Source organism: Eretmochelys imbricata, chromosome 1 (genome assembly GCF_965152235.1).
Source record: "Eretmochelys imbricata isolate rEreImb1 chromosome 1, rEreImb1.hap1, whole genome shotgun sequence".
Taxonomy (NCBI): domain Eukaryota; kingdom Metazoa; phylum Chordata; order Testudines; family Cheloniidae; genus Eretmochelys; species Eretmochelys imbricata.
In genome coordinates this window covers 3,106,265-3,178,124 of record NC_135572.1, presented here as the reverse complement: position 1 = coordinate 3,178,124, position 71,860 = coordinate 3,106,265, and the positions used below count along the sequence as shown (strand labels likewise).

The 71,860-nt window shown below is 46.4% G+C and overlaps 4 protein-coding genes across 4 annotated transcripts; 2 read left to right on the top strand and 2 right to left on the bottom strand.

Moving 5' to 3' along the window:
* Positions 1–842: 842 nt before the first annotated feature.
* LOC144278018 (olfactory receptor 52R1-like) lies at positions 843–1,832 on the top strand. Its single transcript, XM_077839115.1, has one exon. It carries the CDS (start codon positions 843–845, stop codon positions 1,830–1,832), a length of 990 nt encoding a protein of 329 aa, XP_077695241.1.
* Positions 1,833–32,691: 30,859 nt separating this feature from the next.
* Positions 32,692–33,639, top strand: LOC144278013 (olfactory receptor 52M1-like). Its single transcript, XM_077839101.1, has one exon. It carries the CDS (start codon positions 32,692–32,694, stop codon positions 33,637–33,639), a length of 948 nt encoding a protein of 315 aa, XP_077695227.1.
* Positions 33,640–49,618: 15,979 nt separating this feature from the next.
* On the bottom strand, positions 49,619–50,566 carry LOC144278008 (olfactory receptor 52E4-like). Its single transcript, XM_077839087.1, has one exon. The coding sequence runs from the start codon at positions 50,564–50,566 to the stop codon at positions 49,619–49,621; it is 948 nt and encodes a 315-aa protein (XP_077695213.1).
* Positions 50,567–69,255: 18,689 nt separating this feature from the next.
* On the bottom strand, positions 69,256–70,209 carry LOC144259463 (olfactory receptor 52K1-like). Its single transcript, XM_077807698.1, has one exon. It carries the CDS (start codon positions 70,207–70,209, stop codon positions 69,256–69,258), a length of 954 nt encoding a protein of 317 aa, XP_077663824.1.
* Between the last annotated feature and the right edge of the window lie 1,651 nt (positions 70,210–71,860).

Sequence of the window (71,860 nt, the reverse complement as noted above, 5' to 3'; positions counted from 1 at the left end):
AATATCTAATGAACTCTTTGAAAGAACTCCCAATTTTCATTCCCGTTTTTCTGTCTAATTTTTTCCTCCCAATCAGTTTTGCTTTGGGGAATTAACCCATTTGAAGCAATAAGGCTCTCCACTATCATATGCCCCCTTCTTTATCTCTTCTCTAAACTAAGCAGTCACAGACTTTTCAATCTGTCTGCATATGGCAACCCTTTTAGAGAGACTGGGTAACCAAAACTGAGTTCATAGTCAGAGCAGGTTATTCTTCATCCCATTCCTTAGGCATCCAAACATTGTCTTTGTTTTGGCCACTGCTTTGCACAAGCAGGTGTTTCCATGGAGCTGCTATCAATGACTCCCAGGTTTTTTCCCTGAGGTATGTTCCAGTTGGAATATTTTCACTTGGCACATATCTTGGCAATGGTTTGTTTTTTCCCCACTGTCAGATTTTGAACAATCAGGTGAATGCAGAACTCCCTAGAGCATGGACTTGTTAGCCTGGCTTTCATTGCATTAAGGAACGATGATGGATAACCAGTATCCACATTCATGTTTACTGCTGGTGCCTATTAAGTTTTCTCAGACCATGAAATGTAGGAATTATTGATGCAAGAAGCCCCATAAAATATGGAATTGGCATTAGTAGAGTCAGTTGTTCATAATACATTTATCTGAATGATGAAAATATAATTTTTCAGGTTGTGAAGAGCGACCAATCTGCCTCACCCATGAGAACAGCCTCCAATAGCGTATGTTGTATCTCATATTAACATTGTCTCTCCATCCAGGAATTTGTACTACTACCATCACCATAGAGCCTGGGCACATACAGGAAGCCAGGGGAACATATGTACATGCAGGAGACACCGTTCTGCCTCAGAGTAGAACACCTTCTCCTCTACTCCATGTCAGGTTCCAACACAACTGACTTCACCAACCCCTCCACCTTCATCCTGCTGGGTGTTCCTGGCCTGGAGGCAGCCCATGTCTGGATCTCCATTCCCTTCTGCGCCATGTATGTCATAGCCGTCTTGGGGAACTTCACCATCCTGTTCATTGTGAAGACAGAGTCGAGTCTCCATGGGCCCATGTACTATTTTCTTTTCATGCTGGCCATCACTGACCTGGTCATATCTACAACCATCATGCCCAAAATGCTGGCAATATACTGGTTCAATTCCAGGGAGATCAATTTCAGTGCCTGCCTCGCCCAGATGTACTTCCTTCACTGTTTCTCAGTGATGGAGTCTGGGATCTTCGTGGCCATGGCTTTTGATCGCTACGTTGCCATCTGCCATCCCCTGAGACATTCCACCATCCTGACAAACTCTGTGGTGGCCAAGATCGGCCTGGCCATGATGCTGCGGGGTGGCATGCTTGCATTGCCCTTTCCCTTCCTAGTGAGGCAGTGGCCATATTGCAAAACCAACATCATCCCCCAGCCGTACTGCGCCCACATGGCTGTGGTGAAGCTGGCCTGTGCCGACACCCGTGCCAGCAGTTATTATGGTCTCTTTGTGGTATTCTGTTTGATTGGTCTGGATGTGAGTTTTATTTCCCTGTCCTATACCCAGATCCTCAGAGTCATCTTCAGCCTCCCCACAAAGAATGCCCGGCTCAAGACTTTTGAGACCTGTATCTCCCACCTCTGTGCCATCTTAGTCTTTTACATCCCAAATCTCTTCTTCTCCCTCATGTACAGATTTGCCCAGAATGTGCCCCTGCACTTCCACGTTCTCATTGTCAATGTGTACCTCTTGATGCCCCCCATCCTAAACCCCATCATCTACGGGGTGAGGACCAAACAGATCCGGGACAGGCTGTTCCAGCCCTGCACTCATTAAGGAACCTATTTTTTTCTCCTGGTGCTCTGGCTCTCAGACCGAGCTCCATGCAGAGCTGGCTGGTGATATGGTGATGGGTCCCCTTCCCTGAATCACTTACATGGTAGTCAGAGTGATATTATATCTTTTCCTGGAATTGCTGTGCTGTGTCAGTGTGACAAAGTGGGGAATCGGTCTATGTACAAGTTACGCCCTAACCCCCTATTCCTTCAAGGCTCTGCTCCCTGACCCACCTTTCTCCCCAGCAGCCCTGATCGTTTAGGGGTTCTCAGACCACACCTCCTGAATGGGGCCGTGAAGGTCAGGGATATATTTTGTGTGTGTGTGTGTGTGTGTGTGTGTGTGTGTATGTGAGTCTTCGTGTATGTGTGCACGTGGGTCCATGTGTTTGTCTGTCGAGATCTGTGTACCCATGTGTATGTGCACTTGCATCTGTGTGTGTGTCTGTGTGCATGTGCGTCCGTGTGTGTGTGTGTGTGTGTGTACATGCAGTCATGTAGTTCCGTGTGTGGTTGAATGTGCATCTGTGTGTTTGCACCCTCAGAATATCCCACAGCCCAGAGGTTTAGCACCCACACCTGGAATTTGGGAAACCCACTTTCAAATCCCTGGTCCACTGAAAGTTTATTTGTGCAAACTGGAACAGCTCCAGCCACGGAGACTGAGAGCTCCGCCCAGAAAGCCATTTGCCTGCTGTTCAGGGCACACATGTGTGACGTGGGAGACCTGTGTTTCAGTCCCCGCTCCGAATCAGGTAGAGCAGAGATTTTGGATCTTGTTCCCCCACGACTCTCTTGGGTCCCTAAGGAAATGTGCTGACCTGTCCTAGGCACCTCGCTCCAGGAGAGGGCTCATAGCGGACAGTCCCATGTGGAAATAGGCGTCTATCTCTAGCTCATCATCCAGGCGCCTAGAAGCCCAAATCAGTGGAAGTTAGGTGCTTAAGAACCCATGTGAACCACTAGAAAATCCCCCTAATTGGATGAGTATTCCCCATGGACATCTCCATTCGAGACCTATCAATTAGCCAGTTCTCACTCCATCTAATAAATACTCTATTGATACTCTCTGATGCTAGATATGTGGGCAGCGTTGGCAACGGGTGTTAGGGGGCTTATTCCTTCACCCACTTACTTCCCTGGTCCTTCTCGCATGAACAGAGAGCAACAATACCCGAAGTCCAAAGGTGCAAACAATTCAATGTTTATTGGGGTGAACTTCCAGCAAGCATGATTCCAGTTTCCTTCCTTAGTGTCCCCCTTCCCAGCTCTGACACCACAGAGCCTTACCTCTCAGCGCATTTACTAAGCATATGTTCAAGCATGTTAGGATTTAAAGCTTGGTTTGTTGTCAGATAATAGCACAACTATGGTTAGGAGACTAAGCATTAAGAAAAGTAAAGCAAAAACCTCCTTATCACACAGGATCTGCTCTAGGCACTCTGGTGATTATTTAAGGCTGTACAATAAGGTCCCATCCCCCCATTCTGTCAGGGCTAACCCTAACCCATTCCTACCCTTAGCTAAACATGATTCCAATTTCCCCAACCCCATTTCCTGTTCCCATTTCCCACCCACTTCCTGATTGACTGCAGACTGTATAGTAAAACTTGAATTCAGCTTAGCTATACCTTAACCAATCATTTTCCTGAAAATTTCACTAACCAATCCAAATATATTGCAACATGGTTATGTAACCAATTATATCCCATCACCTTAATTAGTTTACACCCAGCAAAAGTAATTATACAGCAGACAGAAACAATCACAGAACCAGACAAAGATTATACAGACAAACAATAGCAAAGTGGGAACTATAATGAAAAACAATACAGAAGTGAGGATTTCACATCCCAGCTATTGATAAGTGAGTTCTTTCCAGACAGGATGCTATCAGACTAAGTTTCCTTTTACATCTTCTAGGCACTTCCCTTTCTCTGGAGGCACTATCAGGACAGGATTGTATCCTAACAGCCCAATAGCACCTTCTTTCAATGTGACAAATTTGGAATGTGGGGATGTGACCGTTCACTTCCCAGCTTACGGCTGCCTCTGCTGCTTAGCCAAAGATCTTAACCTAAGCACAGGGCCTCAGACTGTCACAGGAAGAGAAGGCCCTTACACTGGCAGACAGTGATTTTGATTCTTTCTTTCTTTTATACCTCTATAACTAGCCAAGTGATAAGAATACACCTAAATTCTTAGAGTAGAGGCCTTTACAGACAGGCCTGAATATCTATGTCCTAACAACGGGGTTTGTTGCAGGGATTGGTTCCTGGGTTGAAAATGTCAGCCTGGAGATCCTCAGCTTTCATCAGTCGCACATTTCGTTCCCATCCATGGGAGATGAGGTACCTATTGTTCCATAGAACTGCAGCTTTGTAGCAAGCCTGACACCACAACAAAACCACAAAGTCTATGGAATGGAAGAGGGCAACAGCAGCTGCTCTCCAAGTGCCCACATCTTTCGAGCAGCCTCCAGCCCTGTCTATGAAGCTGCCACCTGATAACCAGTCCTACCGTACAGGTTACTACCAAGCAGGTTGCATTTTCAGGCTGCTTGACGGTAATGGCCAGGGACTTTGTTTTACCTGGATTAATAACCAGACTAATGTGCACTGTTTCGTGCCCAGCCAGATCAGCTCTCAGATGCAGCGATTCACATTACTACACCTTCAGTTGTCACTGAAGTTGATGGAATAACAGCCCTTTGTATGCTTGTAACTGGTACATAGGATGGGATGCACATTAGAAGTGGAAGAGAGAGGAAGGCGTTGGCGGGGGGTGGAGGGTGAGTTAAAAAGGAAAGGGAGAGATGGACCTAAACGAACACAGGGAGAGAAGATGGGACAAAACCTACTAAAACAGGGACTTCCTGCCTCTTCAGTTCTGGGGAGCACTTTCCAAAGGAGAAGAGAAATCCTCGTCCTGACCCCAAACCAGTCCTGACTGGTTGAGGAAACATTTCCTTCAGGGGAGTCCAGCGGGGTCAGTCCCGAAACCAGAGCACTTTGGGAAACACTGAGGGCAGAGGAGCCACATTTGGGTGAAGAGAACATCTTGTGGACCCCTCCCTGCCTGGCTCCACTCCTCTTTGTGGGGGTTTAACTCTATCAGAGATCAGCTCTCTCTCGTAAACGGCTGATGGAAGCTCGATGTGACGGGTTGGATCACAGAAACCCCCTGGGGGCTGCCAACTGATGTGCCAAGACTACTTCTGCTCCTGCTTTCCTGCCCTGTCAGCTTAGGACTTCAGTGCCCTGCCTGGTATGAGCTAGACCCCCTAGTCTGCTGAAAACCCAGACACAGGTCTGAACCACGTCTCCGAACAGCTGTAGGCTTAACTGAAAGCAGCTTACAGAAGTGTGCCTGTCCCTGACACACAGATGCCCAACTCCCAATGGGGTCCAAACCCTAAATAAATCAATTTTAACCTTGTCATAAATATAAAGGGAAGGGTAAACCCCTTTAAAATCCCTCCTGGCCAGAGGGAAAATCCTCTCACCTGTAAAGGGTGAAGAAGCTAAAGGTAACCTCGCTGGCACCTGCCCACAATGACCCATGAGGAGACAAGGTACTTTCAAAAGCTGGAAGGAGGGAGAAAAACAAAGGGTCTATGTCTGTCTGTATGCTGCTTTTGCCAGGGACAGAACAGGAATGGAGTCTTAGAACTTTTAGTAAGTGATCTAGCTAGGTATGTGTTATGATTTCTTTAAATGGCTGAGAAAAGAACTGTGCTGAATAGAATGACTATTCCTGTCTGTGTGTCTTTTTTGTAACTTAAGGTTTTGCCTAGAGGGATTCTCTATGTTTTGAATCTAATTACCCTGTAAGGTAACTACCATCCTGATTTTACAGAGGTGATTCCTTTACTTCTATTAAAAGTCTTCTTGTAAGAAAACTGAATGCTTTCTTCATTGTTCTAAGATCCAAGGGTTTGGGTCCGTGGTCACCTATGCAAATTGGTGAGGATTTTTACCAAACCTTCCCCAGGAAGTGGGGTGCAAGGGTTGGGAGGATTTTGGGGGGAAAGACGTGTCCAAACTACGTTTCCCAGTAAACCCAGTTAAAGTTTGGTGTTGGCAGTGGAAATTCCAAGGGCAAAGGGTAAAATTAATTTGTACCTTGAAGTTTTAACCTAAGCTGCTGAAAGTAAGCTTAGGAGGTTTTCATGCAGGTCCCCAAATCTGTACCCTAGAGTTCAGAGTGTGGGAGGAACCTTGACAAACTTGTATTAAGCTTATACAGGGTAAACTCATAAATTGTTCGCCCTCTGTAACACTGATAGAGATATGCACAGCTGTTGCCTCCTCCCCCCACCCCAGGTATTAATACATATTCTGGATTAATTAATCAGTAAAAAGTGATTTTAGTAAATATAGAAAGTAGGATTTAATTGGTTCCAAGTAATAACAGACAGAACAAAGTGAATTACCAAGGAAAATAAAAAAAAAAAAAAACCACGCAAGTCTGTCTAGTACGGTAATAAAACTGAATACAGATAAAAACCTCACCAGTTCCAGTAAGCTTTCTTTTACAGACTAACCTCCTTCTAGTCTGAGTCCAGCAATCACTCACACCCCCTCTAGTTACTTTCCTTTGTTCCAGTTTCTTTCAGGTGTCTTTAGGGGTGGAGAGGCTCTCTCTTTAGCCAGCTGAAGACCAAATGGAGGGGTTTCCCAGGGGTTTAAATAGACATTCTCTTGTGGGTGGAGACCCGCTGCTCTCTCCTATGCAAAGTCCAGGTACAAAATGGAGTTTTGAAGTCCCCTGGGCAAGTCACATGTCCACACATGACTGAGTTCCTTCCCAGCCAAGCCACATTCCTGGGAAAGCTCAGATATGGATTGGTGTCTCCAAGTTCATTGTTGGCTTAAGGGCTTCTTGAATGGGCACTTACTGAGAAGAATCTTTTCTCAGGAAGCTGACCAACTGCTTTACTAAAACCTACTTAGAATCAGACAAGTGTACAGCCAGTATTTATAACTTTGAATACAAAAATGATATCTGTATTGTGATAGGGTGGGGACAGATGACCACAGGAGAGCTATCCTATTGGGATCTGGGAAGTGGGTGGGCAAAGCCTAAGAGGGGGAACCAGAGGACTCGGACACCAAATAAATCTGGGGGGCAACTAATGAAATAACAGGGACAGGAGTGTGGTCAAAGGGTCAAACAAAGGGAACCAGATGGGGACACTGAGCGGAGAACCCTGGACAGTGCCCACTGCTCCTCAAAGACATCAAGGGAGTCAGTGGACGCCACCCAGAGGAACTCTGCCCGGATACGTGAACGCACCGAGGATTGGAAATAGGCCCCACAACCACAGGAGACTCCATCGGCCAACCTCCTCACTCTGGTTTTATAGATGGCAATTTTAGCTCGGACTAGGAGGTTGACCAGGAGATCCCGTGACTTTGTGGGGCCATGGATAGGGAGTGCATAAATAAGAAGGTGAGGGGGAAAGTGCAACCAAAAATGTAATAAAATATTGGTGAGGAGCTGGAATAGGGGCTGCAGCCTGGCACACTCCAGATATATGTGTGCCAGGGTTTCCCTCACACCGCAAAAGGGGCAGGTGTCTGGGATAGGGGTGAACTGCACCAAGTACACACCCATGCTCACAGCTCCGTGAAGGAGCCACCAACTTATATCCCAGGCAGGCCTCGGGACCAAGGTGGAATATAGGCTGGTCCACCGGGGCTCCTCACCCTCCAAATGTGGCAGGAGGTCCTGCCATTTTGTATCGGGGCGGGACACGAGGGCGAGGGCGTGAAGGGTTTGGAGAACGAACGTGTATAGATATTTCCTTGGCTCGGTCTGGAAACAAACTGGCTGCAGCTCATGCAGCCGGCTCATGGTGAAGGGGTGGGGGGTTCGGTTGGGTCCACGGGGCAGGGGCCCGATGAAAAGGTCTGGCAGGCCTGGGGTGGAAGATGGGCGGGGTGTGCCCTCGTGCAGGACCCAGTTGAGATAAACCCAAGCAGCGGGCAGCAAAGCGGCCTTCACCTCCTGAAGTACACCCCAGAGAGAACGAGGCCTCGACAGCCCCATGCACTGAGCAAGCATCAGGGGATCCAGCCAGTCTCCACAGTCATAGTCCATGAGGTCTCCGACTCTTGTGACTTCTGCCAGGGCCAACCTCTGGCACACCGAGGGGGACTCCGCCACCTGCACGGGGAGTTGGGGGTTGTGTAGCAGGGGTTCCGCGAGGAGACCTGCCCCCTCTGTGGCCGCCACGGACCTGGTCGTTGAAAACAGTTTCCAGGTCCGGAGGAGGTCCTGGTAGAAGACCGGCAGCCCGGAGAGGTCTCGCGGAAAACCCCTCGGACAAAGATAAAAGAGCTGCCGGTCGTATCGGAGCCCTTGGAAGCGGCGCAGGAAGGCGTGCGCCAATATGCTCCACGTCGAACTACGTGCACTATAAAGGAGCCTCTGCAGGGCCTGGAGGCGGAAAACGCGGACCTGAGTGTACAGACACTTCAGGCCCTGCCCTCCTTCCTTCGGGGGTAGATGAAGAACTCCAACAGGGGCCCAGTGCATTCCTGACCAGAAGAACTCTAGAATCAATCTCCGGAGGTGGGTCAGGAAACCCGGGGCCGGGGCCAGGGTGTTGAGCCGGTACCAGAGCGTGGACAGGACTAGTTGGTTAAGCACCAGTGCTCTCCCTCGGAGGGAGAGACATCGGAGTAGCCTCGTCCATTTCCGGATCCGCTCTATCACCCCGCCCTCTAGATTTTGCCAGTTCTCCGGAGGGGAAGGGTGCGTGGCGGAAAGGTAAACGCCGAGATAGAGCAGTGGACCCGCACTCCACCGGATGGTCTGAAGCGCGGGTGGGAGGGAGCTTACCTGCCGCCAGTCCCGCTGATAAAATTGTGGCCGCCTGGAGCTCATTTGCGGGGCATAGATGTTAACAAGATTAACCACGAGCCCCTCCATACAGACTCGAAGGTGCAGCAGGTGGCCCGGCACGGCCTCAGTGACCCCTAGCACATCGGGCCGTAGGTAGGGGGAGAACAGGGTCGCCACTCCAGCTTGCCAGGTCGCGAAGTGGCTAAAGTATACCCCGTCCCCCCACTCCAGCCGCCACCTGGCCTCGGCAGCCGGGTCCGTATGGGTCTCCAGCAGGAAAACTACAGAGTACCCTGCTTCCCGAAGGTAAGAGAGCACCTGGGACCTGCGGAGAGCCATCCTACAGCCCCTGGTATTCAGAGTTGCAATAATAAGCGGCGTCATGCGGAGGGCTAGGGGGGTGAGGGTTTCTTGTTGGTGGGGGTGTTCAGGGCCACAGGCGGGTTGTGCAGCAACCCGTGACCCATCCTGTGGATGAGTAGATCGTGTTGGAAGCTGCGGGCTTGCTCGTAGGCCTCAGTACCGCGCCTTCCTTGCCCCCTGCCCTCCTTTATAAGGGCCCTTGTGGCCTGGAGGATTTGGTCAAAGTCCCCCCATAGCTGAAGAGCCAGCTGTGCCCTATTGCGGGTGCCACGGGTGTGTTCTAGGAACTTCCGTACTGCATGCCGCAGCTCATGGGGGGGTGGGGTTACAATTTCCAAGGTGTTCCCTGGTGGGACTCTTAATACAGCCTCATGGTCCGCCAAGGCGGGTAGACAGGGTACGGACCACCAACGGGGCGTCTGACAGGCTGGGGTTATTAAATTCATTTCATGCCTTGTGGTGGAGGGGGATGGCAGGGAAAAAATTGCCACTCCTAATGGGTCGCGGCTAGAAAGTGCAAAGACTGCTCCCTGGGGGGAATCTGCGAAAGGTGGAAAGGAAATAACCCCAGGGGCGGCATTAGCATTGCAGGAGGAGGGGACTTGGGCAGGGACAGGGGTGGGGCCAGGGACAGGGGTAAGGCTCTGGGGTTCAGGAGGCAAGCAGCTAAAGGATAGTGCCTCCTGAGCAGAGTCAAGGGTTAAGGGGTAAGGGAGGGGGCTCCCAATAATGCTAGGCACTGGCTCCATGGTGGTCTTAGCGGCCATGGCATCAGGTGGTGGACCACCTTCTGCAGGGTGCTCGCCCGGGAAGGCAATTAGGGGGAGGGAGCATGGGGAAAGGGAGGCTGGGGTAAGGTTGCCCAGCTCGAGGCCAGCCGGCAGCAGATCATCCCGTCCCTGGGTGACCGGGGTCAAATCTAGGGCCTCAATCTCCGCATACACGGGGGAGAGGCCAGCTCCTGCCACCCCGGGGGCCTCTCCTCTACGGCCCACCTCAACGGTCGCCTCGGGGTCCGCGGGGGGTTCGGGTAGTGTCCAGGCAGAAGGGGCGTCCTCAGAAGTCTCGGAGGGGAGGGTCTCCCGTGGAGGGGGGATTCTGCCCTCCAATGCCAGTCCGTCTTCCCCTCTCGACACCAGCGGATGGATCTCGCTCGTGGCCGTGGTGGGAGGCTCGATAGCAGTGCCCCCTTTCCTGGTCTTCCGCGGGGCTTCCGCGTTGGATGGATGCAGCGGAGCTCGAGCCTTCCGCTTGCCTCGCTTCCCCTGGACTAGGGTCCAGCCCTCCATAGCGTCATCTGGGGGCTGGTTAGCAGGGGTCGTGTCGGGGGGCGGAGTCGATGGTTTAGGGGTTCGGGGGGGTAGCGGTGAGGCAGCATGAGGGGTTGGGGTTTCTCCTTGGGGCGGGCCCTCTCCTATACCCGGTAATATCCTTGCCACACCCTCCTCCATAGGCTCTGTTGGAGTGGTACTAGCAAGGGTGGAACTCCCTTGCTCGCCCGGGCGTTCTAGGGAAGGTATCTCTTGGGCCCGGACGGGAGCAGCGATGGGTCGAGTAGGAGGGGGTTTGGATTCAGGTGCCTGGCAGCCAGGAGCGTCGGCCGCGACGGGGCCGATGTCCTGCCGGGTCTCGGGGGGTTCGGGTGCCCCTCCCCCCGGGCCAAAGGGCAGTCTCTGCGGACATGTCCCGCTGAGCGGCAGAGGTAGCACCGGGCCTCTCCGGTAGAGTAAAAACCCGATAGCGGGCTCCCTGGTAGGGGACTAGGAAAGACCCCTCGAGCGCCTCTTCGTCACGCGCCCCTGCTGGTGGTAGAAGCTGCACTTGCCGGCGGAACAAAAAAATGTGACGGAGGGTGGGGTCCTTGCAGCCCAACGGGAGAGGGCTGATGACAGAAACAAGTTTCCCCAGAGTAGAGAGAGCGGGTAACAGGGCGGCATTGGGTAAGAAGGGAGGAACAGAGGTGAGGACGAGGTGAACGCCCGGGTCTTCTAGTGGCTCTAGGGGGACAAACACCCCCCCCACCGTCAGGCCCCTCTCTACCGCCTCTTGGGAGGCAGCCTCCGAAGCTAAGAAAAAAACGACCTTCCCATACATCTTGGAGGCCGCCACAATAGCCGTGGGTCCTACCACCTTCGCCAACGCCTGCACGTATGTCTCCACGTGGGGCGAGGCGGGCACCAGGAGGCAACGGACACCGTGCCTCCTGGTCAAGGCGGGGAAAGGTCCCCGTCCGCTGGTGATGGTGGCAGAGACGGGGGGGGGTGAGATGACGAGGCGGCAGGCAGGGGGGAGTCCGTCACCACCTGGGCATACGTCCTGGGGGCCGGGGGAGGGACAATCGCAGAGCTGGTGGAGGGAAACGCAGGGAGGGGCACCACGGCTGATGACGAGGCCACAGCGGTGGGGGCAGCCCCTGCCATGGAGGGCTTAGTGGTTTTAGCGGGGCCCTTTCCTTTCATCCCGCCCTGGCCCTTCCGGCCAGCTGGGGGGGGTTTCCTAGAATCTGGGGGGGCGGTGGGCGCAGCAGCAGCGATCGCCCCGGTGCCTCCTGCTGCCGGTGCCCCACCGTGGGGGGTGGCAAGTATTTTAACAATAGTGGTGGGGGGGACTTTGGGGGTCGGGCAGGAGGGGTGGTGGGGAAGGGACAGCTAATTTTGTTGAAGCGGCCTCGCCCCTCTCATTCCCCGCCATTGTGAGCAGGGAGAGATGGGGAGACACCGGAAGGAGGAGGGGGGAGGGGGAAAGCAAAGTAACCGCTCCTCCCCGCTGGTTGCAGGTGGGGGAGGGGGGGGGAATGCCGAAGGGGTTGGACTGGGAGGGGGGGGGAAATCGGGGTCCAGTAATAGGGGCTGTGGGATAGGGGTGTGTGTGGGGGGGCTCTGGCCTGTTCCCTGATCCTCTCGGTGGATCAGCAGAGACTGCGGGGATTGTTCTTCCTTTTCCCCGTGCTGGCCAGTGATAAGGCTAACTGAGTGAACGGCAGATTTGAGCCATGAAAGTGGCCAAACTGAGGGCTGCCGTGAACCTCTGAGGCGAGCAAATCTGCCAGTAAGCGCAGGACCCACCAAGGCAGAGGAGGAACTTTGTCACAGTATACAAATAGAATGAACAGATTCAGCAGACCATCACCTTTTATGTCGTATTCCCATAAAGCGTTATGGGGTACAATGTCACACCTGAAACTGCAATCTTGAAGGTGCTGCAGCTAATGCTCAAACAACCCCTATGATAAAAGGGGTTATGGGCAAGTCTGTCTGGCAGAAACCAAGCGATGATCACCGGAAGTCCCATGACACCTGCACACAGAAGCTACCTGTCACCAACGATTGAGTGTTTAATATCCCTTTTAAGCTAAGAGGGGACATAAGCAAAGGAAAATATAAGCAGGGACAGAGAATTTAGCAGGATAATTAGTGGACGCTTATTGGGCCAAGACCGAGACCAGAACTGCCTATCTAGGTAGAGGGAGGGCTAAGGCTTACAATAATGGGGAATTAGAAACAAAGCTCAGGGCTCACTTCTTGGGACACAGAGAAGGGGAACGAGCATGATACAGCTTGTTAGAGAGCTTATTCCTTCACTTTCCCACTTCCCAGGTCCTTCTCGCATGAACAGAGAGCAAGAATACCCAAAGTCCGAAGGTGCAAACAATTTGATGTTTATTGGGGTGAACTTCCAGCAAGCTTAAATACAACTTCCTTTTTCCTTATTTTCGAATCCCAACTTACTTCCTGTTTGCCCCTAATTTACATAGTAATATTCTTAGCCATACCTTAACCAATCATTCTACTGAAATTTAACGAACCAATCCTAACATATTGTAACATGATTAGCTAATCAATTATATCCCACCACAATAATTAGATTACACCCAGCAAAATTAATTCTACAGCAGAAACAATCACAGAACCAGACAGAGATTATACAGACAAACAATAGCAAAGTGGGAACTATAATGACAAAACAACACAGAAGTGAGGATTTCACATCCCAGCTATTGATAAGTGAGTTCTTGCCAGGCAGGATGCTATCAAACTAAGTTTCCTTTCACATTTTCTAGGCACTTCCCTTTCTCTGGAGGTGATAGGAATACAATCCTGTCCTGATAGTGCCTGACAGCCCAATAACACCTTCTTTCAGTGTGACTAGTTTGGGATGTGAGGAGGTGACCGGTCGCTTCCCAGCTTATGGCTGCCTCTGCTGCTTAGCCAAAGGCCTTAGCCTAAGAACAGGGCCTCAGACTGTCACAGTAAGAGAAGGCCCTTACACTGGCAGACAGTGATTTTGATTCTTTCTTTTATACCTCTAGAACTAGCCAAGTGATAAGAATACACCTACATTCTTAAAGTACAGGCCTTTACAGACAGACCTGAATATCTATATCCTAACAGAGCTATGCTTCTGCAGGGTGTAGCTGAGCTTCGACTACAATAAGCGCTCTTCCACTCACAGTCCTGTAGCATCCATGGAGTAGCTCCGGGTTTGCAGTCACAGCCCCGCTCAAGCTCTCGTGGCTGGACACCTGCCAGGTGGCTGTGTTCGGGTCCCACACACTAGATCTATGTGATTTTGAGTCGGAGCAGTGTTCAGGCCCTGCTTCTGGCTTTGGGTTTCTAGGCCCACTGTCAGGGTGCAGCTTCCATTCCAGCGCCTCCCTCTGGGAGCAGAGAGCTACACACCAAGGTCCTGAGGCGAGGAAATCGTATACAAGGCGGTGGAAGAAAATAACCAATGTCTTCAGTTTGCCTTCCCTGCACCTCCCCACCCAAAGAGATATCTGAAAACATCTGGAAACAAGAAGGACTTGAACTGAGAAGGGGGACAAAAACTGCTGGACTCAGGCTAGGAAGATACCTACAACCTGTGTACCTAAAACAATCTCTAGGGTGAGGAATTATTATTTGTAACTGTCAAGGTTCCTTCCCCACTCTGAACTCTAGGGTACAGATGTGGGGACCTGCATGAAAACCTCCTAAGCTTATTTTTACCAGCTTGGGTTAAAACTTCCCCAAGGTACAAACTATTTTATCTTTTGCCCTTGGACTTTCGCTTCCACAACCAAACGTCTAACAGGGATATAATTGGGAAAGAGCCCGTTTGGAAACGTCTTCCACCCACCCCCAAGATCCTCCCAAACCTTACACCCCCTTTTGCTGGGGAATGTTTGATAAAAATCCTCACCAATTTGCATAGGTGACCACAGACCAAAACCCTTGGATCTTAGAACAATGAAAAGGCATTCAGTTTTCTTACAAGAAGACTTTTAATAGAAGTAAAGGAATCACCTCTGTAAAACCAGGATGGAAAATACCTTACATGGTAATTAGATTCAAAACATAGAGAATCCCTCTAGGCAAAACCTTAAGTTACAAAAAGACACAAACAGGAATCTACATTCCATTAAGCACAGCTTATGTTCTCAGCCATTTAAAGAAATCAGAATCTAATGCATCTCCAGCTAGATTACTTACTAAGTTCTAAGACTCCATTCCTGCTCTGTCCCCGGCAAAAGCATCACACAGACAGACCCCAACCCTTTGTTTCTCCCCCCCTCCAGCTTTGAAAGTATCTTGTCTCCTCATTGGTCATTGTGGTCAGGTGCCAGGGAGGTTATCCTAGCTTCTTAACCCTTCACAGGTGAAAGGGTTTTTCCTCTGGCCAGGAGGGATTTTAAAGGTGTTTACCCTTCCCTTTATATTTATGACAGTAATCAATTTCTTTAGTGAATCTAGCTTAGTCTGTTGGCTTTGTATTATTTTCTTAGACAAAAGACAGTTTTCTCCAATGTCTCTGCAGAGGGGTGGGCGTGAAAGGAATTGATCCTCCCCAGAAGGGGGAATAGAGAGAGGAGGTGACAGAGGGTACTCTTTGGCTGCTGGTTGCAGGTCACTTTGGTTGCAGGTCAGTTTGAGACAGACTCCAACTGGAGGAGAAGCTAGGACCTGCAGGAGGTGGCCCCTGGACAACTTAGAGGACACTGACCAAATCCCAAAGAATGCTCCAGGGCAGAAAGCATAGGTACCCACTTCCCCTCTTTCCCATGGGTGCTCAACCCTACCTCTGCCCCCGTCCCCACCCCCACTCCAGCCCTTCCATGAGGTCCCACACCTGCCCCACCTCTTCCCACCCCTTCCCCGTCCCCATCCCAACCCTTTCCCCAAAGTCCCTGCTCCAACTCCACCTTCTCCTTCCCCAAATCCCTGGCACCACCTCTTCCCTGCTTCCTCCCCACTCCTCCTTCCCTCCTGGAGCATGCTAACAGTGCCAAACAGCTGTTTGGCAGTGGCCAGGGAGGGAAACACTGGGACGTAGACGGAGGAGTGGGGACGTGGCGTGCTCAGGGGAGGAGGAGGAGGAGGTGGCGCCAAGGAAGAGGTGGGGAGGGGAGTGAAGGGAGCTTGGCTGCCAGTGGGTGCGGAGCACCCACTAATTTTCCCAGAGAACCCACGGAGTCGGCACCTATGGCAGAGAAGTCACAGGCAGGGAATGGCGCACAAGTGTCTTACTGTCTTTACCTGGACCTGGGTATGTCTTGTGCTGTCTAAAGTAGAGGAATTGTTTTAGCAACCCCTCTTGCAAGGCCCAGGTTGGTTTGCTTTATAATTAATGTGCCCCAAAAGAGAGAAACTGGAAACAGAGTGTGCCTAATGGGGAGCTCTGGGAAGGGTGTGCTGAAGCAATTGGAGAGTCTGGGGGAGCCACGACAAAAAAGGAGGGAAACCTTTGTTTGATTCCCCGCATCTCACAGTGGAAAAATTCAGCAGTCCAAGATGCAGGTTAGTATCAGGTGACCAGGTCACCTGATTCTGTAGCATCACAGCATCCATGAGTCAGTAGCAGCATGGAACCGCCCCAGGAAGGCCAAGCCTTTTCACAGTCCATTTTCCTTGCTGATGGGCCACCAGCTCTGTCTGGCTTTTCTGTGGTTGTACCTGAAGTCACATATCAGGGGGTAGCCGTGTTAGTCTGTATCCATTAAAACAAGAAGGAGTCTGGTGGCTCCTTAAAGACTTACAGATTTATTTGGACAGAAGCTTTCATGGGTAAAAAACCACTTCTTCAGATGGGATTGCATCTGAAGAAGTGGCTTTTTACCCACAAAAGCTTATGCACAAACAAATATGTTAGAGTTTAAGGAGCCACCGGACTCCTTGTTGTTTTTGTACCTTCAAGTGTTAGTTCTGGGCGTCACCCAAGGTAACTTAGTTGAAATTGTTAGGATATACATATTCAGGCCTGTCTGTAAAGGCCTAGACTCTAAGAATTTAGGTGTATTCTTATCACTTAGCTAGTTATAGAGGTATACAAGAAAGAATCAAAATCACTGTCTGCTGGTGTAAGGGCATTCTCTTCCTGTGACAGTCTGAGGCCCTGTGCTTAGGATAAGGCCTTTGGCTAAGCAGCAGAGGCAGCCATAAGCTGGGAAGTGGCCGGTCACCTCCTCACATTCCAACCTAGTCACATTGAAATCAGGTGCTATTGGGCTGTTAGGATACAATCCTGTCCTGATAATGCCTATCGCCTCCAGAGAAAGGGAAGTGCCTAGAAAATGTAAAGGGAAACTTAGTTTGATAGCATCCTGTCTGGCAAGAACTCACTTATCAATAGTTGGGATGTGAAATCCTCACTTCTGTATTGTTTTGTCATTATAGTTCCCACTTTGCTATTGTTTGTCTGTATAATCTCTGTCTGGTTCTGTGATTGTTTCTGTCTGATGTAGAATTAATTTTGCTGGGTGTAAACTAATGAAGGTGGTGGGATATAATTGGTTAAATAACATATTGTAACATGAGTAGGATCGGTTAGTTAAATTTCAGGAAAATGATTGGTTAAGGTATAGCTAAGCAGAACTCAGGTTTCACTATATAGTCTGCAGTCAATCAGGAAGTAAGTGGGGAATAGGAACAGGGAATGGAGGTGGGAAATTGGAATCATGTTTTGCTATGGGGGGGGGGAATGGGAACCCGGACACAGGTAATGCTCTGTGGTGTCAGAGCTGGGAATGGGGACACTAAGGAAGGAACCTGGAATCATGCTTGCTGGAATTTCACCCCAATAAACATCAAATTGTTTGCACCTTTGGACTTCAGGTATTGTTGCTCTCTGTTCATGCGAGAAGGACCAGGGAAACAGGGGGCTTATTGCTTCACTCACTTAACAGAAATACAGATTCATTAGCCAATATTCCTAACTTCAGATATGGAAATGGGCTTTCAATTTTTCCATCTCCAGGATGGCACCTTCTATCCTTCACCACAGCTCTCTTTTCTTTGCCCTCTCCTCTGGTCTACCCTCTGATACCAAGACTTGAGTGGGCTGTCTGGAGCGTTCCAAAACACAGATAGTGAAAATAAATCAACAAATAATCATCAAATAATCCAGACAAATCAGGGCCTACCACACACGCACACTTTGCCATTAGCTACAGAGGAAGATCAAACCATGTTTGCCAGCTACAGAGTGTTAGTAACTTGAATACAGGTGGACACAGCACCGTTGCTGGGCTCGCACAGGAGAAGTCATTCAGTCTCATTCCAGTGCTCAAAAATCCAGATGCTCCGCATGAGAGAAATACCCTGATTAGCCAGATGAACAGGAAGAGATCTCAGTTGTGGGAATGCAAGTGCCCTCCAGCTGGGGCACTCCTGGAAAGTGTGACTCAGCCTGGAACATTCAATCCCAGTTCCACCTGGGAGAGACTGGGAGGAAATGAACCAAGAGGGAGAGAACAAATCAATGTAAACAATACTCCACTCTCTACCCTGCCTACAGGGCACCCTTGTTCCAGAGCAGCTTTGTGGGGAGGGCGAGGCCTCTGTCCCCAAGTCAGGCCCCCAGCTGCACTTTATCTACAGAAACATTCTGTGGGTGTTGGTTTTATTGAGCTTCTTGCCCTGAAGCTTGTTTTATTGAGCTTGTTCCAATGGCTGTGATACCTTGGCTGATTTCTCAGTGGGAGCGGAAAGTGGAGTCCTGGAGTTCATACCTCGCAGGAACGGGAATCTCGCCAACCCCAGCTAGTTCTGAAAACATCAGATTCACCTTGAGAGGATGGCAAAGGCTCAGGCTCCCTCTTCCAGCCTTTCCTCTGCATCCCATCCAATGAACAGTCCCTGCCAGAGCGGGAATCCATTTCCCTCTTGGTGTGAAGGAGAGATCATGGAAGCCGAGACTCCTGGGTTCTGTCATCCTGCCACACATTCTCTGTGTGACCCTGGCCAATTCATGTCTCCCTCTGCCTCAGTTTACCAACTTGTATAATGGGGATATGTTCATAGTGACTTTCCTTTGTTAGGGATTTTCAAGATCCTTCAGTGAAAGGGGCTGCACAAGATGATGGTAGTTACTGACAGGGTGGATTTGATTTAAATCACTAGTCAGGAAGACTCGATTTAATCATGGATTTCTATATAAAAGTGCATTTTTGTTAAGACATATTCTTCACAACTCAGAGATAGATGGAGGTTTTGTTTTTAGAAGATACACACTATACATTTTTAGACAGTGATTTATTTTGAAACTTTTCAGATTAGTTTTACAGCTATCTCAGAAAATGAATGATTGTTCGGTTATTTAATTTATCAAAGGTAATTGAAGCAGATATTTATGAAGTTATTGGGAGGTGAACTATCCCCAGTTCAATAGGCTAATCATTAATATTTGCAGGATTTTCTTGCCATGCTCTATTAGGAGGAGAACATCACCAGACAGATAGTTAAATGGTTTTATTTAAATAAAAACAACTTTAAGTATTCTGGGTTTTTGTCTTCAACAGAAAACATATAATATTTTAACAAAACAAGCATATGTCCCTCGCTTCTCACATTTATCTATTCATTGAACTTTTTGAAACTTTGCACTTTTAGAGAGAGGTAAGGGATTGACTCTATGTTCACAAATTTGCAGGGGGCAAAAGAGTTGAGGTCTATTATTCCTCACCTCTAGAGATCGTTTATTTATTTTAAAACTTTTTTGCTGTTAACAAGCAGATGACAGAACAAGGAGTAATGGTCTCAAGTTGCAGTGGGGGAGATTGAGGTTGGATATTAGGGAAACCTTTTTCACTAGGAGGGTGGTGAAACACTGGAATGTGTTACCTAGGGAGGTGTTGGAATCTCCTTCCTTAGAAGTTTTTAAGGTCAGGCTTGACAAAGCCCTGGCTGGGATGATTTAGTTGGGGATTGGTCCTGCTTTAGGCAGGGGGTTGGACTAGATGACCTCCTGAGGTCCCTTCCAACCCTGATATTCTATGATTCTATGTTACCTCTGGAGACACAAATCCACAGTTTGAGAACTGCAAAACTAAACATCTCTGATGGTATCTTCTAGACTGAGCACTGAGTCCCATTAGATAGATAGAAAGTTTAACCTAAATAATCTATACAGAAGCCTGTGGAACCCCATAAGATTGGTTCCCTAATCCATGAACTATTGGAACTCATTTATAAAACTTTTCTTAAACATTACATGCATATATTGTCTCATACTATAGAATTAGAATTTATAATCTCTATTCCATGATGAGATATCTTTGAGATTTAATGTATCCTAATTAAAACTATCTTTTAGATAACAGGTTTTTTGAGGAAAAAACCTGTTACCAAAAAAAATCTGATTTTCTTTTAAATCATTGATTTTTTTCCCCCTGGTTACTGATGAGAATTACTGATGTCTGATCCTTTAGTGACAGCCCGGTGTGCCTGCACAAAGTATTTTTGTCTGCCCTGAGTAATCTCTCTCCAGATCTGTCTGTCTACTATCTACCCAGCCATCCTGGCCATTTACAGGGTATCATACCCCGAGCGGATCTAGGCATTATCCCTAATTTTCTTTGTAATCAACTATAATTTTTAAATATACACAAATGCACAGAGCAGTCAATTCCTCTGTGACTCAGCGGAAAGCCCAAAAGTTCTCATCTCCCTTTGGGAAGATCCCTTAATTACTGTTTATTTCTAAAGCTGGATAAATAGCACAGAAGCGCAGACAGGCCTGTCTCCAGCCTGTTTACATTCACAGGCCGCTTCTCCAATAGAGGCTGATTGAACCCCCGTGGGATCGCACAGAGCTATATTGTAAACGGTGCTCAGCCCTGTGTTGGCTCTCGGCGTGGGATGCTGCTGCAGACGCTGGGGTGAGAGAGGTGCGGGATACGGCCACCTGAGGGGGATTTCCAGGGAAGGCGCTTCCATCTCAGGATTCACAGGTACCCATCTCTCGCTGAGGAGCTCAGCAGCTCAGCAAACCCAGTGCAACATGGGCGTGCTGGGATAGAAAGTAAATCTGGGTGCATTTTTGCTTTGCACAGCCATTAAACATCCCCAGGCCCTTGCCACAGATGATGAGTTTGCTCCAGTATCCCTGGCCAAATTTGTCCCTCTCTTCTTTGTACCCCTCCCACGGCTGATGGCCTCCAGCCCCAAGGCATCTGCATTTCAGTGCTACAGTGGATTTTTCAGGATGAAAGGTGTTAGTAAATGTACAATAGAGGGCCAAATTCTGCACCTGGGGTATGTGGTTTGCTTAGACCTTGTGGAGGCAAAACTCCCCTTGGAGTAAGAATTTGAGTAAACACCTCAAGAGCCGGAGGTTTGTTAATGCACAGACATGATCACCTCCTGCTCTTGCAATTCAGGGCTCTGGCTGTTAACCCGGGGTGGGGGGGCCTGTTACCTGACTTTTATCTCCTGGAAAACGTGGAGGTGTGAGGGATCCTCACTGGAACAACTATCGCATTTTTCAACATGGGCAAAACATCTTTTCTCCTCGTTTCATTCGAGAAGTCGGCTGAACAGTTATGCCTGAAAGTTTCAAAAAACCATTCAGCCGGAAGCAGACAAGCAGCATGGGAAATTTCTATCCAAACAGTTAAAGTTTGGTAAACTTCTCAGCAACTGAAAATCAGGTTTTCTAATCAAAGATTTCAGACTGCCTTAGCTAACGGTGGAGCCACCAGCATCACCTACAATGACCCATCCATTTGTGAATCCTATTCAGCTAGCTCTGTGCTCCAATAATGTCTGTGGCAAGGAGTTCCACAGGCCAAATACACAACGTGTAAACAATTTTCTTTTGTCACTATTACATGTCAAAATTTTCAATGTAAAAGAATGTTCCCTTTTTCGTGTTTTATGACACACAGTGAATACAAATGCCTGACCTACTTTCTTTACCAATAGATTCATAGGGTTTAAGGCCACAAGTGACCATTAGATTATCCAGTCTGAATTCCAGTATAACACAGACTGTTAGGGGGCTTACTCATTCACCCACTCACTTCCCTGGTCCTTCTCGCATGAACAGAGAGCAACAATGCCCGAAGTCCAAAGGTGCAAACAATTCAATGTTTATTGGGGTGAACTTCCAGCCAGCATGATTCCAGGTTCCTTCCTTAGTGTCCCCATTCCCAGCTATGACACCACAGAGCCTTACTTGTGTCCCAGTTCCCATTCACCCCCCCCTTAGCAAAACATGATTCCAATTTTCCCACACCCATTCCCTGTTCCCATTTCACCCACCCACTTCCTGATTGACTGCAGACTATATAGTGAAACCTGAGTTCTGCTTAGCTATACCTTAACCAATCATTTTCCTGAAATTTAACTAACCAATCCTAATCATGTTACAATATGTTATTTAACCAATTATATCCCACCACCTTCATTAGTTTACACCCAGCAAAATTAATTCTACAGCAGACAGAAACAATCACAGAACCAGACATAGATTATACCGACAAACAATCGGGAAATGGGGACTACAGTGATAGAACAAACACAGAAATGAGGATTTCACATCCCAGCTATGGATAGGTGAGTTCTTGCCAGACAGGATACTACCAAACTAAGTTTCCTTTTACATTTTCTAGGCACTTCCCATTCTCTGGAGGCGACAGGCATTACCAGGACAGGATTGTATTCCTAAGAGCCCAATAGCACCTTCTTTCAATGTAACTAGTTTGGAATGTGAGGAGGTGACCGGTCGCTTCCCAGTTTATGGCTGCCTCTGCTGCTTAGCCAAAGGCCTTAGCCTAAGAACAGGGCCTCAGACAGTGAGAGAAGGCCCTTACACTGGCAGACAGTGATTTTGATTCTTTCTTTTATACCTCTAGAACTAGCTAAGTGATAAGAATACACCTACATTCTTAGAGTTTAGGCCTTTACAGACAGTCCTGAATATCTATATCCTAACACTCCACCCCTTTTTTTTTCATTTTTCTTTTGGGATCCTCCTGCCCAGGTATCCCTGGAAAAGCAGAGGACATATGGCGACACATTTCCTGATAGGGCCAGGCATCAAGGGGGAAGGTGTGCTCCATCTGTCCCACTGCCCCTTTTGTAGTATAGTGCCCTGCACCTCTCTCGTACGGCCATACCACACCTATTCCAATTAGTGTCACAGACTTCCCATTATAGCAGGCCAGAGAAGGTTGGGTCCGGGTTGTCTAGTACACTGCAGGGTGCAGAGGGCTTATTACATTATTGATAGGTTATCTCCCTATGCAACGTAACACAAGTACAGTTAACAATACAAAATCCACAGCAACACCGAGTCCTGACCACTGCAGAATGGTCCAACAGCTGAGCCACCCCCAAAACACTGCCCCTCCTCCTTCGACAGGGTCACGATCTTATGTGTCCAGTTGCTGGTAGTTGCAACAAGCTGCCCCTGCAAGTTTTGAGTACTTTTGTCCATATCATAAGTCCACTGAATGTTCACAAAGAAATGGGATATTGTCCAAACCAGCTTAACCACTTGGTATGGAATCAGGCAGTATGTCCTGGTTTGATAATTTACATCAATAAGATTCACAGATCCGTTTGTGCACCAAAGTTCAGATAGCAGCATGTAGATGTGTGTAGTTTGGTTATGGGCTGGTGTAATTGTGCCCCCAGTAATACGCACATTCCCAGCAAAACACCTTATACACAGTACACCCAATTGTCCACCCCTTGCATAGGCCATTGATCCTGCTCCTTCATAGTCATAGGAGAGGGGCACATCCAAACATCTTCTGCTGATTTACACCACTTTGCATACCCCTCCATTGATTCCCAGTGAGCTCCTCCCCTTCTCATTATTTCCATAGGGCTTGTGGGGACCACCTTAGTTGCCATTCCATTTCCAGGTACCACAGTAGCTATTACACAGGTGCTGACCTCCTAGTTGAGTATTTTGAATTCCCATACACATCTTCCCCCCCAAGGTCAGCCTTTTGAAGCCATTCCCCAACTACATCATGAGGTTTTTTGTTCATTGAAACATGACAATGCTAGCAACAAGACAAACACCACAGACAAACACAATACACAGCTCCATGGTATTCTGGGTTATTTTTCCCACTGGCACCAGCTTGCTTGTAGAGTGTCTGAAAAACAAGAGAAACAATTTCCTCTACCCTCTAGTGGGGACAGATTATTGCTTAATAATAATACCACTTTCCTTTACAAATTTCCTTGCTAATTGCAGGAAAAACAGAAGAATTACCTCGAGGCTGTCCTTATTTTGTTCTATAGTCAGGCTAGTGAATTACTCCACCCACTGGTCATTTATGAAATTCATGATGTGGTGTACCTCAGTTTCCCCTTCTATACAACAAACCAAGTTTGCAATAGTTTTTCTGCTGTACCAACTTTAAGGTTATTCTCAGGAAATAGCTGAGAGAGATTCAGATTTTAGCACAGTACACAAACACACACACACACACACACACACACACACCCTTCGGGTTAATCTATTCCCCTTATTTTCATAGAATCATAGACTATCAGGGATGGAAGGGACCTCAGGAGGCCATCTAGTCCAACCCCCTGCTCAAAGCAGGACCAATCCCCAATTAAATCATCCCAGCCAGGGCTTTGTCAAGCCAGACCTTAAAAACTTCTAAGGAAGGAGATTCCACCACCTCCCTAGGTAACGCATTCCACTGTTTCACCACCCTCCTAGTGAAAAAGTTTTGCCTAATATCCAACCTAAACCTCCCCCACTGCAACTTGAGACCATTACTCCTTGTCCTGTCCTCTTCTACCACTGAGAATAGTCTAGAACCATCCTCTCTGGAACCACCTCTCAGGTAGTTGAAAGCAGCTATCAAAACCCCTCATTCTTCTCTTCTGCAGGCTAAACAATACCAGTTCCCTCAGCCTCTCCTCATAAGTCATGTGTTCCAGACCCCTCATCATTTTTGTTGCCCTTCGCTGGACTCTCTCCAATTTATCCACATCCTTCTTGTAGTGTGGGGCCCAAAACTGGACACAGTACTCCAGAGGAGGCCTCACCAATGCCGAATAGAGGGGGATGATCACGTCCCTCGATCTGCTCGCTATGCCCCTACTTATACATCCCAAAATGCCATTGCCCTTCTTAGAAACAAGGGCACACTGCTGACTCATATCCAGCTTCTCGTCCACTGTCACCCCTAGGTCCTTTTCCGCAGAACTGCTGCCTAGCCATTCGGTCCCTAGTCTGTAGCGGTGCATTGGGTTCTTCCGTCCTAAGTGCAGGACCCTGCACTTACCCTTATTGAACCTCATCAGATTTCTTTTGGCCCAATCCTCCAATTTGTCTAGGTCCCTCTGTATCCTATCTCTGCCCTCCAGCGTATCTACCACTCCTCCCAGTTTAGTATCATCCACAAATTTGCTGAGAGTGCAATCCACACCATCCTCCAGATCATTTATGAAGATATTGAACAAAACCGGCCCCAGGACCGACCCCTGGGACACTCCACTTGACACCGGCTGCCAACTAGACATGGAGCCATTGATCACTACCCGTGGAGCCCGACAATCTAGCCAACTTTCTACCCACCTTATAGTGCATTCATCCAGCCCATACTTCTTTAACTTGCTGAGAAGAATACTGTGGGAGACCGTGTCAAAAGCTTTGCTAAAGTCAAGAAACAATACATCCACTGCTTTCCCTTCATCCATAGAACCAGTAATCTCATCATAGAAGGTGATTAGATTAGTCAGGCATGACCTTCCCTTGGTGAATCCATGCTGACTGTTCCTGATCACTTTCCTCTCATGTAAGTGCTTCAGGACTGATTCCTTGAGGACCTGTTCCATGATTTTTCCGGGGACTGAGGTGCGGCTGACTGGCCTGTAGTTCCCAGGATCCTCCTCCTTCCCTTTTTTAAAGATTGGCACTACATTAGCCTTTTTCCAGTCATCTGGGACTTCCCCCGTTTGTCACGAGTTTTCAAAGATAAAGGCCAATGGCTCTGCAATCAGAGCCGCCAATTCCTTTAGCACTCTCGGATGCAACTCGTCCGGCCCCATGAACTTGTGTACGTCCAGCTTTTCTAAATAGTCCCGAGCCACCTCTTTCTCCACAGAGGGCTGGCCATCTACTCCCCATGCTGTGATGCCCAGCGCAGCAGTCTGGGAGCTGACCTTACTGAAGACAGAGGCAAAAAAAGCATTGAGTACATTAGCTTTTTCCACATCCTCTGTCACTAGGTTGCCTCCCTCATTCAGTAAGGGGCCCACACTTTCCTTGGCTTTCTTCTTGTTGCCAACATACCTGAAGAAACCTTTCTTGTTACTCTTGATATCTCTTGCTAGCTGCAGCTCCAGGTGCGATTTGGCCCTCCTGATATCATTCCTACATGCCCGAGCAATATTTTTATACTCTTCCCTGGTCATATGTCCAACCTTCCACTTCTTGTAAGCTTCTTTTTTATGTTTAAGATCCGCTAGGATTTCACCATTAAGCCAAGCTGGTCGCCTGCCATATTTACTATTCTTTCGACACATCAGGATGGTTTGTCCTTGTAACCTCAACAGGGATTCCTTGAAATACAGCCAGCTCTCCTGGACTCCTTTCCCCTTCAAGTTAGTCCCCAAGGGGATCCTACCCATCCATTCCCTGAGGGAGTCAAAGTCTGCTTTCCTGAAGTCCAGGGTCCGTATCCTGCTGCTTACCTTTCTTCCCTGTGTCAGGATCCTGAACTCGACTAACTCATGACCACTGCCTCCCAGATTCCCATCCACTTTTTCTTCCCCCACTAATTCTTCCCGGTTTGTGAGCAGCAGGTCAAGAAATGCTCCCCCCCTCGTTGGCTCCTCTAGCAATTGCACCAGGAAATTGTCCCCTATGCTTTCCAAAAACTTCCTGGATTGTCTGTGCACCGCTGTATTGCTCTCCCAGCAGATATCAGGAAAATTAAAGTCACCCATGAGAACCAGGGCATGAGATCTAGTAGCTTCTATTTTCTAGCTTGACTTGTTTTTTCACCTCCCTTTCCTGGAGGGCCATAATCTGAGTCTTCTAGTAGCTTGTTTGCTGACCAGATGTATTCATTATTTGCAGCTTCTTTGTGCCCATCAGCCTGGTAATTTGCATTTACCCACAGGCTTTCTAGCTTGCTTTTGGATCCAAAGCTATTAGCAGCTCAAAGATGGTCTTAAAAGGGACACAATCCACTTCCACTAGAGTTCTGATTACTTTCCACTTTCATCTCCTGCTCCAAATTGCACAGAGATCTGAAAAAGAAAGCACAACCTATTTTGCCACCTTTTGGAGCCCTAATAGGATTTTAATTAAGTACCATGTTTTGTTTGCATTTTTTTTCACCCCTTCTCCAATATACACTTCACACGTCCTGGGAAAATGCACATTCCTTTCTATAGTTTAACCTCCATAACATTATATTAGCCATATTAATTTTGCACAAGGTGTAACTGCCTCCCCCGTGCCCAGAAAGTTTTTATGCACACCCACCAAAGCAACAGTCTGATCCCCCAGAGTCACCCCAAGGCTCAGTGTTCCCATCATTCCTCCCCCTTTTCTTTTCTTTTCTTTTCTTTTCTTTTCTTTTCTTTTCCCTGTGCTGACACAAAATTCTATTTTGCCTAACATCCCTTGCACTGTGATTATTCTTTTTTACACAACTGTACCCTGATTACACTCCCATCTTGTACAACTGGACACAACCAGGGGCAGCCAAGTTAAGTTCCAATAGAAACCCCTTACATCCTTTAGTGATTTTGATTACATTACCCAATAGGCAAATAATTTTGATCAGATTATTTCTCTGCCTGCTGCCTGCAGCAGTCCCTTAAGGACCATTTCTGTGGGAAAAGGGCCCATTTACCCTCAGAATAGCTGTAAAGGCTTCTGGGGACAGAAGCGTAGTGGTGGTAGTAGCCACTCTACCTGACCCCCTTGGATAATTTAATGACCAAGCTTCCATCCCATGTGACTGCACAGAGTTGCACATACAGTTACATTGATAGTGAAGTGAGCTGTAGCTCACGATGAAGTGAGCTGTAGCTCACGAAAGCTTATGCTCAAATAAATTGGTTAGTCTCTAAGGTGCCACAAGTCCTCCTGTTCTTTTTGCGAATACAGACTAACACGGCTGTTACTCTGAAACCAATTGATATAACTAGGTTTTATCATTAAACAAAAACTTCCTTCTTGTAACACCACAAATGTTACTCTTTTAACATCTTCACAACAGTTACCTTTTACCATTTCCACAAGTCCCAAATGTTTACTTTCCTCCAAATCCTGTATTATCAATTTTTGCAAAAGGTATTTCTTACTTTTTATTCACTTTTTAAAATCACTTACGCCTACATTTAGTTCTTTAAGGTAGTGCAATTTGTCTGTAAAAACTTAGCCACCAAGTACAATTATTGCCACACAGCTGCCTTAACCTGTGCTCTCTTTACCTTGAGACTGTTCAAAGAGGCAGTAAAACATTTGTCTCCATGGATGCCCATGGATCTTTTACTCCAAAAAATTTCCCAGTGGAATACAGCAGACCTCCCTCATACTTTGTCCAAAATAACCCAAAACATCTCACATAAGTATCCAAAGTACCCTCCATTAAAACTTCAGAAAAACAAAAGTTTGGAAAGGCAGGGGGAGAGGAGTGGGAAGAGGTGGAAAGAAGACAGAAAAGAAGAAAAGGACATAGTTAGCTCTGAGCCAAGAGTAGGCTCCCTGGGTTGAAACAGTTGCGAACCCTTTCCCCAGGTTCTCATTCTGGCTCTGGGAGAAGAGTGGGAGTTGTTACCTGTTCCTGCAAACCTGCCATTTTGCACTTTGAAACCTTTTTTTTCCCCTTCCCCTTCTTTCTCTCCACACCCCCAGGACCAAGTCCCAGCTCCAGTCTCTAAAGGTGGTCTGTTAACTCTGCTTTTGACCCTAAACCCTGTTGTGCCAAATCATCTTTAACCACCCCTAACTAATTTACAACCCTTCAGCAGCCCTTGCTGAAGCAGCACCAAACTTGAAAGATTCCTGGCAGCTTCCCATAAGGCTGCCCTTACTTCAAACCTCTCACAAGCAGACTGAAGTGCCTCCTTTCCCTGGAAGGCATTCAGTCCCCATGGGCAGGGACCTTCTTCCACTGACCATATACCAAAGGACAGTGGGCTCCTCAGCCACCCCCCATCCCTCTGGGTCTCCTAACACTTCCTCCATTTCCTTTTTCATCTCATCCCAGGTTGACCCCTGCACCTGGTATGGGCCCTGGTTCTTCCTTATCCATTTATCCAAAAAATCCTTTACCCTGGCTTGCCAGAACCCACAACTACCATCACGAGAGTTCGCGATACCCCCTCCAAGCAGCTGCATGGACTGTTGGGGAGGGGGACTTACAGACTGCTGCTCACCTATCCGATGCGATGCACCAAGATGTTAGGGCCTTGTTCCTTCATCCACTCACTTCCCTGGTCCTTCTCACATGAACAGAGAGCAACAATACCCGAAGTCCAAAGGTGCAAACAATGCAATGTTTATTGGGGTGAACTTCCAGCAAGCATGATTCCAGGTTCCTTCCTTAGTGTCCCCATTCCCAGCTATGACACCACAGAGCCTTACTTGTGTCCATGTTCCCATTCCCCCCCCTTTAGCAAAACATGATTCCAATTTTCCCACACCCATTCCCTGTTCTCATTCCTCCTCTTACTTCCGATTGACTGCAGACTATATAGTAAAACCTGAGTTCTGCTTAGCTATACCTTAACCAATCATTTTCCTGAAATTTAACTAACCGATCCTAATCATGTTACAATATGTTATTTAACCAATTATATCCCACCACCTTCATTAGTTTACACCCAGCAAAATTAATTCTACAGCAGACAGAAACAATCACAGAACCAGACAGAGATTATACAGACAAACAATAGGGAAATGGGGACTACAGTGATAGAACAACACAGAAAAGAGGATTTCACATCCCAGCTAGGGATAAGTGAGTTCTTGCCAGACAGGATGCTACCAAACTAAGTTTCCTTTTACATTTTCTAGGCACTTCCCTTTCTCTGGAGGCGATAGGCACTATCAGGACAGGATTGTATCCTAACAGCCCCATAGCACCTTCTTTCAATGTGACTAGTTTGGAATGTGAGGAGGTGACCGGTCGCTTCCCAGGTTATGGCTGCCTCTGCTGCTTAGCCAAAGGCCTTAGCCTAAGAACAGGGCCTCAGACTGTCACAGTGAGAGAAGGCCCTTACACCGGCAGACAGTGATTTTGGTTCTTTCCTTTATACCTCTATCACTAGCTAAGTGATAAGAATACACCTACATTCTTAGAGTCTAGGCCTTTACAGACAGGCCTGCATATCTGTATCCTAACAGAGGCCATTAAATTTCACCCAGTTACCCCAGTACTCAGCCCCAAGACTTCTCTGTGACTAAAGCCTTGTCCACACTAAGATTTTACATCATAGCATAATAGAGGGTTGGAAGGGGCCACAAGGGCAGGATTTGTTGGATTTGTTGTGTCTAAACCATCCCATACAGATGGCTTACCAGCCTCCTTTGGAAAACCTCCAGCAAAGGAGGTGCTAGGAACCCTCAAGATGTCTGTTCTATTGTCCTCCTGTTCTTACAGTTAGGAAGTTTTTACTGAAATTTCATCTAAATCTGCTCTGCTGTAGTTTGAACCCATCGCATCTTCTCCTGTCCTCTCTGGCAGGGGGGAACAACTTTTCCCCATCTTTTTTATAGCAGCTTTTCACGTATTTGAAGACTGTTACCATGTCCCCACTTAATCTCCTCTTTTCCAAACTAAACATACCCAGTTCCTTCAGCCTTTGTTGTATCCTCCCATCCCTTTGATCATTGTTGCCGCTTGCCTCTGGATCCTTTCCAGTTTCTCTGCATCCTTCCTATACATTGGTGACCGAATGCATACCTCTGATAGATGTAGCTATAACTGTATCACCCTAACCCCGGTGTAGACAGTATGAGGTAGACGGAAGAATTCGTCCATCGACCTTGCTGCCACCTCTCGGGGAGGCAGATTACCTCGCTGCCGGGAGAGCCCCTCCTGTCAGTGCAAGTAGCGTTTACATTGAAGCACCTCTGCAGCCCCTCTGTGGCGTTTTCAGTGTAGACAAGCCCTCAAGCAGCTCTCCCAGAAAAGCATCAAGTCTGGCTCTGCAGACACACAGAGTTGGAGAATCAACCTTTTCCCTTCACACTTTGTTCCATAGGTTAATCACTCTCAGTGCTAAACATTTGTCCCATATTTCCAACTGGATTTCTTCTGGCTTCAGCTTCCAGCTGTTGGCTTTTGCTCTGCCATTCTCTGATAGATTACAGAGCCCGTTATTACTCTTTAATATAAATATATTAAACTCTTTAAGTCTCTCATACTGTCTGGCATTTTCTCCAGGCTTGAATCATTTTTGTGGCTCTTTTGTGCATCGTCTCCAATTTTTCAACATCCTTTTTGAAATGTGGACCCTGGGCCTGGACGCAGTCGGTTTTACCAATGCCGTGTGCAGAGGTAAAATCCTTCCATTGCTTCAACTCATCCTTGCTTATTCATCCAAGGATCACATCCGTGCTTTTGGTCACAGTATCGCACAGGGAGCTCACCATGAGATGTGTCCAAAGCGACCTCTAAATCCTTTTCAGAGTCACTGTGTTCTAGATCATAGTGCCCTAATCTGTGGGTAGGGCCTGCATTCCCTGTTCCAGAATGATAACGGAGCATTATTTATAGTCATAGACTTTTGTTTTAAGTAATCCCACACCAGTGTTTCCATTGATTCCTAATGTTGTCTAAGTTTTTTTTTAAACGTTCCCTTTATTTTTTTTATCGTTTATGTTTACACAAAACTGCCCTGTATTTGCCTTTTTTTTTTCTTTTGGCTCTGCTGCTGCCTGATTGCGTACTTCTGGTTCCGAATGAGATGTGTGGATATCTGGTGTTTGTAACTCTATGGTTCTACTGTAGATGCTCTTTCACATCCTCCTTGACTGCTAATGGACTGGAAAGTATTTTAACATCTCATGTGATATGAGTACCTTATACTGCTTCTTTCAATTTCCATAACTTCCAATTTGTATTGTTTTTTATCTTTTTTTTTTCCCTTTTCCCCATTTATTGCTTTTTCTCCCCTAATTTTTGCCTTCACTTTGCCACAAACCACGTTTTTAGCCGAAGTTGTCCACTTTCTTAAATGTGGAATCTTCTTAAAGAACTGCCAATTTTCACTCACATTTCTGTCTAAATTATTCCTTCCAAAAAGCTTTGCTGATAATTTCTTCAGCTTTGTGGAATAAACCCTTTTGAAGCACTAAGCCCAGGTCTACATGTGGCGGGAGGGTGGGAGGGAGGGAGAATCGATCTAAGATACGCAACTTTAGCTATGAGAATAGCGTAGCTGAAGTCGATGTACCTAGATCGACTTACCATGACATCTTCATGGCGGAGAGTCAACTGCTCCCGTTCCCCTGTCGACTCTGCCTGCACCTCTCGACGCGGTGGAGTACAGGAGTCGACTGGAGAGCACTTGGGGATCAATTTACCATGCCTAGACGAGACACGATAAATCAACCCCTGATAGATGAATCTCACAGTGTTGATCCCTGCCATAATGTAGACCTGCACTAAGTATCTACAGATATTACTGGTTGGGAAATGTTCTCTGTTTGTTCATTTGAATATAATCACTTCCATTCTTTATTTTGTTCTCCTCTATCATATGCCCCCTTATTTGTTCCTTCTCTTAACTAAACCGTCCTGGGCATTTCAATCTGTCCGCATATGGCTTTCTCCCCCGTCTCAGCTATCCCCTTTACATCTGCTATATGCTTTATAGAGACTGAATGATGCCCAGGTCTTTTCTCGGAGATGTGTTCCAGCTGGGATGCTTCCCCAGCACATGTTTGGCAAAGGTTTAGATTTTTCCCATTCTCACATTTTGAACAACTGGGTGAATGGGGAACTCCCTAGAGCACAGACTCTCTAGGCTGGGTTTCATTGCATGAATGAACAATGATGGATAACCAGTATCCAAACTCATGTTTCCTGATGGAGCCTATTAAGTTTTCCCAGACCACAACGTGTAGAATTACTGATGCATGGAGGACCATAAAACATGGAATTGGCATTAGTAGGGCCAGTTGTTCATAATTAATTTCTCTGAAATTATGAAATAATGAAAGCGTCATTTTTCATTGTGTGAAGGGCAACCAATCTGCTTCACCCATAAGAACAGCCCCCAGTAGTGCATGTAGTGTCTCATAATAACATTATCTCTCCAGCCAGGTATTTGTACTGCAACTATAACCCTTGACCCCGGGCACATACAGAAAGTCATGGGAACGTACGATACATGCAGGTGACACCATTCTTCATCAGAGTTGGACACCTTCGCCCCTCCTCCATGTCAGATTCCAACAGAACCGACTTCATCAACCCCTCCACCTTCATCCTGCTGGGCATTCCTGGCCTGGAGGAAGCCCATGTCTGGATCTCCATCCCCTTCTGCACCATGTACACCATAACCATCCTAGGGAACATCACCATTCTCTACATTGTGAAGAGGGAGCCAAGCCTCCATTGGCCCATGTACTATTTCCTCTGCATGCTGGCTGTCACTGACCTGGTCCTGTCCACGTCCATCCTGCCCAAAGTGCTGAGCATCTTCTGGTTCAAATCCAGGGAGATCAATTTCAGTGCCTGCCTCACCCAGCTGTACTTGATTCACTGCTTCATAGTGGTGGAGTCTGGGATCCTCGTGGCCATGGCTTTTGATCGCTACGTGGCCATCTGCCATCCCCTGAGACATTCCACCATTTTGACAAACCCCGTTGTGACCAAGATTGGCCTGACTGTGGTACTGCGTGGCAGTATGCTCGTATTGCCCTGTGTCTTGCTGGCAAGGCAGTGGCCATATTGCAGAACCAACATCATCCCACACACACACTGTGAGCACATGGCTGTGGTGAAGCTGGCCTGTGCTGACATCCGTGTCAGTAGTTACTACGGTGTCTCTGTGGCAATCTTGGTGATGGGTCTGGATACGCTTTTTATCACCGTGTCCTATATCCAAATCCTCAGGGCCATCTTCAGTCTCCCCACAAAGGACACCCGACTGAAGACTTTTGGGACTTGCATCTCCCATCTCTGTACCATCTTAGTCTTTTACATCTCAGCTCTCTTTGCCTCCCTCACATACCGGTTTGGCCAGAATGTGGACCTGCATGTCCACGTTCTCATTGCCAATGTCTACTTCCTGGTGCCCTCCATGCTAAACCCCATCATCTACGGGGTGAGGACCAAACAGATCAGGAACAGGCTGCTACGGCTCTTTACTCATGAAGGGATCTAAAATTTTCTCCTGATGCTCTGGCTCTCACACCGAGCTCAATGAAGATCTGGAAGGTGACATGATGCTGGGCTGTACCCTGTCCTGACCTTACTGTGAGTGGTCAATGTGACAAACTGATAACTTGATCCCTGAAGCCCTGCCCTCTGCCCAACCTCTTTCCCCAAGGCCCCACCCTTATTCCACATCTTCCCTCAAGGCCCCACCCACTTCTGTGACTCTTCCCCCAAGGTACTGCCCTTGTCATTCACTCCTCTCCTCCCCTCTCCCCATCCCTTGCTGGATCATCTCCACCTCCCTCTCCCACCAGCTGGGCTCCCTCTGCTCTGGGGTTAGGATGGGAGCTGCTGCAACCTGACAAGGAGCCTGCAAGTGAGTGTAGCCAGGACACACAGTTGGGGCTGACAGCTATATAAGGGAATGAGTGACATCATCTTGTGTTCTTCTTTCATCACCCAAGAAGACTCCTGGAAACACCTGAGAAACAAAGACTGAAATGGGGGAAGTGCTAGACCGAGGCTAAAGGGATTTTTAGCCTGTGAATGGAACATGTGGGGCTTCCAAACTGTAAAGCAAGGGTAGCTGGCCCCATAAGCATCTGCTGCCTACTTGTATCATCTCTTAGGGTGAGAATATGTTATTTATAACTAATCTGTTTAGCATTTTAAATTTAGTTTCTGTGTTTTGTTTATTTTCTAGGTAATCTGCTTTAATCTCTTTGCTATCCCTTATAATCACTTAAAATCTATCGTTTGTAGTTAATAAATTTGTTTTACTTTATCTAAACCAGTGTGGGAGTCATAATTCAGAGACAAAAGGCTGCTATATATTCCTCTCCATATTGAGAGTGGGGGCAAATTTTATGAGCTTGCAATGTACAATTCCCTGTGCAAGGCAAGATCGTATAATTTTTTGTTTATACTCCAGAGGGGGCTTGTGCCTGAGAAGCTGGAAGGTGCCCTAGGTTCAGCCTTCCCAGGCAGGAGCTGGTCAGAGAGCCTGTCTACATGTGACAGCTCGGTGTGTCCCTACCCGTAAGTATGCTGGTGAAAGTGCAGGCTGAAGCCTGGAGGACTTTACAGCTAGCCTCAGCAGTACAGTAAGAAGGAGCCCAGGCTGAGAGTTGGGATCAGGATTCTGAGGCAGGCGGGGGATATTGTGCATCATACAGCTTGTGGGCCCTAAAGTTCAGCTACAAAGCCCTGAGGGAAGAGACCATCGTGTGGCTTATTTCTTTAGCTTTAAGCTCCCTTCAGTTCCTCCTAGTTGGGGGCTTGAAGCAGGCAGGATCCCTTCAAAGGGGATGGGTTGGGAGCCCTTTGTCCTGAGCCAGGCTTCGGGAGCAAGGCAAGGGATCAATTTGGAAGCTAGGAGGACAACAGCTGAGAGAGGTTGAAGGATAAGCCCGAGCTTTAGTTGGGAAGCCAGGATGCTGGGCAGAGGCTGGGGTGGCTGCGGTAGCTGATAATGAGGGAGATAAGTGGCACAACTTCCATTCGTCCACTATTTACACACCTACAGGGCACCATATCTGAAACTACAGGGCACCCATTGACCAGGGGCTGAAGCTGAGTCTAACATATGCTCTGCATGACGCTTTTGATCTCTATATCTGGAACCTCTTTAGCTAGGCTGTTAGGCAGCATTTGTGACAGGGTCCTCCCGGGGTTCCATCTGGAACTGGGGTACCACTCAGCCCCCTGACTCACCAGCCTGGGCTCCCTCTAACACTGTACTGCTGTAACAACCTACAAAGATTTCCACTCTGCACTTTCGCCAGCATACATACAGGTAGGGACACACCCAGATGCAGTTACAAGGAGACTCTCTGACCAGCCCCTGTATGGGAAAGCTTCTCCCAGCTCCTCAGGCACACCCCCTCCTCTGGAGTAAAAACCCAAAATTATACCGTCTTGCGCTGCATGGGAAACCATATGGCGTAAACTCATGACATTTGTCACCTCCTTCAATGTGGAGAGGAATATGGAACAATGTTTTGGTCCTGAATTTTGATACGGCAAACTAAGTTTATTAATTACAAAATATAGACTTTAAGATATTTTAGTGACAGCAAACAGATGCAAACAGATTAACTAGCAAATAAGCAAAAACCACAAACTAAGCTTAATATACTAAACAGATTGGATATGAATACCAATTTCTCACCCTAAGAGATGATACAAGCAGGCTGCAGATTCTTAAGAGGCCAGCTGCCCTTGCTTTACAGCTTGGAAGCCCCAGGTGTTCCATTCACGGGCTAAACATCCCTTTAGCCTGGATCCAGCCCTTCCCCCAGTTCAGTCTTTGTTCCTTGGGTGTTTCCAGAAGTCTTCGTGGGTGGGGAGAGAAGAACACCACATGATGTCACTCCCTGCCTTATATAGCTTTTGCATATGGTGGGAACCCTTTGTTTCAAAGCTTGGTTCCCAGACTGGTCTGTGAAAAGACACTGACATCTGAAGATGCAGTCTAGAGACATGTGGTCACATCACATGTCTTTGTAGAGTCATAGCAGCCATTAATTCGAGGCTGCCGGGAAGGCTCCCCAGGTGGGGGATAAGCTTCTCCTAAGGCCTATTGTTGTTTCCTAATGGCCCATTGCCCTGAATAGGCCCTTCCCACCCAGCTATCTAGACTGAATATGTCTTGTCTAGTGGGTGTTGCCCAGGTGTAGTTCCATTTCAAATACAGATACATAGCCAATATTCATAACATCTCACACAAAAATGATACACGCACACAAATAGGATAATCATATTCAGCAAATCATAGCTTTTCCAATGACATACCACGTGACTTATCTTGCATAAAATGCATTATAATTATGTCATAATCACGTCATAGTAATATCACTGTGGAGAATATGGGGTGCAGCGTCACAGCATTATCCTCGTGTCATGGACTGACTGAGCCATGTGCAGCGATCAAGTGATTGACCCAAAACCACACAATGAGTCAGTGGCAGAGCTGAGCACAGTGAATCCTGATCCCCCACCCCACCCCAGCACCATTGCTCTGGCCATGAACTTCCATTGCTCCTCTGGGTTTTATTAGACACACTGAGGCTATTTGTGTGTCGTGATCAATGGAGTTGCTGTCCTTCTTAAACAGGAGGAATTTATTAAAGAAGCAGCTAAAAACTACAGCCACAAAACAGGTTTCCACACAGTTCAGTCTTCAGCCTTGTCTTGCTTGTTTACCAGGGACCACACGCTGCCTGGAACTGTACACAGTGCCTAGAGGCAAACGATGGGCTGCAAGGAACCCAATCACTGCAGCATGTGACTCGGCAGCTCTAATTAGGGCTTTTGGGTGGCAGCCCACTGGAAATAATAACTAGTCACCCGCATTTCATACCTGGAGAGGCTATGATTGAGAGCGAGGAAGCGACTTGCCCAAGGTCACCCAGCTAATCCATAGAGCTGGGACTCTACACTTCTCGTTCACTGGTCTCTGCTGACACTTTATCTCTCGTTAAATGATTTGGGCCAAATCCTCAGCTGGTGCAAGTGGGTGCTGTTATCGCTTTGAGGGTTGGCAGGTCCGTGTCCCCAGGTCAGGCCCAGCATTATTCAAATTATTCTATAGTTGGGACCCCCAATGTGCACAGTAACAACACTCGTGATACAAACTCTTTATATTTACAAATATGGCTTATTAATACATTTAGCACAGTCACAAACACCCCAGCTTAGTAAGATAGAGATATTACAGAATGTACATCTGCACAACCACATACTCACACCATCCCTTGTAGAACAACCTGAAGTATTCGCCATCAACTTCCTCATCACCTTCCCCATCATCGCTAGTGGCCATCCTTCTGGCACCTCCCAAGGACCACATCTCCTTCTCCTACTGCCCCTAGGCTGGGATGCCACTTTTATTATATGTTACGCTGACGCCGTTAGGTTTGATGCATATACCGTAGGGATCATTCCCCTTTTCCTTATTTGTATTTCCTCACCTTACTAATGTTGGAGTGTCTTTTTCCTACAGGTTAGCATATCAATGATCTCAACTTATTATCATAGAAGTCAATTTGTTACCATGGCCTTTTTGTGGTTAGGTGTCACATTTGTTATTTCTGTCCTAACTGGTTATTTGAGGTTTTTCCAAGTTGTGGTCTACCTGTTATGTTTAAAAGGGTCAGAAATTAGGAAAGCCCCTTTGCCAACCTGCTTTAACACATTGTATGTGGAATTTATGCTTTAGCTTATATATCTAGGTGAAAGGTCCCGAACAAATGTGGCCAACTTTTGTTATCTAGGTGAAAGGTCCCAGACAGATATATGCTAACTTTGCCTTAGCTCAGCATAGAGGATGTGGCCTATAAGTCCCTGGCCTTACAGAGAAACTACTTGAATATAAATCTATTATAACCTATTATGATAAAACAAATAATCAAGACCATAAGGCAATAAGAAATCCATAAGGAAAGATATAGGCAAGCAAGCATGTGAGCCCTATAGGCTACAGTGCAGCCCCAATGAACTCAAGGGAGGTCTCCTGAAATAGAGAAACGTCTGTGTGCATGGACTGTACAAGCCAGGCTGAGAGAAACTATGGAAGGGATTGGCAGCTAGGGACTCGTGGACTATGATCTTGGCTCAACACACTTCCATTTCTGCTGCCTCAGTTTCCCCATCTGTAAAAGGGGGATACCCCCTGGGAGTAGTGAGCAATAGCCTGTGAAGCACCTGTCATTGATGTCCATGTGTCTCCGTGCCTCAATGGGACACCACTGAGGATGCCAAAGTCAGGAAAAACTGCTGAGAAATCAGGGAAACTCACCCCACACTGGTGGTTGTTCTATCATTAGATTATACCAAGCCAGTAACAAACATAAACTTCTTTTTCACCACACTGGTTAACTAGAAGCCAGAAATACAGTCTCCCGAGGCATCCCAACCCTTGGTCACCACATGGACACTGGACTCAATGATGAGCAGTCAGTGAAAACCAATGTCACCGCATATAGGGTCCTTCTACTCTCAAGGGACCAGCCACTTTACCCAATAATCCCGCTGCTGCCAACTAAAAGTTTAATAAGAAAAGAAAAGAAAAGAAGAGTTATAAATGGTTAATAGATCAGATACAGCCAAGTGATTTTTAATGTTCAGAGATGTGGATCACAGAAGTACAGAAATAACTTCTAGCTTGCAAAAGTCTGTCTGGAAAGCAGGTTGGGAGTCATCAGTCCATGTGCAAAGCTTCTTTGTTCTAAACCCAGTGCAGAGAAATGAACATGAGATGGAGATGTCTCAGGGGTCTGTCTATCTATATTTTCAGTCCTCTGAATGGAATTTTACAGTCCCAAACAAAGCCCACAGCAGAGGGTGCCTGGAAAATTACTGACCGAAATGGGAGTCCAGGGTCACATGAGCATACCCCATGTCCTTACAATGCTTTGATTTCTCACACGGGCAACCATTGACCATATGCTTGCAGAGGCGAGTTTCTTCTATGGATCATTGTGAGAACTAAGTGTCGTTGTTGGCCCTCAACACATAGGTGCCTGGCCTTATCCACCTGGGGGTGTTACCCAGGAATACAACACACGTGTAAGATACCTGTACATAGCCAATATACATAACTTCAGACACAAAGATTAAACTGGATAATCCTATTTAGCAAACCATAACTTTCCCAGGGGCACCTGACATGACATGCTTTGTACAAGATTTGTTGCAATTGCATAACCGTGGTAACAACAATGATAAAAATGGTCATATTCAATCATACAGCATCACACCATGTTCTTCTCCCACAATGGTGCTACAGCCGCTAGCCACCTAAGGAAGGGGCATTGCCCGGGTTCGAGCAGGGCAAGCAGCTGGGACACGAGAGCCACTGGAGGACGGGAAGAGCAGATAAAAACCTCCTTTGCTGCAGGAAGCCTGGTCCTTGTACAAATAAAGGAGGAAGGAGTTCTTTGAAAGTGAGAGATGGACCTCCGGGACCTTGGCTGTTTCCTCCAAGCATCGCCAGCCAGTCCCCTTGTCTTCGAACAACCTTAACTTGTGTTTGACTAAAGCATCTTCCAGAAAGGTGCCCAGGGCTAGAGCCACAAAGGCACTCGGGTAAATACTGAACATAGGCGCCAATGCCAGGGGCACCATTCCAGATTTTGGGGGAGGGAGGGGGGGACAACTTAACCATGATTCCTGGGGCTATTTTCTACCGCATCAATAGTCCACAGTCACTTAAAAACTAGCCGCAAAGTATCCCAGTCTATTTATTAAACATTTTTTTTAATTAAATGATGGATGTCAACAGCATATAGAGCTAAAACAAACAAATCTTGGCAGCCAAATGGTACAAATTGTTCAGAGTGGGTTAGGTTTATGTTCACTGATGGGTTTATACAAATCATTATGATAAACAGAAAGGATTGAGTTGGAAGGAGGTGTCCGGTGTGTTGCTGTAAAGGATTTGAGAAAGTAAACATCCCCTCCAGGAAATTCACTGATCGTACTCAAGTTTGTGAGACTCTGCCACCCTCAGATATGTTAAACGGGAAGTACAACAGGAGATCAGAATATTTACCAGCTGGAAGAGGAGATACAGCAGAAAGCTTCAAAATGGCTGCTTGAGGGTAGCAGGTGAGGGGCAGCAGCTCCTCAAAAGGTATCCGGGAAAAAGAAGTGCAAGCCCACTCTGGGGAGATGTGGTAAAATCCAGGCATTCACACAGGAATCGGTGTTTCTGTGTCACAGCAGATGGGCCTGACCCAAAGCCCATTGTAGGCAAAGGAAAGACTCCCACAGAAACCGGAGACTAAATGGCCACAGTGAGGTATTGCCACTCACTGCGAAATTAGAGAGCTGGAAAGTTTTAGTGTAATTGAAGCAATATGTGTGGTGGGGGCAGCTCAAGCTTGTTTCTTCACAGCAGGGGACGGCCCCAGGTTTTCAATTCTGCAGCACTGCTCTTGCAGCCAGGAAGTGCTTTATTTTCTTCATTTATCTAAGTGTAGATGCTGAAAAAAAATCAGTTCTACAACTTTTTATTCATTTCACGTTCCACATCTGAGTGCTCCATTGTTTGGGTTTCAAACACTGCCCAGGAATCTTGGTCCAAGAACTATTTTCAGTCAAATACCTAGCCTTTTAAAAAAGGGTGTGGAACCTTTGTGGTAGTCTATGGTTCTCTAGCTTTGTTTGTCTGTAGAAATAAGTTATAGGCACTGGAACTAGGGATGCTGGGGGTGCAGCACCCCCGGCTTGAAGTGGTTTCCAGCACAGATCGGGCCAGCACAACGGTTGGATGATCTCTAGGTCAGGGGTTCTCAATCTTTTTTCTTTCTGAGTCCCTTCTTCCCCCCAAAAACAAAAAGGAGGACTTGTGGCACCTTAGAGACTAACAAATGTATAAGCTTTCGTGAGCTACAGCTCACTTCATTGAATGCATTCAGTGGAAAATACAGTGGGGAGATTTATATACACAGAGAACATGGAACAATGGGTGTTATCATACACACTGTAACCAGAGTGATCAGGTAAGGTGAGCTATTCCCTGCAGGAGAGAAAAAAAACCTTTTGTAGTAATAATCAAGGTGGGCCATTTCCAGCAGTTGACAAGAACGTCTGAGGAACAGTGGGGGAGGGGGAAAGAAACATGGGGAAATAGTTTTGCTTTGTGTAATGACACATCCACTCCCAGTGTTTATTCAAGCCTATTCAAGATCTTGGGAGGCAGGCCAGTCCTTGCTTACAGACAGCCCCCCAACCTGAAGCAAATACTCTCCAGCAACCACACACCACACAACAAAAACACTAACCCAAGAACCTATCCTTGCCACAAAGCCTGTTGCCAACTGTGTCCACATATCTATTCAGGGGACACCATCATCGGGCCTAATCAGATCAGCCACACTATCAGAGGCTTGTTCACCAGCACATCTACCAATGTGATATATGCCATCATGTGCCAGCAATGCCCCTCTGCCATGTACATTGGCCAAACTGGACAGTCTCTACGTAAAAGAATAAATGGACACAAATCAGATATCAGGAATTATAATATTCAAAAACCAGTCGGAGAACACTTCAATCTTTCTGGTCACACAATTACAGACCTAAAAGTTGCAATTCTTCAACAAAAAAACTTCAAAAAAAGATTCCAATGAGAGACTGCTGAATTGGAATTAATTTGCAAACTGAACATCATTACATTAGACTTGAATAAAGACTGGGAGTGGATGGGTCATTATCCAAAGTAAAACTATTTCCCCATGTTTATTCCCATCCCACACCCCCCCCCGACTTTTCCTCACACGTTCTTGTCAACCGCTGGAAATGGCCCACCTTGATTATCACTACAAAAGTTTTCTCTGTCTCTCTCTCTCTCTTTCTCTCTCTCTCGTGCTGGTAATAGCTCACCTTACCTGATCACTCTCGTTACTGTGCGTATGGTAACACCCATTGTTTCATGTCCTCTGCGTATATAAAATCTCTGTACTGTATTTTCCACGGCATGCATCCGATGAAGTGAGCTGTAGCTCATGAAAGCTTATGCTCAAATAAATTTGTTAGTCTTTAACGTACCACTAGTACTCCTGATCTCTTTGCAGCTACAGACTAACGCGGCTGCTACTCTAAATCCTTCCCCCAAGTATACTATAAAAACTCCACAGTTCACCAATGCCACCAGAACTGGTTTCCTGCATATAAAAGCCAGAGCCAGCATTAGGGGATAGCAAGTAGGGCAATTCATAGAATCATAGAATATCAGGGTTGGAAGGGACCCCTGAAGGTCATCTAGTCCAACCCCCTGCTCGAAGCAGGACCAATTCCCAGTTAAATCATCCCAGCCAGGGCTTTGTCAAGCCTGTCCTTAAAAAACTCTAAGGAAGGAGATTCTACCACCTCCCTAGGTAACACATTCCAGTGTTTCACCACCCTCTTAGTGAAAAAGTTTTTCCTAATATCCAATCTAAACCTCCCCCACTGCAACTTGAGACCATTACTCCTCGTTCTGTCATCTGCTACCATTGAGAACAGTCTAGAGCCATCCTCTTTGGAACCCCCTTTCAGGTAGTTGAAAGCAGCTATCAAATCCCCCCTCATTCTTCTCTTCTTCAGGCTAAACAATCCCAGCTCCCTCAGCCTCTCCTCATAAGTCATGTGTTCTAGACCCCTAATCATTTTTGTTGCCCTTCGCTGGACTCTCTCCAATTTATCCACATCCTTCTTGTAGTGTGGGGCCCAAAACTGGACACAGGACTCCAGATGAGGCCTCACCAATGTCGAATAGAGGGGAACGATCACGTCCCTCGATCTGCTCGCTATGCCCCTACTTATATATCCCAAAATGCCATTGGCCTTCTTGGCAACAAGGGCACACTGCTGACTCATATCCAGCTTCTCGTCCACTGTCACCCCTAGGTCCTTTTCCGCAGAACTGTTGCCTAGCCATTCGGTCCCTAGTCTGTAGCGGTGCATTGGATTCTTCCATCCTAAGTGCAGGACTCTGCACTTATCCTTATTGAACCTCATCAGATTTCTTTTGGCCCAATCCTCCAATTTGTCTAGGTCCTTCTGTATCCTATCCCTCCCCTCCAGCGTATCTACCACTCCTCCCAGTTTAGTATCATCCGCAAATTTGCTGAGAGTGTAATCCACACCATCCTCCAGATCATTTATGAAGATATTGAACAAAACCGGCCCCAGGACCGACCCTTGGGGCACTCCACTTGATACCGGCTGCCAACTAGACATGGAGCCATTGATCACTACCCGTTGAGCCCGACAATCTAGCCAGCTTTCTACCCACCTTATAGTGCATTCATCCAGCCCATACTTCCTTAACTTGCTGAGAAGAATACTGTGGGAGACCGTGTCAAAAGCTTTGCTAAAGTCAAGAAACAATACATCCACTGGTTTCCCTTCATCCACAGAACCAGTAATGTCATCATAGAAGGCGATTAGATTAGTCAGGCATGACTTTCCCTTGGTGAATCCATGCTGGCTGTTCCTGATCACTTCCCTCTCATGCAAGTGCATCAGGATTGATTCTTTGAGGACCTGCTCCATGATTTTTCCAGGGACTGAGGTGAGGCTGACTGGCCTGTAGTTCCCAGGATCCTCCTTCTTCCCTTTTTTAAAGATTGGCACTACATTAGCCTTTTTCCAGTCATCCGGGACTTCCCCGGTTCGCCACGAGTTTTCAAAGATAATGGCCAATGGCTCTGCAATCACAGCCGCCAATTCCTTCAGCACTCTCGGATGCAACTCGTCCGGCCCCATGGACTTGTGCACGTCCAGCTTTTCTAAATAGTCCCTAACCACCTCTATCTCCACAGAGGGCTGTCCATCTCTTCCCCATTTTGTGATGCCCAGCGCAGCAGTCTGGGAGCTGACCTTGTTAGTGAAGACAGAGGCAAAAAAAGCATTGAGTACATTAGCTTTTTCCACATCCTCTGTCACTAGGTTGCCTCCCTCATTCAGTAAGGGGCCCACACTTTCCTTGGCTTTCTTGTTGCCAACATACCTGAAGAAACCCTTCTTGTTACTCTTGACATCTCTTGCTAGCTGCAGCTCCAGGTGCGATTTGGCCCTCCTGATATCATTCCTACATGCCCGAGCAATATTTTTATACTCTTCCCTGGTCATATGTCCAACCTTCCACTTCTTGTAAGCTTCTTTTTTATGTTTAAGATCCGCTAGGATTTCACTATTAAGCCAAGCTGGTCGCCTGCCATATTTACTATTCTTTCGACTCATCGGGATGGTTTGTCCCTGTAACCTCAACAGGGATTCCTTGAAATACAGCCAGCTCTCCTGGACTCCTTTCCCCTTCAAGTTAGTCCCCCAGGGGATCCTGGCTATCCGTTCCCTGAGGGAGTTGAAGTCTGCTTTCCTGAAGTCCAGGGTCCGTATCCTGCTGCTTACCTTTCTTCCCTGCGTCAGGATCCTGAACTCAACCAACTCATGGTCACTGCCTCCCAGATTCCCATCCACTTTTGCTTCCCCCACTAATTCTACCTGGTTTGTGAGCAGCAGGTCAAGAAAAGCACCCCCCCAGTTGGCTCCTCTAGCACTTGCGCCAGGAAATTGTCCCCTATGCTTTCCAAAAACTTCCTGGATTGTCTATGCACTGCTGTTTTGCTCTCCCAACAGATATCAGGAAAATTAAAGTCACCCATGAGAATCTGGGCATGCGATCTAGTAGCTTCTGTGAGCTGCCGGAAGAAAGCCTCATCTACCTCATCCTCCTGGTCTGGTGGTCTATAGCAGACTCCCACCACTACATCACTCTTGTTGCACACACTTCTAAACTTAATCCAGAGACACTCAGGTTTTTCTACAGTTTCGTACCGGAGCTCTGAGCAGTCATACTGCTCCCTTACATACAGTGCAACTCCCCCACCTTTTCTGCCCTGCCTGTCCTTCCTGAACAGTTTATAACCATCCATGACAGTACTCCAGTCATGTGAGTTATCCCACCAATTCTCTGTTATTCCAATCACATCATAGTTCCTTGACATCACCAGGACCTCCAGTTCTCCCTGCTTGTTTCCAAGGCTTTGTGCATTTGTATATAAACACTTGAGATAACCTGTTGATCGCCCCTCATTCCCAGTATGAGGCAGGAGCACTCCCCTCACAGACATTCCTGCCTGTGCTTCCTCCCGGTATCCCGCTTTCCCACTTACCTCAGGGCTTTGGTCTCCTTCCGCCGGTGAACCTAGTTTAAAGCTCTCCTCACTAGGTTAGCCAGCCTGCTGGCAAAGATGCTCTTCCCTCTCTTCGTAAGATGGAGGCCGTCTCTGCCCAGCACTCCTCCTTCATGGAACACCATCCCATGGTCAAAGAATCCAAAGCCTTCTCTCCGACACCACCTGCGTAGCCATTCGTTGACTTCCACGATTCGACGGTCCCTACCCAGGCCTTTTCCTTCCACGGGGAGGATGGACGAGAACACCACTTGCGCCTCAAACTCCTTTATCCTTCTTCCCAGAGCCACGTAGTCCGCAGTGATCCGCTCAAGGTCATTCTTGGCAGTATCATTGGTGCCCATGTGGAGAAGCAGGAAGGGGTAGCGATCCGAGGGCTTGATGAGTCTCGGCAGTCTCTCCGTCACATCGCGAATCTTAGCCCCTGGCAAGCAGCAGACTTCTCGGTTTTCCCGGTGAGGGCGGCAGATAGATGACTCAGTCCCCCGGAGGAGAGAGTCCCCGACCACCACCACCCGCCTTCTCCTCTTGGGAGTGGTGGTCGTGGAACCCCCAACCTCAGGACATCACATCTCATGCCTTCCAACCAGCGGAGTCTCCTTCTGCTTTCTCGCCCCAGACATATCATCTTGTCCACTCTCCGCAACGGTACCTGTGGAGAGAACATGAAAGCGGTTAGTTACCTGTGTCTGTGTTACTGGAACCCGGACATTCCGCTTACCTCTTCTGGAGGTCACATGTTGCCAAGCTTCTTCACTGGCCTCTTGGCTCCTCTGTGCAACCTGCTCTATATCTTTGGAGCTTTGTGCCCCTAGAAGCCTATCCTGAGTTTTGTCCAGAAAATCCTCAGTTTCTCGTATGCAACGCAGGGTCGTTATCTGTTGCTCCAGACCTTCAATCTTCTCTTCCAATATGGAGACCAGCTTGCACTTTGTACAGACAAAGTCACTTCTGTCCTGTGGAAGAAAGACAAACATGGCACATCCAGTGCAGGTCACAGCAGCTGAACCCCCCCCTTCCATATCACCTTCCTACTATTGTTTGGGCCCCCATGGCACAGCGAGCCCCGCAAAGCAAAATTGCTCAGGCTTCAACTTCAGCCCCAGATGGCAGGACTCAGAGCCCCAGGCTTCATCTCTGAACAGCTGGACTTTGGCTTTCTGCCCTGAGCCCTGGCGAGTCTAACTCTGGCCCTGCTTGGTGGACCCTCTGAAACCAGCTCATGGACCCCAGGGGGCCTCGCACCCCTGGATGAGAACTGCTGCTCTCAGTTATTCTTTGCTGTGATATTTTTGGAGATCTTTCTAATTCATCATGAAGGAAATTTTCAAATGATGTGTTGTAACTTGATCTTTCACCACTAACTTCAAAGTTTGTCAAGGGGGAAAATAGTATTAGAGAAAAAGCCTGTGCATTAATTAGTGAAGAGGGCAATGAAATTAATGATGACTCAAAAGTAGCTGAGGTACCAAACTTTAAATATCTCTTAAAAAGTCACTATATAGAGTAAAGGATGGATGTTAGCAGCATGGATCTATAATACATTTTCAATTACAAATTGTTCAGATTGGTTTGGGTTAATGTGCACTGAAGGGTTTATACAAATAGTTGGGATAAATACAAATAATTAAGTTGGAAGGATTTGAGAGATTAAACATCACTGAAATGAACTTCATGGATGGTATTTAATTTTGTGAGAGTCGGCCACCCTTAGACATACTAAAGAGTAAGTAAACAGGAGCTAAGATTACTTACCAGTCAGAAGAGAAGGAGATACAGCCCAGGAGAACACAGCAATAAAATGGCTGCTTAAGAGCAGCAGTTGCTTTTATCATTCGGCACATGTAAAGGAGCAGCTCCTCAAAAAGTGTTCTTGGAAAAAGGTCCTAGAAAAGTGCAACCCTGGGGAGATCTGGGAAGACCAAAGCATTCCCAGGAGAATCCGCATCTGTGTGTAACAGCCTATATGGCCCTACCTGGTAACATGGCCCAAACCCCATTGTAGGCAAAGGAATGCCCCTCACAGACAGATGGGACTAACTGGCCACACTGGGGTACTGCCATTCCCCCAAAAAATAGACAGTTGGAGAAAATGGGAACATTTTAAGTGTAATTTAAGCAATATTTGTGGTGTGACAGCGCATGTTTGTTTCTTGACAGCGGGGAAAGATCTTGGATGGTGTCAAGTCTGATTCCCCACTCTGGCACTTTGAGTGCAGAAGGTGAGGGTCCGCAAGGACTCCAAAAAATAAAACTTGCCACTCCAGGCTGGTAATGCTGCCACCACCCAAGAAATCTGGTTCCATTTCAGTTTAGGTGGAGTCCATCCTTTCTGTATAGGCTCCCCCTATCTCCCTCTCTATCAGTTACTAAAGCTACCCCATCCTCTGTCTAGCATCCCTCATTTCCAGCTTATCCTTCCACCTCTCCCAGCTGTTGTCCTCCTATCTTCATACCTGATCCCTTGTCATACCCCCGAGGCCTGGCTCAGGGAAAAGGGCTCTCAGCCCATCCCCATTGCAGGAACCCTGCCTGCTACAGACCCCCAGCCAGGAGGAGCCAAAAGGAGCTGAAAGCTAAAGAAATAAGCCACACAATGGTCTTTTCTTTCAGGATTTTGCAACTGAGCTTTAGGGCCCACGAGCTGTATGATGCACAATATCCGCCGCCTGCCTCACAACCCTGATTCCAAACCTCAGCTGCTTTTATACAGCTGTGATGGCTTCCCCCAGAGTGTCACCTGGAACTGGGGTACCACTCAGCCCCCCCACCCACCAGCCTGGGCTCCCTCTTACTGTACAGCTGTGGCAAGCTGTAAAGTCCCCCAAGCTTCAGCCTGCACTTTCACCAGTATACTTATGGGTAGGGACACACTGAGCTGTCAGACATAGACAGGCTCTCTGGCCAGCCCCTGCCTGGGAAGGCTGAACCTTGGGCACCATCCAGCTTCTCAGGCACAAACCCTCTCTGGAGCATAAACCCAAAATTATACGATCTTGCTTGCACAGGGAACTGTACATCGCAAGCTCATAAAATTTGCCCCCACTCTCAATATGGAGAGGAATATATAGCAGCCTTTTGCCCCTGAATTATGACTCCCATACTGGTTTAGATAAAGTAAAACAAATTTATTAACTACAAAAGATAGATTTTAAGTGATTATAAGGGATAGTAAAGAGATTAAAGCAGATAACCTAGAAAATAAAATACAGAAACTAAACTGAAAATGCGAAACAGATTAGTTATAAATAACATATTCTCACCCTAAGAGATGATACAAGCAGGTAGCAGATTCTTATGGGGCCAGCTGCACTTGCTTTACAGCTTGGAAGCCCCAGGTGTTCCATTCACAGGCTAAACATCCCTTTAGCCTGGGTCCAGCACTTCCCCCAGTTCAGTCTTTGTTCCTCTGGTGTGTCCAGGAGTCTTCTGGGAGGGGAGTGAACAAACCTAGACGATGTCACTCCCTGCCTTATATAGCTTTTGCGTATGGCGGGAACCATTTATTTTAAAGCGAGGTTCCCGGACTGGTCTGTGGAAAAGCACTGACATCCCAAGATTGAGTCTAGAGGCATGTGGCCACATCACATGTTCTTGTAAAATCATGGCAGCCATTACATGGAGCCTGTCTGTAGCATCCTGAGGAAGGCTCCTCAGGTGGAGGATAAATTTCTGTTAAGGCCTATTGTTTTTCCTAATGGCTCATTGCCCTGTATAGGCCCTTCCCCACTCAGCTATATAGTCTGAAAGCATATTGTCTAGTGGGGATTCCCTAGGCGTAACTACATTTTGAAATACAGATATATAGTCAATATTCACAACTTCAGATACAGCAATGACATATGCACACGAATAGGATAATCATGTTCAGGAAATCATAAAGTTTCCAGCAGGGCAGGACTGTGCGGGAGGGAGGTGAAGATAACACAGCGAGTGACAGGGGATGGGGGAGAAAGTGACAGAAGCATGACATTGTGGGAAAAGGCAGAGAAGTGGGTTGGGCCTTGAGGGAAGATGTGGAGCAGGGGTGGGTCCTTGGGCAAAGGGACAGGTCAGGGACAAGGCCTCAGGTGTCCAGTTACAATTATAATTACAATTAGAATGTGGCAACCCTATGTGTGAATGAGATGTACACAGACTGATTCCCCAGTTTGTCACACTGACACAACACAGTAAAGTCAGGAAAGGCTTTAATGTCACTTTGACTGTCCAGTCAGTAATTCAGGGAAGAGGGCTCAGCACCACGTCACCAGCCAGCTGGGTACAGAGCTTGGTCTGAGAGCCAGAGCACCAGGAGAAAATTTAGGTTCCCTTATGAGTAAAGAGATGAAGCAGCCTGTCTTGGATCTGTTTGGTCCTCACTCCGTAGATGATGGGGTTTATCATGGGGGAAACCAGGAGGTACACATTGGCAATGAGAACATGGAAATGCACAGCCACATTCTGGCCAAACCGGGACATGAGGGATGAGAAGAGACGTGGGAGGTAGAAGGCTAAGATGACACAGAGGTGGGAGAAGCAAGTCCCAAATGTCTTGAGCCGAGCATCCTTTGTAGGGAGGCTGAAGATGGCCCTGAGGATCTGGGTATAGGACACTGCAATAAAAAACACATCGACACAAAGCACACACAATAGCACAAAGAGGCCATAGTAACTGCTGACACGGGTGTCGGCGCAGGCCAGCTTCACCACGGCCATGTGCTCGCAGTGTGTATGGGGGATGATGTTGGTTTTGCAGTATGACCATTGCCTCACTAGGAAGGGATAGGGCAGTGTGAGCATGACACCCCGCAGCACCACGGCCAGGCCGATCTTGGCCACCATAGGGTTTGTCAGGATGGTGGAATGTCTCAGGGGATGGCAGATGGCCACGTAGCGATCAACAGCCATGGCCACAAAGATCCCAGACTCCATTCCTGAGAAGCAGTGAATCAAGTACAGCTGGGTGAGGCAGGCACTGAAATCGATCTCCCTGGAATTCAACCAGAAGATGCTCAGCATTTTGGGCAGGGTGGACGTGGACAGGACCAGGTCGGTGATGGCCAGCATGCAGAGGAAATAGTACATGGGAACATGGAGGCTCAGCTCCGTCTTCACGATGAACAGGATGGTGAAGTTCCCAAAGACGGCTATAGCATACATGGTGCAGAATGGGATGGAGAGCCAGACATGGGCTTCCTCCAGGCCAGGAATGCCCAGCAGGATGAAGGTGGAGGGGTTGGTGAAGTGAGTTGTGTTGGAATCTGACATGGAGTAGGGAAGAAGGTGTCCAACTCTGAGGCAGAACGGTGTCTCCTGCGTGTACCGTACGTCCCCCTGACTTCCTGTATCTGTCTAGGGTGAGGGTCACAATACAAATGCCTGGATGGAGAGACAATGTTAATAAGAGACACTACATGCACTACTGGGGGCTGTTCTCATGGGCGAAGCAGATTGGTCGCTCTTCACACACTGATACATGACATTTTCATTATTCAGATAAATTAATTATGAACAACTGACCCTACTAATGCCAAGTCCATATTTTATGGTGCTCCATGTGTCAATAATTTTTCCCCATTATGGTGTGGGAAGCTTTAATAGGCACCAGCAGCAACATATAACAAATGTGGGAAATGGAAAGTAGCAAATAATACAAATAGGAAATTGTGAAAATTGATAAGGGACATCAAAAACATCAGGGAAAAAGCCATGCTGGGCAGGGCTAAGGATAACAAAAAGGAGGTTATTAAGAATATTAAGAACAAAAGAAATCTTATAAAAGCTTTAGAACTAATTACAAAGGAAACTTGTAACTTTTGCATGTGTTCAAGTAGATGTGTTCGAGAAATATTTTTGTTTTTCATTCAGAAAGAAGCAGTATGAAGTACTCATATCTCCTGAAGTGCTGAAACACCTTTGAGTCCATTAGCAGTCAAGGGAGGCTTTAAACCAGAGGTCCCCAACGTAGTGCCCGTGGCACAATGGCACCCGCTGGGGCAGTTGCGTGCGCCCGCAGGACACAGTGCCACAGAAATGCCGCCGCCGAGCTTGGCCGCCAAAGAACCGCCCTCCGGAATGCCGCCAAGAAGCGGCAACACTTCTTGCCGCTGCCACTTCTCAGCGGTGTTTCGGCGGTGGGGTGTCTGGCGCCCGCCACAGTCTTCTGGGAATATTCCCACAGAAAGGTTGGGGACCACTGCTTTAAACAGTGATCTACAGTGGAACTTTAGAGTTACAAACACCAGACTTATGAACTGACCAATCAACAGCACGTCTCTTTTGGAACCAGAAGTAGACAATCAGGCAGCAACAGAGCCAAAAAATGAAAAAAAAAAGGCAAATACAAGACAGTTCTGTGTGAAACATACACTATGAAAAAAATAAAGAGAATATTTAAAAAACAGATGTGCAAGGTTAGGAAGCTGATATGGGATTGGTTAAAAGAAGTCTAGGAATATAATTAATGCCAGTCAACCACATGGTTTATGAAAAACTGATCTTGTGAAATAAACCTGATTTCATCCTTTAATGAGAGTGTATGTTTGGTTGATGAAGGGAATCACGCAGATGCAACAGACTTAGGTTTCTGTGAGGTATTTTATTTAGTAGGGGAAAATATTCAGATAAAAAATGAACAATATACAATATCAACAGAGCACATGTTAAATGGACTAAAAACTGGCTAACTGACTGAACTCAGAAAGCAGTTGTCAATGGGCCATTGTCAGTGTATGGGGCTTTTGCTAGTGGGGTTCTCCAGGGATCAGTTCCAGACCTGATACTATTCAACATTTTCATCAATGATCTGGAAGAAATAGAAAATCACTGGTAGCACCACCGTTAGTTAAGGCTGTCTGACTTCAATTAGGAGACCACATTTTCATTTGCTTATACATTTGCCAAACTTTAATCTTTTGGCCTGAAATTTCCCATGCAGGGTGTCTGCTTCGAGCTGAATTGTTTTTTTTGAAAGTTTCAGGCACAACAGTTCGTCCAACTTCTCGAATGAAGCTAGGATAAAACATGTCTTGCCCATGTTGAAACATTCTTAGAATTGTTCCAGTGAGGAGCCCTCACACCTCCATGCCTTATAGCAGATAGAAGTCAGATAACAGTCTGTCCCCAACCCACCCATCCCCCGTTAACAGCCAGAGCCCTGAAATGCAAGAGGAGGAGGAGGAAGTATCTGTGCATTTACAGACAGCTGGCTCCTGAGGTCTTTACTGAGTCCTTACTCCAATGGGAGTTTTGTCTTAGTGAGGCCTGAGCAAACTACAGGCCATGGCCTCATAATTTGACCTTGCATTGTCCATCTACAAACAACTTTCATCCTGAAGGTTACACTGTGCCACTGAAATGCAGCCACCTTGGGGCTGGAGATCATCAGCTGGGGAGGTAGAGAAAAGAGGCACATTTTGGCTGATGATAATGGAGCAAACTCATACCCCATGGCAAGGGCTCTGGGATGTTTAATGGCCATGCAGAGCGGAAAGGACCACAGACTTTCTCTCCCATCATGCCTATGTTACACTGGGTTTGTTGAGCAGGTGAGCCCCTCAGCAAGAGATGGTACCTGTGAATTCTGAGACCGAAGTGTCTTCCCTCTCAGGTAGCTGTATCCCACACCTCTCTCACTCCACCTCTGCAGCAACATCCCACACCGAGAGCAAACACCGGGGTGTGCACCATTTATAATATAGCTCTGTGTAGTCCCAGTGGGGAGAGTTCAGCCTCTAGCAGAGAAACGGCACCTGGATGCAAACAGGTTGGACACCAGAGACACTCTAGCCAATGTCTCTTTTCATTTCTGCCCTTCTATGCTATTTATCCAGCTTTAGGAGTAAACAGTAATTAAGGGACCTTCCCAAAGAGAGATAAGAACTCTTGGGCTCTGTGCTGAGTTAGAGAGGAATTGGCTGCTCTGTGAATTTGTGTATATTTAAAAATTATCATTGATTAAGAAAACTAGGGATAATGCTTAGGTCTCCATAGGGTTTCATGCCCTGTAAATTCCCAGGATGAATGGAAAGATATTAGGCAGACAGATCTGGAGAAAGATGCCTGAGGGGAAATACAAACACTTTCTGCAAGCTCACAGGGATCAGAGATCAGTAATTCTCATCAGTAACTATCATCATACTGTGCAGTACCTTTCACTGAAGGATCTTTAAAACACCTAGCAAAGAAACGTCACTATGAACATATCCCCATTTTACAGACAGGTAAACTGATTCACAGGGAGAGTGACTTGGCCAAAGTCACACAGAGAATGACAGACAGAACCAAGGAATCCTGACTTCCCTGTCGTAAACATGTCTCTCCGTCAATAATTGAGCTCATGATAAAAGGGAAGTGTACTCACAGTCTAGCAGGGCCTGTTCATGTGGTGGGTGTGATGGCTTTCCCCAGGGTGTAACCTGGAACTGAGGTACTGCTGACCCTTCTGGCACACCAATCTGGGCCCCCTCTCACACTGGGAAGCTCTGACAAGCTGCAATAATCACCAGGTCTTGCACTTACACAGCCATACATAGACAGGGACACACCCAGCTGCAGTTACATGAAAGCATTCACTAGCCACTCATGAACCAACAATAGAGAGGTGCCAGCAAATTCCCTCCAGCTTCCCAGGCTAGGACCCCAGAACAGTACCATGATGCCCAGCTGAAAAGCCTGACCAGTGGAATTTTATTTTCCAGTCCACCCCTCCCTCAGTGTGGAGTGAAGAATACACCAACCCCATTTCCTGAGCAGGTGTTTCATTTCAAAACACACACTGTATTAGGTGTAAAAATATAAAATAGATTTCTTAAGTACAGAAAGATAGATGTTTAGAGATTATAAGTAATAGCGAACAGTGGAAAGTTGGTTATAAACAACAAAATTGCAGTCTAAGTTCTCTACCCTGTACAGGATTTGAGTCAAGCCATGTCTCACCCTGATGGTACAAACCATCCACCAGTCTTTCATACACAGGCTAGAAATCCCTGTAGCCTGGGACCACAGCCACACTTCATTCCTTTTTTTCCTATTGTGTTTCCAGGTGTTGAGATGTGGGGGAGTGAGTCCAAGTGATGATGTCACTTCCCCCAGTTATATCTTCTGCCAGGTGGAGGGAACTTCATTATTACAAGCAAAAGCACCCAGCGCAGTTAGTGGAAAAGTTCAGAAACAAGATGGAGTCCAGTGTCACATAAGTTGGTCACGTGCCCTTGCATGTTTTGATAATTCATAGCAGGGGCTGTCATAAATATAAAGGGAAGGATAACCATCTTTCTGTACACAGTGCTATAAAATCCCCCCTGGCCAGAGGCAAAATCCTTTCACCTGTAAAGGGTTAGGAAGCTAAGATAACCTCACTGGCACCTGACCAAAATGACCAATGAGGGGACAAGATTCTTTCAAATCTGGAGAGGGGGGACAAAGGGTTTTGTCTGTCTGTGTGATACCTTTGCCGGGAAGAGATCAAGGATGCAAGCCTTCCAACTCCTGTAAAGTTAGTAAGCAATCTAGCGAGAAAATGTGTTAGGTTTTCTTTGTGTTTTGACTTATAAAATTTGCTGTGCTGGAGGGAATGTGTACTCCTGTTTTTGTGTCTTTTTGTAACTTAAGGTTTTGCCTAGAGGGATTCTCTATGTTTTGAATCTGATTACCCTGTAAAGTGTTTACCATCCTGATTTTACAGAGGTGATTCTTTTACCTTTTCTTTAATTATTTTTTTTTCTTTTAAGAACCTGATTAATTTTTCATTGTTCTTAAGATCCAAGGGTTTGGGTCTGTGTTCACCTGTACCAATTGGTGAGGATATTATTATCAAGCCTTCCCCAGGACAGGAGGTATAGGGCTTGGGGGGATATTTGGGGGAAGACGTCTTCAAGTGGGCTTTTTCCCTGTTCTTTGTTTCAATCGCTTGGTGGTGGCAGCATAGGGTTCAAGAACAAGGCAAAATTTGTACCTTGAGGAAGTTTTTAACCTAAGCTGGTAAGAATAAGCTCAGGGGGTCTTTCATGCAGGTCCCCACATCTGTACCCTAGAGTTCAGCGTGGGGAAGTAACCTTGACAGGGGTCATCACTCATATCCTGGCTAGAACATTCACAGGAAAGTCCATCAGGTGGGCATAAACTTCTTCTAAGGCTTATCGTGTTTCTTAATGGGCCATTATCTTGAATGGTGCATCCACAATGTGCTGGCTAGACTGGATGTAAACTACCTTGTGGATGGTTTCAGAGTAGCAGCCTGTTAGTCTGTGGGTGGATGTTACCCAGGAACAAACACATTTGAAATGCTGGTATAGAGGTAATCTGCATAACTTTAGGTACAAAAATGATACATGCACACACATACACTAATCCTATTTAACAAATCGAAACTTTTCCATCGAAACCATACGTGACATACTTTACAGAAAACACATCAGAATCATATCACCGTGGAACATACAGCAGTGCCTCACTTGACGTTGTCCCGGTTCATGCTGTGTCCTTGTTACGTTGCTGATCTATTAGAGAACAGGCTCGTTTAAAATTGCGCAATTCTCCCTTATAACGTCCTTCGCCTGCTGGCTCTGTCCACGGCTTGCAGGGCTCCCTGGAGGAGGAGCCCCTGCTCGTGGGGATGAGAAGGGAGAGGGCAGAAGGCCCCCTATCAGCTCCCCTAAATTCCATGCAAGGAATGAGGCTTAGCAGCTGCCCAGCACCAGTTCAGGGGGCCTTCCTCCCACGGCCCTGCTGCTCCTGCCCTCTGCCTTGGAGCTGCTCCCGGGAGCCTCCTGCTTGCTGGGTGGGAGGGGCGGGGGAGAGGATGTCCCCTTGCGCCTGCCCCCCTGCTCCGTACCCGCTCTCCACAAAGCAGAGAAGGGGGGATAGGGCTCAGGCACAGAAAGGAGGGAGCTTGCTGGAAGCAACTGCTTCCTGTCTGAACTTGTTGATCTGATTAAAAGGGCAGCGTACTGGAAGTGGGGTCAGCGTACTTAAAGGGGCAACCCACGTCTCTCTCTTTCACTCGTGCAGCCCCCCCGCCCCCTCCCCAGCACTTTGGAAAGTCAGCGCCTGTGCGGCCGTGCAGGTGCCGTCAGGAGGAGGGAGTGGCGCTCTCCAGTGGGATAGCGTGGGCTTCATCATCATGTTCGGTTTTTGCTGGGAAATGTTTGCAGCCCCTGGCCTGCGTCTATTGTGTTTCCTCCCTCCTGCGTCCGCCCATGCTGCCTTGTAGAGCGTGAGACGACAGTAACAGCAACGTGCTAACCCCTGAGGGCTCAGCCGAGTGCTACTTCTTCATTTAGCAGCAAGGAATTCCCTGGGAAATAGCCCACCCTCTGACTCCATTACCTCACCCAGGCTTCACAGTCACTCATTGCTGTGCACAATATTAAACCCTTTGTTTAAAATTGTTTAAAGCTTATAATGTATATGTATATAATGACTTTTGTCTGGCAAAAAAAAAATCCTGGCACCTAACCGCCCCCCGCCCGCCAATTTACATTAATTCTTATGGGGCAATTGGATTCACTTAACGTCGTTTTGCATAAAGTCACATTTTTCAGGATTATAACTACAACGTTAAGTGAGGAGTTACTTTATGAGGACGCCAGGGTGGTGCTTTGAGGTGCAGAATATCACAGCTCCCCTCTTGAGTTTACTGCAGGTGCGTTAGTCACTGACTAATGCGAAGGCAGCGTGCCCGAGGCCCTGTTTAAGGTTTGAACATTCAACTCACAAGAGTTGTAAGTATTGTAGTGTTTTCCCCATGTGTTCTTCAAAAGTTGTGTGTGGCTTGTCTGGGTTGCTAGAAAACCTGTCTTTGTATCTTTGCAGCATTGCTAACCACTGTGCTTTTGTAACTGGTAGTAACTCAATACAGATATTCACCAATGCAATGCAGTGATGTGCCTCATTTTACCCTTCCACAAAAACAGACTCCAACGACAAACTGCTGAGCTTGAATTAATATGCAAACTAGATACCAGTAACTTGGCTTTGAATAGAGACTGGATCATTACACATATTGAATCTATTTCCACATGTTAAGTATCCTCCCACCTTCTTGTCAACTGTCTAAATGGGCCATCTTGATTATCACTACAAAAAGTTTTTTTCTCATGCTGATAATAGCTCATCTTAATTAATTAGCCTCTCACAGTTTCTATGACAACTTCCACCTTCTCTGTATGTATATATTGTTGTGGAAAAATTAACCATGCATTGTGTTTGGACCAGAACAAAGCCTGAGGCTTCTTTATTTAAGCAGGCACCTACAGGGAGAGTCAGCTGGAGCTGCTCTGACATCAACAGAAATACAGGAGCTTATATTGCTGAAAACCACAATTTGCCAAACCCACTTTCTTTAACAGTATTTTCCTTATTTGGCATTTAGTGCAAGCTTCAAAGGTAGCTTTGCCTTACTTGGAGTTTAGCAAAAACAAGCTTTTCCTGGTATTGACAGGTGTTTCTTTTGCAGTTAATGGTTTTTTTTTTTTTTAACTTTTAGCGGTTGTGGTTACATTTTTTAAGCTGTGCTGTTGCAATTGCCCCTTAATGGAATTTTTCTCACTCTCTTATGCTTCATAGAGACAGTTATACACAAAGTGAGCTTGACCAAAGTTTTAGGCCTAGAAGTTTAGGCCTGCTAGATTTTTCCTTTACATTATCTATCTTCTTACTCTATGTTCCATTCTATGCATCCAATGAAGTGGGCTGTTGCCAATGAAAGCTTATGCTCTAATAAATTTATTAGTTTCTAAGGTGCCACAAGTACTCCTGTTCTTTCTAGGTGTATTATGTTTTCCCTGCTGTGACAAGCTTTGAGCTGGTTTACAGGTGTTAGGTGAGAAGCCCTATCTCCATAGAAGCTTCTTGATAACTACTCCTAGCATGTCCAAAAGCTTTTCCCCAAAATCATGCATGTTACACCTTTTCATAGGATTTACTGTCAGTACCAAGCTCTTTATTGTAAGATTTATCATTTGCTTCAAACTTTGCATCATGAGATTTAACAATAACACCAAATCTTTTATCACAGGTAGGTGTTTTCAAGTATTTTTTTATAATACCAAGCCTTCTGCTTGTACAGTTTGGTTTGTTCAATACCCATTGTGTCTTTCAACTCCTCCCCGAACCTTACCATGTGTTTATTTACCGGGTTTCCTTTCCTCTCCGTGCCCCTTTCAGCAGGGATTTCAGTTGAAGGTCATCTTTGGGGTCTTTGCATTCCAGGGTCTGGTGAGGTAAGGACATAAAGGGACTTTGCATGTTGGCTAGACCTCTGTGGTGCTGTTTCCCAACTCCAGGGTTATGCTCATTCAAAAAATCCACCTCTCCACTTGGGTTTTCCTACGCTCCCCACTCCCAACACTGGGACTTTCCCACCCCTTTCCCAGAGGGTTGTGATCTGTGCTCTCTGGGCTAAGAGGTGTGCCTTTCCCGGCAGCTCTTTCCGGACAACTGCCTCCTTACCAGCCCAGGATATTTCTTCCTCCCCTCTGCCAGGTGGGTCATTAGCATTTTCACAGACAACCCTTTATTCAGTAGGATCTGCATCCTGTTTTAAAGAGACAGAGTTAGTTTTCACAAGCACGTCAGGAACAAAGTCCTGAAAAATGGAGAGCTGGATTTGGGTACCCTCCGTCATCCCTCTGTCTACAGTTCCCTCTCAAAGCCTGAGACACAGGTTGGGTGCCTGGGTGCACAGATGCTGAATCAGCCATTCTGTCCTGGGCGTCCCGCCCCTTGTGATCAGTGAGGGGACATTCCTGTCCTCCCCCAGTTTCCTCCTGAGCCCCGCCACGTGCATACCCAATGCTCTCTATCCTCTGTTCAGCGGTGAAGGGCTCCGACCTAAAAGCCTGGAAAGTTTTCTCATCTGCAGGCACTACACCCCGCAGCTCTTTTTGAGGTGGTGTTGCCTCCCGCGGCAGTGTTAAAGGAACCCTCAGATCCCCCCTCAGTGGTTTATACGATTCCATCACCCTTCTCTGGGCTCCCCTCTGGAAGACATCTTCCTTTGCTCCTGAGCATAGGATTTTCCCCTTGCTAAACTGAATCTGGTCATTTTTCTCCCTGACACTTCTCCCAGTCTGAGGAGATGTCACCTTCAGCTTCAGGGCAGGAGCTGGTCTCAACCACCTGCACCTCTGGAAGCATGCAGCTTCTCCCTGCTGCAGAGGAATCAAGGAGATGCTCTCTCATTCCTTCAGCACTTCCTGGGACTTTATCCTTTCCCTCTGGGGTCCCAGCAGATTGTTCCTTCTTGGTGCAAGCTTACCCTTAACGCCCCGAGCTACACAGAAGAGATCATTGCCAGTTAGGACAGTGTGACAAGGTGCTGGGCATGAACTTCTGAGCCAGCCCTCTGTCACGCCATCCCAAAGAGCTTCAGCTTTGGCAAACCTTACCAAGCAGTAACTGTAGTGGGGATTTGACCATTAGAAATATAGATAGCTGGGTTTGTGATAATCCAGAACAATACACGGTGAATTGCCTGGGTTGTGTGAAGGTAGCAGATCTCGCAAGACGTCCAGACCCACTTACGTGTAGTTTTGGGGAGAAGCTGGTGGTCATGGTACATGCAGTGCCCGTAACAGAGGGAAAGGTAGGAGAGAGGTCCTGGAGGCCAAATTTAGTCTGGAGGGCAGGAGATTAAGATCCAGGACCTCCAGGGCAGCATTCTCTGAAATGCTTCCAGTTCCACCCGCAGGGCCAGGCAGAGAGACAGAGCTGCAGGATCTCAATGTGTGGAGGAGACAAAGGAGGAGTGGTTTAAATTTATTAAGAACTGGGGGAAATTTTTGGAAAGGAGGAGATTATATAGGAAGGGTGGGCTCCACCTTAACCAACATGGAACCAGATTGGTGGCATGTAAAAATAAAAAGGTGATCAAGGATTTTTTAAACTAAGGGCTGGGGGAAAGCTGATGGTGCTGAGGAGCACATAGAATCATAGACCCACAGGGGAAGGAGGGACCGTAAGGGTCAGCTAGTTTAACCCCCTGCCAAGATGGAGGATTTGTTGTGTCTAAACCACCCAAGATAGATGGCTACCCAGCCACCTTGTGAAAACCTCCAGGGAAGGAGCTTCCACAACCTCCCGAGGCGTCTGGTCCATTCCTCAGCTGGGTTTACACTTAGGAAGTTTTTCCTGAGATTTAATCTAAATCTGCTTTGCTGTAGTTTGAACACACTGACTCTCGTTCTGCCCTCTGTGGCAAGAAAGAACAACTTTTCTCCATCTTTTTTACGGCAGCTTTTCATGTATTTGAAGACCGCTATCATATCCCTTCTTAATCTCCCCTTTTCCAAACTAAACATTGAACCATAGAACTGGAAGGCACCTCGAGAGGTCATCTAGTCCAGTCCCCTGCACTCATGGCAGGACTAAGTATTTTCTAGAGCATCCCTGACAGGTGTTTGTCCAACCTGCTCTTAAAAGTCCCCAAAGATGGAGATTCCACAACCTCCCTAGGCAATTTATTCCAGTGCTTCACCACCCTGACAGTTAGGAAGTTTTTCCTCATGTCCAACCTAATCCTCCCTTGCAGCAATTTAAGCCCATTGCTTCTTGTGATATCCTTGGAGATTAAGGAGAACAACTTTTCTCCCTCCTCCTTGAAACAACCTTTTAGATATTTGTAAAATTTTATCATGTCCCCTTATGAACGCTGTGGGGTACCAGGAAATACCAGTGGATCTCGAGTGCTTGTAGAGCCTACATCTGGGTCCAGCCTACTTAAAGGAGTCCTGCCAGTCAACACACTGACTAAGGTAATCAAAGGAAGAGCACCAGTGAGCCTTCTGAACTGAAGCGCAAATGCTGTGGAGTTGCTTCTTCAAAACAGAACTGCAGAGGTGCACCAGCCTGAGGGAGATGGTTCCTCAGGTGGAGATCACATTTGAAGAGAATGGCAATGAGCTGTGGGTGACAAGGAGGGAGAAGGGAGAACAAGTTACCATTCCTCAGGAAAGATGTGGTGGGAGACTATCAGTCCTAGTTCAAGTGGTGCCCAAGGGCTGGTTCCTGCACAGGGGGCTAACTTAAGGGCATTGCCAGAGAAGCATCAAGAAGTCTTTTCTAAGGATGAGGTGACCACTTTTAATGACTGTCTCAAAGGGGTCCATGACAGGCCAAAGACATCCAGTGAAGTTGCTCACAGTACAACTAAAAACACAGCCCAAAGTAGCAAAAGGGCTTATGATCACAAGTCTAATGTGTCTCTCATCAGACCTGGTAACTGGGTACCAGTTCATAACTACAAACACTGGAGACATAATAAACTGCAGGAGAAGTGGGAGTCAAAGCGCTCATAGTGGTCACTCACAACAATCCCAAACTGCCGGTAGACACTATGCAGCCTGAACGAGGCAGTCCTCATAGTAATAGAGTAGCACTTAGGGACGAGACAAAACGTTGGACTTTTAGTCTGACCAGGGCTCATGGAGGCATAGAGCAGCATGTCCCGGGGAGACTGAAACCAGTGTGGCAAACTCAAAGTCTGATGACAATAGACAGATCCTTCAAATTGACCTTGTGTTACCCGGGGACAGGGCAATAGAATATATGGGTAATGAGCTGCCAGTCTTAAGAAGGTCCCAGAGAACTGCTAGGGGTGTACTGCCTGTTAAACTTAGAGATGATTACGTGATTGGTACTATGCCATGTTTTAATGAATATTGTCATGTATAGTATAAAGTGGACATGGGACGTTAAATATATGAAATGTTCTTAATCATTATTAATATTAATCAATGTATATGATGCTGGTAAATGTTGTTAATATTGGACCCAGATGTGCTAGTGTGAACACTCTCTGGCTGTGGCAGAATTTTAGCCAGGGGGAACGTAATGGGACTTTTGGCCCCTCACGGAAATGTAGTGAGGATTTTTGTTTGGCCAGCTCCCAGTACCGAAAGGAAGAGGAAGGGTCAATGGGAAACCAGGCCCCTGAGACTCACAGGATCCAGGGGCAACGGGGAGAGGTCAATGCTCCTGGTCAGCCTGATAGACAGGGCAGACAGGAAAATGAGGGAGTCAGGAGGCTGGGGGGGAGGGGTCGGGGGTCCCATCCTCCATGTGTGCTGGGGCTGCCTGGTCCACAGTGGGGCCGAGATAAGGAGAGACCAGAGGTCCGGGTGAGCTGGGAGCAGAGCTGTGTTGGCCAGAGCCAGAGGTGTCAGAGAAGCATCTCAGGGAGCAGTCAGTTCTGGAAGCAGAGCCAGAGCAATGTGCGGCCCCAGCTCTGCGCAGACAGCTGGCACAGGAAACCCTGAGCGAACCGCCCAATGACCACGAGATACACCAAGGTACGAAGGTACCAGGCCAGGTTTATTGTCGATGAAGCACAGTACTAGTATCCCTCAGATTCTACCAGACCACGAGTACAGGTATTCCCATCACAATGGGCCAGCTCAGTGAACAGCGGGGCTTTCCATTCCTCCCTAGGCTAGACAAAGACATTCCCTCTGAGATACATCTTAGTACCCGATACAAACAAGTTACCTACTGCCCCTCTGACATCGTTAGTTACTGCCCCCTGATGTGGGTAGTAAGTTGGTTTGATCAAAACATCTTTATCATGTACTGTATCCTGACCTTATCTGTTAGGAGGGGTCAGCGTGTTCCTGTTATTTTTTTATAAACATCCTCGTATCGGGATGTTCTGGTACCACTTGATATCGGGATGTGTTTGCATGAGTTCTCTTTGCCCAGCACTCCTTAGGAACGTGTATTTCTGCAGTATCCACCCTGTTCTTGCCAGATTCTATGAGCAGGTCCTGCCTCTTGCTCACAGCTTGTCTTAGTTTTATATCAGTAAAGCTTTCACTACTTCCTTTGCCCAGGCTTATATCTCAGGCTCTCTTCTGACTACACTCCCCCACTTTTTTGTCTTTTTATCAGGAGGATGTTCGCCCATCATCCCGGAAAACCATAATGCATGGACTGAAGATGGCCCCATGGCTAAACACTGTTATAAGGCTACCTAACTTTCCTGTCCACACATTCATGCCCCATCTGTCCTTCAGTCAGCACATTTCCTCATACGACTGATGGACAGATTTTATTTTTTAATTGTTTTTAGTTTCTCACTGTGGACGTGTGAATGTGGGGCCCGGGACCACGTCTGAGGAGGAGGGTTTTGCTCTGATAACTTGTGGGTGACATGAAGAGGTCTTTATACTTAGTTGGTGGTCAAGGAAATGGGCTTTGTTCAGGATTATAAGTGGATTATTCTTATACCTTATAGAATGTTATAGGTATATATATTAATATATATGAGGGATTACATAATTTTTTTGAATAGTTAAAAACCCAGAAATATTCCCTATATAAACTTATAATACATGATATTAGATGAGTAATGTCGATAGTCGGTATGCAGACATAGATGTAAATGCGTATATAATAATATATGTTTGTACCTTAAACAGTTCTCATAGGACACTTTTGGTTCAACACACTTCACAGAGTATCCGAGTGTACAGATGTCCAACAGCCCTTACAAACTGCACAAGTACAAGCATTTGTTTTTTAAAACATTAATAAGCATTTGATTATTCCTTATAATGATTATTCATTACTGTGGCAGAGTTGATAGCTAGGTCCATTCCTTTCTGAACCCGGTGTTGTAATTTGGCTTTTTTGGTTTGAGTTTGCAGATAGCAACACATTCCCATCAGTGCAATTACTGCTATGGCTTGTATTCGCACCAGCGTTACAAGTGTTCGGACTAATGGGTGTAGAGTGACATCCCCTGGAATTGCCCACCAAGGTCTTTCCCCCTCTCTTTCTACTTCTTTGCTTCGTTGTTGGATAAGATGAGCTACGGGTATTAAGGCTTCCTTGGTTCTTGCCACCAAGTCATGTATGTCAAATTGTAATCACTCCAGCTGGGGAAACAATTGACTCAATAAATCGTGTAGGTTGCCAGAAGGAGTAATAATTTCACTGGCACTACTTGCTGGCCAGAAGGCATGGGTTTTGATTTGGACGGTGCTAGTGACTTGCACACAAAATTCCCTATTGATTTCAGAACAAATGTTTCCATGTATAGAAAAATCGGAATAGCCCAGAGCACACACCCCATCTTGCATTTGTACCAGCTCATTGATTAATTCTTTTTGTACCAATCGGGCCCAGCCTCTTTTTGTGTCATTGGTATTAATTGTAGCATAGCATTTACACAGCCACCATCCATTACGTTTTGTACAACAAGCCTGATTTGTTTCTAAGACAGTTTTAGTCACTAGGTGCACAGTGGGATAGTGCTGTATATAAGTATTATTTACCAACGTTCCCATACTGTTGGCATAGTATACTTTGATTGGATTTTGCATTTACCTTGGGATTGCCATAATGCTATGAAGGCTTTCATTGTTATTATGATTTAAACTTGAAACCTTATTAAACGTAGCAGATTGTAAAAATACTGGACTTTTTGCTCCTGCATTTGTTTGTAAATGTCTGCGCAGTCCAGTATTTTTGGCCAATCTTGTATTTTTTAATTGTAATAAGCTTTGTTGGATGAGTAGAATGGAAGAATTACTTCTGTGTCTTGCTTACAACATACCTACCAATACATCCCAAAATGATGTTTGCTTTTTTTGCAACAGCGGTACACTGTTGACTCATATTTAGCTTGTGGTCCACAATGACACCTAGATGCCTTTCCTCAGTACTCCTTCTTAGGCAGTCATTTCCCATTTTGTATGTGTGCAACTGATTGTTCCTTCTTAAGTGTGTCCAGATCATTTTGAATTTTCATCCTATCCTCCAAAGCAGTTGCAACACCTCCCAGCTTGATATCATCTGCAAATGTAATAAGTGTACTCTCTATGCCATTGTCAAAGTTCCTTCCCCACTCTGAACTCTAGGGTACAGATGCGGGGACCTGCATGAAAACCTCCTGAGATTACTTTTACCAACTTAGGTTAAAACTTCCCCAAGGTACAAACTATTTTACCCTTTGCCCTTGGACTTCCACTGCCACCACCAAATTTTATCTGGGTTCCTGAGAAAACGTTGTTTGGAAAGGTCTTTCCCCCCAAAATCCTCCCAACCCTTGCACCCCACTTCCTGGGGAAGGTTTGGTAAAAATCCTCAACAATTTGCATAGGTGACCACAGACGCAAACCCTTGGATCTTAGAACAATGATAAAGCATTCAGTTTCCTTACAAGAAGACTTTTAATAGAAGTAAAAAAAAAAAGAATCACCTCTGTAAAATCAGGATGGTAAATACCTTACAGGGTAATTAGATTGAAAACATAGAGAATCCCTCTAGGCAAAACCTTAAGTTACAAAAAAGACAGGCAGACAGAAATAGTCATTCTATTCAGCACAGCTATTTTCTCAGACATTTAAAGAAATCATAATCTAACACATACCTAGCTAGATTACTTACTAAGTCATTTCTGTTCTGTCCCCGGCAAAAGCAGCATACAGACAGACCCAGACCCTTTGTTTTTCTCCCTCCTCCCAGCTTTTGAAAGTATCTTGTCTTGCATTGGTCATTTTGGTCAGGTGCCAGCGAGGTTACCTTTAGCTTCTTAACACTTTACAGGTGAAAGGATTTTTCCTCTGGCCAGGAGGGATTTTAAATGTGATTACCCTTCCCTTTATATTTATAACAGCCATGATCTAAATCGTTGATGAAGACATTGAAAAGAACCAGACCCAGAACTGATCCCTCTCGTTATGCACTTCCAGCCTGACTGTAAACCATTGATAACTACTCTCTGGGAGCAGTTTTCCAACCAGTTATCCACCCACATTATAGTAGCTCCATCTAGGTTGTATTCCCTAGTTTCTTAATGAGCAGGTTATGCAAGACTATCAAAAGCCTTACTAAAGTCGAGATATACCACATCTACTGCTTCCCCCCATCCATAAGGCTTGTTACCCTGTCAAAGAAAGATATCAGGTTGGTTTGACAAAATTTGTTCTTGACAAATCCATGCTGACTATCACTTATCACCTTGTTATCTTCTAGATGTTTGCAAATTAATTCCTTAATTATTTGCTCCATTATCTTACCTGGCACAGAAGTTAAGCTGACTGGTCTGTAATTGCCTGGTTTCCCATGTTTCCCCTTTTATAGATAGGCACTATATGTGCTGTTTTCCAGTCTTCTGGAATCTCTCTGTCTTCCATGACTTTTCAAAGTTAATAGCTAATGGCTCAGATATCGCCTCAGCCAGTTCCTTGAGTATTCTAGGATGCATTTCATCAGGCTCTGGTGACTTGAATACATCTAACTTGTCTAAGTAACTTTTAACTTGTTCTTTCCCTATTTTAGCATTTGAACCTACCCAATTTTCACTGTCATTCTCTATGGCAAATGTCTTGGTGAAAACCAAAACAAAGAAGTCATTTAGCACTTCTGCCATTACCACATGTTCTGTTGTTTTCCCCTCTTCATTTAGTAACGGGCCTACCCTGTCCTTGGTCTTCCTCTTGCTTCTAATATATTTGTAGAATGTTTTCTTGTTACTCTTTATGTCTCTAGCTAGTTTGATCTAGCTAGTCTTACTAATTTTACTCCTAAATATATGTGTTATTTGTTTATATTCCTCCTTTGTAATTTGACCTTGTTTCCACTTGTTGTACGACTCTTTTTTGATTTTTAGATAATTCGTGATCTCCTGGTTAAGCCAGGATGCTCTCTTGCCATACTTCCTGTCTTTCTTACGCAGTGCGATAGTTTGGTCCTGTGCCCTTAAGAATGTCTCTCTGAAAAACTGCCAGATATCTTCTATTGTTTTTCCCCTTAGACTTGCTTCCCATGAGATCTTACCTACCAACTCCCTGAGTTTGCTAAAGCCTTGCTTCTTGAAATCCATTGTCTTTATTTTGCTGTTTTCCCTTCTACCATTCCTTAGAATCATGAACTTTATCATTTCATGATCACTTTCTCCCAAGCTGCCTTCCATTTTCAATTTCTCAACCAGTTCCCCCTTGTTTGTCAAAATCAAGTCTAGAACAGTCTCTCCCCTAGTAGCTTCTAGAAGCCTCCACCTTCTGGAACAAAAAAAAATTGTCTCCAATAAATTCCAATAACTTATTGCATAATCTGTTCCCTGCGGTGTTATTTGCCCAAGAGATGTCTGGACAGTTGAAATCCCCCATTACTACCAAGTCCTCTGCTTTGGATGTTTTTGTTAGTTGTTTGAAAAACTCCTCATCCACCTCTTCTTGGACTGTAACCACCCAATATTTGAGACTGTTTATTCAGATTGTTGTTGCCAGTGTTTTCATAGTGTCCCAATCTGAGGGGTACAGTAAATTCTCCCAGCTGGGCCTGGGTTTTCCAAAGACCACTTCAGAAGGACTAATTCCTGTTGTGCAATTTGGGAATCTCCAGATTCTCATCAGAACACATGGAAGCATCATGTTCCAGTTTGTTCCCAGCTCATTGCATACTTTGGATAATTCAATTTTAGAAGACTTGTTCATTTTTACCTTTAAATCCACTAAATCCCACTTCTCTCCCAGAGCTGAGATAGAAACCAGGAGTCCTGATGGAGTCTCTTTCTCTTCAGAGTTAGTAAGAAAAATAGAATATACGTTAAATTTTTCAATCTAACCAAAGTCCCTTACATAACTTCCCATAAGATGTCAGAATATGTTAGTATGAGAGCTGAGGGGGTTTAATATGTATTTTTCTTTTTTTTTTCTATAGGAATTAGATACAGCGCTCCTGTCAGCTCATTGCTGTTATCTGCCAAAAACTAGAGTTTTCAAGAGCCTAAGTAGCCCCTGGAATCACGGTGAAAGTTGCCTCCCACAAACAAAATCTAAAATTGTTCCCTTCCAGCTGGTGGCAAGGGGAGGGAGGTGGAAAACATCCTGTGAGTGATAGGGGGAGGGAAGGATAAGAGTGAGAGAGAGGGGCAAGTCCTTGGGGAAGAAGCAAAGCAGGAGCAAAACTCTGGCAGAAAGGGATGGTATTTGGGGGGTCCAGTTACCAGCAATTAGAAAGGTGACAACCCAGTGAATGGTACATTGACCGACTCCCCAGTTTGTAATGTTGACACAGCACAGTGAGTTCAGGAAAGGTTTTAATGTGTCTTTGACTGTACAGTAAGTGATTCAGGAAAGAAGTCTCAGAACTATGTCATCGGTCAGCTATACACAGAGCTTGCTTTGAAAGCCAGAGCAAAAGGAGGAAAATTTAGGTCCCTTGTGAGTAAATAGCTGGAGCAGCCTGTCAAGGTTCCTTCCCCACTCTGAACTCTAGGGTACAGATGTGGGGACCTGCATGAAAACCTCCTAAGCTTATTTTTACCAGCTTGAGTTAAAACTTCCCCAAGGTAATAACTATTTTACCTTTTGCCCTTGGACTTATCGCTGCCACCACCAAACATCTAACAGGGATATAATTTGGAAAGAGTCCGTTGGGAAACGTCTTTCCCCCCAAAATCCTCCCAAATGTTACACCCCCTTTCCTGGAGAAGGCTTAATAAAAATCCTCACCAATTTGCATAGGTGAACACAGACCCAAACCCTTGGATCTTAAGAACAATGAAAAAGCATTCAGTTTCTTAAAAGAAGAATTTTAACAGAAGAAAAAGTAAAAATAATCACCTCTGTAAAATCAGGATGGTAAATACCTTACAGGGTTATCAGATTCAAAACATAGAGAATCCCTCTAGGCAAAACCTTAAGTTACAAAAAGAGACAAAAACAGGAATCTCCATTCCATTCAGCACAGCTTATTTTCTCAGCCATTTAAAGGAATTAGAATCTAACGCATCTCTAGCTAGATTACTTACTAAGTTCTAAGACTCCATTCCTGCTCTGTTCCCGGCAAAAGCATCACACAGACAGAGAGAGATTTTGTTTCTCCCTCCCCCCGGCTTTTGAAAGTATCTTGTCCCCTCATTGGTCATTTTGGTCAGGTGCCAGTGAGGTTATCCTAGATTATTAACCCTATACAGGTGAAAGGGTTTTTTCCTCTGGCAAGGAGTGATTTTAAAGGTGTTTACCTTTTCCTTTATATTTATGACACAGCCTGTCCCAGATTTCTTTGGTCCTCATACCATAGATGATGGGGTGTACCATTGGGGGCACAGCAAGATACACATTGGCAATGATAATGTGGAAATGCAGGGCCACATTGTGGCCAAACCTGTGCATGAGGAAGGAGAAGAGAGCTGGTGTGTAAGAGGCTAAGATGACAAAGATGTGTGAGCCACAGGTCACAAAAGTCTTGACTCGGGCATCCCTTGTGGGGAGGCTGAAGATGGCCCTGAGGATCTGGATATAGGACACAGTGATAAAAAACACATCCAGACCAGTCACCAAGAATGCCACAGAGAGGCTGTAATAACTACTGACATGGATGTCGGCACAGGCCAGCTTCACCAAGGCTATGTGCTCACAGTAAGAGTGGGGGATGATGTTGGTTCTGCAATATGGCCAACGCCTCGCCAGGAAGGGATAGGGCAGTATAAGTGTGCCACCACGCAGCACCACGGCCAGACCAATCTTGGCCACCATGGTGTTTGTCAGGATGGTGGAATGTCTCAGGGGATCGCAGATGGCCACGTAGCGATCAAAAGCCATGGCCACGAGGATTCCAGACTCCATCACTGAGAAGCAGTGAATGAAGTACATCTGCGTGAGGCAGGCACTGAAATTGATCTCCCTGGAAATGAACCAAAAGATTGCCAGCATTTTGGGTAGAACGGCTGTGGACAGGACCAGGTCGCTGACGGCCAGCATGCAGAGGAAATAGTACATGGGCCCATGGAGGCTCGGCTCCATCTTCACAATGAACAGGATGGTGACGTTCCCCAAGATGGCTATGATGTACATGGTGCAGAAGGGGATGGAGATCCAGACATGGGCCATCTCCAGGCCAGGAATGCCCAGCAGGATGAAGGTGGAGGTGTTGATGAAGTTGGTTGTGTTGTAATCTGACATTGAGTAGGGCAGAAGGCGTACTACTCTGAGGAAGAATGCTGTCTCCTGCATGTACCATACATTCCCCTGATGTCATGTATATGCCCAGAGTCTAGGATGATGGCTGAAGTACAAATGCCTGGATGGAGAGAATGTTAACATAAGACGCTATATGTACTACAAAAGGCGGTTCTTATGGTTGAAACAGATTGGTCGCTCTTCACACATAAAAAATGACATTTTTATTGTTCAGATAAATTAATTATTAACAACTGACCCTACTAATGCCAATTCCGTATTTTATGGTGCTCCATGCATCAATCATTCAGTGGGGGGAACCTTAGTAGGGACCAGCAGGAAAGACAAGTGTGGATACTTGTTGTCCATCTTCATTCCTTAATGAATTGAAACCCACGCTACATTGTATATGCTGTAAGGCATTCCCCATTCACCTGGTTGCTCAAAACCTGAGAGAGGGGAAAAAACAATGAAGCTTTGCCAAGACATGTGCCGGAGGAAACATCCCAACTAGAACACACCCCAGGGAACAGACAAGGCATCATTGATAGCAGCTCTATAGAAACACCTGCTGCATGGCAAAAGCAAAGGCAACGTCTGGATGCCTAATGAATGGTTTGGAGAATAACCTGCTCTGGACACGCACTCAGTTGTGGTCATTCAGTTCTGTGAAGGATACAGCAGAGAGAAAGGTGATTTCTGGGACAGGCTCTGAGATTGGGGGAGGTTGCAATATGTGTACCGATTGAAAAGGCTGGGACTGTTGAGTTTAGAGAAGAGACAAAGAAGGTGCATCTGACAGAGGAGAACAAAATAAAGAAGGGAACTGGTTACATTTAAATGGACAAACAGAGAACAGTTCCCAATCAGTAATAAATAGAGACACTTAATGCTTCAAAATGCTAATTGTCCAAAGCTGAGGCAAATGATCAGCAAAAGTGATTGGAAGGAAAAAATTAGACAGAATAATGGGAATGAAGATTGTGAGTTCTCGTGACAAAGTGAATTCAACTATTAGGAGGGAAATAAAGCAATAATGAGCAAATGGGGAAAAGACAAATAGCAAGAAGTATAAATTGGAAGTTATGAAAACTGATAAGCGATCAGGTTCAGGACATTCAGAGAAAAGCCAGGCTTGGAAGGACTATGAATCACAAAAAGGAGGTTACTGAGTCTATTAAGAACCAAATCAAAATTGCAGCCAATTCCTAGAGAGAGAAAGCAAATGTGTTAATCGTGCAGAAAAGGGAGACGTGTTCAAGAAACAGTTTTCTTCTGCATTTGGAAAGAAGCAGGATAAGAGTCTCATATCACCTGAGGTGAGGAAACACTTTCCAGTCCATTAACGATTAAGGAGGGTGATAAACAGCATCTACAGTTGAACCTCAGAGTTAGGAACACCAGAGTTATGAGCTGGCCGATCAGCCACAGATCTCATCTGGAAACGGAAGTTACGCAAACAGGCAGCAGCAGAGCTATCCCTCCCCCTGCAAACCGCAAATACAGGACAGTTCTGTGTTAAAGGTAAATTATTTAAAAAATAAAGGCTAGGAAAGAATGGAAAAGCTGGTATAGGATTAGTTCAAAACCCCCCTAGAGAAATATAATTAATGTCAGTCAGTCAGAATTTACAGAAAAGAAGTCTTGTCAAATA

Bases quoted from the DNA above. Each gene is read 5' to 3' on its own strand.
- LOC144278008 (XM_077839087.1), bottom strand. From the start codon at position 50,566: ATGTCAGATTCCAACACAACTCACTTCACCAACCCCTCCACCTTCATC.
- LOC144278013 (XM_077839101.1), top strand. From the start codon at position 32,692: ATGTCAGATTCCAACAGAACCGACTTCATCAACCCCTCCACCTTCATC.
- LOC144278018 (XM_077839115.1), top strand. From the start codon at position 843: ATGCAGGAGACACCGTTCTGCCTCAGAGTAGAACACCTTCTCCTCTAC.
- LOC144259463 (XM_077807698.1), bottom strand. From the start codon at position 70,209: ATGTCAGATTACAACACAACCAACTTCATCAACACCTCCACCTTCATC.